Here is a 72,089-nt window from a genome sequence, read left to right on the forward strand (position 1 = left end):
CATCGGAGGTCAGAAGCCTCGGGGAAAAATAAAATTTTGGGAGCTTTTAAAAAGGGTTCTGAAACCTTAATGTATATCGGGGGTTTTGAATTTTGGAGGAGAATTTAAATAGGTCCTGAAATATATAGGTGTCGATATGACGAGAGGTATCAAATAAGGAGGAGGAGAGGAGGGCCACGTGGAGTGTGACTTTCACTCCTTTGTATAAATTATAGTCACTCTTTGGTGTCTGGCTTGGCTGTGACCTTAAAAATGGATATTATTATTATTATTATTATTATAATAATAAGTCTTGACCTTATGAAAATTACGGCTATTTGAGCTTTTTGGGATTTCGGAAGTTTTAGGAATTGAAATATAAGTTAGTTTCCGAAATTGGGAAAAAAATTAATTGTTTTATAATTTTGGTTTGATTCTGTAGGATTAGTAGTAAAAAATTAATTAATTACAAAAATTAATTAAAATTAATGTTTACAATTAATAATTAATTAATTTACAAAAATTAAATAATATATATTTTTTAGTTGTGGCAGAAAAAAATCGCCGAATTTTAGATAAACATCATTTACAAATTGTGAATCCAAATGAGATGAAACAAGTATCGATAGAAATCTAGTTAAAAACCGAACGCAATAAAGTGAATATAATAGAAATCCAAATAAAATAAAAATCTTACAAAGTTTTCAGACACTTAACCGAAAGAAAATATTAAAAGACGATTTAGCCAAAATTTACGAAAAGGTTCCCCATTATTATTATAAAATAATAAGTGAAAAATGGAGGTCTTGTGATTTCCCCACAACAATGGCGACACACTGGGAAGAATCAATTATCTCTGGTTAAAATATGATGAATTTATTTTTGCCCAAGGGTTAAAAGTGAGGAATTCTATTAAAATGTCAGACTATAAAACATTTCGCATATGTCCCAAATTAATAGATCAAGCAATATAAATTCAAAAAAAGAATAAGTACCCAATGTAAACTGAGTCTAAATTTATGAATCTGAATTTTGGGAATATTTAATATTTAAGATTACCTCGTATGAGTGATAGAAGAAGATACAGATAGGAATTTTTGGTAAAGCATATATCCATCGATATGAATGATCTCTAACATTGCTTCGCTACCAATGAACCTTGTCAGTACCTTGACGAAGTTGTCTTTTATGGCATACAAGCATGGCCCCGCTGCTAGCGAGCGTCCATAGCCCCAATGGGTTTACTTGTATTTCTCATGCTTCCCCTTTTGATCACCCTTTTGATAAGCACATTTGCGAGCTAAGTTATGATGTACCTAAGTGAAAGAGGTGGAATGGTAAAAGACACTTAAGCAACTGGATATAATACTTCCATAATGTTGACTCCCATATCTTTCCCTACGACTAGCGTTCATAGGCTTTTATAAAGTGGAGTGATGGGATGGATCCATTGAGTTAAACTAAGGTCAATTCTTTCCTTAAAAAGAGAACTATATTACTTAGAAAGGATGTGTGTTCCTCCATGGAAAATATTTAAGGGAAGAGGGATTTAGGATTCCATAAAAAATTCCCTTGAAGATAAATGAAACCCATTGAAATAGACGGAGTAAAAATTTCTCATGTCTTCCAACCAATGTTGGGTGAGAAGAATTTATTCTACATAAATATTGGTGGAATCACGAAAATCAAACCATAACCAATAGCAAAATGGAAAAGAAATCTAAATTGAAGTGAAAGAAGAAATCAGCAAACTCCAAAAATGTCAAAATGAGGAAAGGAAAAGCTGAAAGAAAAGCCCAAATTTAAAGAAAAACCCTAACAAGACTAATTATAATATGTCTCAACAAAAGAGTAAAATAATAGAAGCATGTGTGTGTTCGTCCCATGTTAAGATTTTAATCAATTTTATCTTGCAGAGTTATAAGTAATGAATCTCTCGAACCGTAAAGGGAATAGCAGTCGTGAGGTGAAATTAAGCCAAATGAGAAATCTCTGCCTGGTACAAATTTTCTAGTTTCAAAACAAATCTTGCATGAGAATATATGAATGATTTTAAACAAAAACAAGGCTTGTGAAGCAAATTCAAAGTTCAGGGACTCCCCAATTTAGCTAATTTGATGAACATCATTACTACTCTCTAAGACTCAAAAGCAAACAACAAGAAGAATGGGTTTCCAATCTGAGTTGGTAGGGGTGTGAAGAAAATCATGAAGACCTGCAAAATAGATGTTTAAGATCAGCAAGACTAAAAACAAAATTGAAACATAGAAAAAGGATAAAAATGGGAATATGTAATTTTCCATTGGAGAATTTCGTCAAATTTTACATAAGAGATATCGATTTTCTCCGTCAAAAGATAACCTCCTCTTTTAATTGGAATTAAAAGCATGAAGAAGTGGATTTCAATGCAGTTTTCATTGGCCCAAAATCATAACTTATTAAAGTTAAACTAAATCAAGTAGTAAAGCTAGGAAAAATAATTATTTATGTTCAAGGAATCCGAAGCAAATAAAATTCATCAAAAATGAAAATGAAGATGTGTTTCTCTATGAATTGCAGTGGCAATTGTTCTCTTTGTCAAATTTGATTTTATATTAGCCCCAAAATATTCATGCAATCTCAAGAAATCAATTCAAAGTCCCAAATAATGTAACAGTGGTTTGTGAGTATATATATGAAGAGGACTTGAATTAATGCATATCGTTGAAGTGGAGTGACATATTACTAAATCAGAATTAAAAATCAAAATTGACCATTGACCCATTACCTTTGTATATCTCTTGTTTGCTTACCAATTTGTTGTGTTGAATGCTTTGAAATGACAATTACACAGTTAATCTCAACAAACAATATGAAGCAATAAAAATATGATTATTCACATTAGCCAAGCAAGCAAGAATCCAGGTGAAAGGAGATAAGTGGAGCCCAAATCATGTAAATATGAACCAGGTGAAAATGACATCACTCGGAAATCGGGTTCTCGGAAAGACTTAAAATGGGATTTGTAAAATGTTTCGTGATTTAGAGGTCCTGAGATAATCAAAGAAAATTAAATTTGAATCGTTTATGCTTTCAAGGCCCATAAAATCACATTTAAATATATTAAGTGAAATTATGGAAAGCCACGTGAATTTGCCACATCAGATTTCGGGATGGAAATATCAAACAGTAATTTAAAATGGACATACGATATTACAATCCTCCAATATGGAAAGATCCAAAGTATGATGTATTGAAGGTAAGAGCTTCGATAAACAAGGCTTTTGAAATAAAAATTCCCCAATAGACGAAACTCTGATAAACCAAGCTTTCGCTATTAAAACATTTTCGGCGGAATTAGTTTTTGGAGGTTTAATTAAATCTCACTTACGATATTGGAAGTCGCAATATAAGAACATTTCATAACTTCATAAATAAAATTTATGATATCAAAAATGTTTGATAGTAAAGGATTTTAATGTATCACATGGGAATATTACCTTTTCGGTACATCAGGCATTCAAATATTGGAGATAAAAAATTTCGTAATATTTTATAAAATAGATCCGATATAATATGGACCCGAGAGTCCGAGAAACCTGCAAATTCGAAGCCACGAAGAAAATATCTCAGAAAATTTGTTCTCTAGAAATAAAACAAAAAACAGAGGATCGTGATTCCTCAGATTTACAAGATAGAGACTCTGAATAATCTCAAGAGAATGAAATGTGACTAAAGTGGATGTAGGATAAATGAGTGCAGGGCAAAGGTTCAACTCAACCTGGCAAATGTAAGATTTAGAATAAACAAAGGTAAAATCAAAGACACGAGAACTTGCTGCAAAATTTTGTGATTTTACTTTGCTTATTAATATTTAAAATGCAAGAAGTTGTAAGCAAATCTGAACAAAAAGGATCCAAACATGTTATTTCAGTTGCATCAATGAGAGGCGGAATATGATTATTGACTCATTTTACGAAAATAAAAAGAATCACCAATAAAGAGTACAAAAATTCTGATGATAATGTAAATGCTTCGCTGAACATGTTTGTGACTTCAAATATGCTAGTTTCTTGCTTTATTCTTCTACCTGTATTATTAAAGGGGAACTAAATAGAAAACAACAAACTAACTAAATCAAAACTACTCCTAATTGAATGGAAGGAAACATGACTAAGAATAGTCATACTTCCAATGTAACCATTCAAGCATTATATTTCTTGCATGTATGTGCATATCAAACATCAGTAATAAAAATACAATTATAATAAAACCAATAGAAATAAATATGAATACAATATGTACACTAATTACCAACATATTTATAAGAAAAGAGTTTATTTACAATCACCTTCTCTTGAAAATTTTTCTCTAACCAAATCTCTATGGGATCATAAAAATAAGGATAAGTAGTTGATATAGAATGGAAGAGTTTGTATGAAAGAGGAGATGAACAACCATGAAACAGGGCATTAGACAAGTATTAGCAATATTCTATGAAAATGAAGCTTCCAAACAACTTTGAAATGGATCAGTGAAGTGTGGATGGAGGCTTAGTGCATATGTCAAAAGATCTTCAATTTGGTTAGACAACTGGTCATATTGGATCAATGCACTCACAAGTGTTGATTATTGTTGAAGATGCACTCTAGAAGAAAAAGTAAGTTGATAAAATATGACCATCAAATGGAATTTGAAGATCAAAATCTCTTAATGGACATAATCTAAGTCTTGCAATTCTTCTTCACATTCTAACAATGCACACTACGAATTTTCAACACTTAACTGCTTAATATGCCAGGAAATGACACCTAACAAATGAAAAATTCAAACAGAAAACAAATCTAAAAACAAAATAGATGAAAGAAAAATAATGAAATCAACTCGTAATTTACACTATTGCTACAATTAATGTTACAACACAACTGAGAGTGATTTAAACTAATTTCCTTCTCACAAGCACTAGCCACAATAATACAATTAGGATGGTCATTGTATCAACTTGTGAAAGAGGAAAGATGCATGACTATAAATAGGAATGAAAACTTAATCATCATAAGAATCATAAATTGGGATGGATGCTTGAATGCTAAAATCATGAAAATGATTAATTGTTTGAAAATGAGAATTTATTAAAACAATTTCTGAATTAGAGTTTTCTTCATTCTCAAATATGATTTGACTTTGATCATGAAGATTTAATGAAAAGTAAGATAAATCAACATCCTCAATATCAAAGTAATCATGATAAATGGCTTCACAACATTGACTAGAATTCTCTTCATTCTCATACGATGATTCAAAACAAGAAGGAATATTAAGCACATGTTCATCAATGTCAAAAGAATAATCAATAATTGTCTCTCTACCTTGATAAAACTAACAAGCAATTCATTTATATCAGCCTCTTATTTTTATGGAAAAAAATTAAGGCAAAAAGGGGATAGATTACTATCAACAAAAATATCAAGATAAAGATATAAATGAGAATTAGAAGCAATGAACCTGAGAATATGTTTGTTTTCATAATCTTGTGTGTTTACTCCATTACAAATTTCAGATTCTTGATCATTCATTTGTCTACTTATGCTTTTTTGAAAATTGTCACTTGGCTGCCTTGCCTTTTGTATTTGATCAACATGATAAAATTCAGAAATTTCTATAGTTGAATGTACATTATTATAGTCTTCAATTTATACTTGTGCTTGTTGATTTATTAACTGATTTTTTGAATTTATTTCATATTGATTTTCAGATTTTAAGGCAATTATTTCTTCAATTTTGTTGTTGGTATCTTCTTGTAGTTTATTATCAAAATATTCCAAGCTTTGTGTGTGTTTCATTAACATGTTGGAGTGCATCAAAGTGATTATCAATGTTGTAGGAAATGTGCACCAAATGAAGAAATTTAGCATACATGGCAGAGGCAACTTCATCCTGATTAGTATGCACCTCCATATCGGAATTTTCGATCATGTTAATAGAAGTTGAAGAAGATTCATCAAATATTGAAATTGTTTCCTATGGATTAGGAATGCAAGGGAACAAACATATTCAAGCCATTTTATCAATTCAATATCTGAAGGTTTATCTTCAACTTTGAATCTTAAGAAAATTAATCGAAATCTAACAATAAAATTAATGAAATATTCATTTCCAAACCTTCGTAAATCTTCAAGTTCATCACATACATGTTCATAATCATAACCGTTAAATTAAAAAAAGAAAATGTGATAAATAGATCCAAACTTTGAATAGAGGCAACTGGAAGAGATTAATACCATCTTTTGTCTTTTCTCAAGGAAGAATAAGTCCTCCTTCTAGCGTCAAAAATGTTGATGGTAAAAAATGACCTCATCAACATGTAAGGGAGGCCACTTGGTCAGAGCCCCAACTAAGCTCTTGTCCGTTTAATGTAGTGGTTCCAATCGGTTCAATTGGGTCCAATTAACCTCTCTCATTTCTGTTGGCTTATATTATGTCTATTACTTGCCAATAGAAAAGAGAAATCAGATATTCCCTCTTACAGAGCTCTTGCAAGAAAGTGATGCTTAATCTGAATTAATGGTTCAACCAAGACACTATAAACCTTTCCCCTGTGTAAGAGGACTTCTAGAATGCAATAATTAAAACTAAATGCAGATCTACTCTAATATGCAAGTAACAAAAAATAAATTATAAATCTATCTCAATTGAAAGAAGGATTAGTCCCCCTCTCAACCAAGAGCAAGGTAAAAAGAGATTTGGACCAGCTTTGAATTTGGAATAAAAATGAAGTCAATAAGCCAAGGAAATAGTTCCAAGACTTATTACTAGTTCAAGCAAGTATATGTATTTAGTTATCTGATGAATAGTCATGAGATCTCTCGTGCACATACATCCAAATTCAAATAAAATGAATTCAAACTAAAAAAATATGATTGCATTAAGGAAATAGTTCTCATAAAACAATCATTATTAAAACCAAGATAAACTTGACATGAATTTGCTAAATAGTTAACAAGTATGTCATGTTTATCTATTTGAATTTGTTATTTAATTTGACAGTAATTATATCCATCATTAAAATATAGATTTCAAATTATTTAAACAAGCATATAATTAAATGAATTTACAACAGTGCAAAACTTCAAAAACCACATATTAATCTAGATCAAGAATTGCATCAAATTTTATTAAATGCAAGCCATCAATTAGCCTCTATCTCTGACAATAGTGTACAATAATTGAAGATCTGATCAAAGCCTTTGAGTGCATTAAATTCTCAGAAAATTTCATGATATCATGAAATTTTTAGAGCTGAAATACATCTCTTTTAATCTCCACAAATCTAGTCCAAATTAGTTAATTCCCTGCGAAAATTTTGCTCCCTACAATAGTACAAAAATATCTCTCTTTGCAAAGAATTTCCTCCCCAAGTTTAAAATCTGGAACCCCTTTTTTCCGTTTCTCAAAATTGTTATTTAATTGGAAAAATGAAAACTAAAAATGGAGAATTGTTGAAGTTGTTGCTGCCAATCCTGCATATTCTTCCTTGTTGGTCCCTTCTCATTGCTCCATATCTTCTTTGCTTCATCTCCTCAACTGATCTCCTACAAAAAAACCAATCAAAAATAAATTAAATTGCAAATCAAAATCAAAATTACAAAATCTGGGAAAACAAACTTCTCCAATCAAAATTCAATTAAATAAATAAATAAAAAGAAATCATAGCTTCCCATTGATCCCTGTAAATATATTGTTGGTCAAAAAGGACAAAATCGAATGTATCTGCAACCAATAGAAGCTTTGGGCAAATGAAAATGCAAAAAATAGAACTCAGAAAATTAGTTTTGATTGCAAATTCAGAGCTTAATTTTCTGCTAATTTTAAGGCTCGTTTAATGACCAAATCTGGTCATCCAACCACTTCAGAAATATTCTCCATGATTTTATCTTTCTAAGGAGTTGTTTTGGGCCTTATTGGCCAAGTAAAACTCAACTTATGAGTCGCCAAAGTTGTAGCATAATTCTAGATAAAATTATGCCCAAGCCAAAATTATAAAATTTAATTAAAAATCTAATCCTAATTAATTGTACAATTAAATTTAATTAATTATTAATTAATTGCAATTAAATTAATTGATGATGATGATGATGATGTTTAACGTCCGCTGAGACCAAACATTGGTCTATCGGACCTAAAGAAACAAATTATTTATTTTGATTTAAGATTTTATTCCTATGCTCAAAAAGCTTGGAGAGAAGCCTCCCAAGCTCACTATAATTTTGACATTGTAAAAGGCTAGGAAGGTGAGTATTGTAACAAAGATTGTGAAATTGAGATCTAATGTGGTTGTACGCGGGGCACTCTAAGAGGAAGTGGTTTTCATCCTCAATGTTCCTATTCTCACATATATGGCAGATCCTTTCCATCCATGGTGTTTTAGGAACTGCCCAACAACCTGTTCACTATGGAGCTCATGAGAATTCGTTCTAATCTTTGCTATATTAATTTTCTTGTTTGAGCTAGTTAAATTAGAGAGATACTTTTGATCTTCTAGGGTGGGGTTGATGACCTTCTTATAATAACTTAATTTTCTTTTAGTTGCTAAATCTTTCTCACACCACATTTTTTCTTTGAACTTAGAAGTAACAATATCTTTAATGTTATTTATGTTTTTCAATGCATCATTCTCATTGATCTCCCAATAGTTTAACCAAGCCCTTGTGTTTTTATGCCACCCCCGATTGAGCCTTAGGTGGTTTTGGCTGGAATTTAAAGCTAGTGTAGGAAGTCTATGATCGTCTATGTTATTGAGTTTGTGCTTGTACAACAGACACCTAATCATAGCTAGGCTCTCAATAGGGGAAAGACCTTCTTCTATAAGGAGAATAGGATAAGGTGTATTACTTTTAATTTTCAGGTTATAAGTTATAAAACGCTTCTAGATTTGCTCAATCTTTCTCCATGATTCTCTGGAGATGCTGCAACCCCAAACCTCACAGCCATATAAGATAACAGGAGTGACTAAAGTTTCAAAGAGGAACTTCTTTTTATCCCACATTATGAGGTTTGTTGTTTTACGCTTATTTTCAAGACCAAAATAAGCTTTCCACCCCCCATTAATCCTTTTCTCAATGCTATGGTTCCAGTTGAGCTTGCAATGAATATCAATTCCTAGGTACTTGTAACAATACACTTCCTCCAAGTTATTATTGTCATACATAAAATTAGCGTAAGTGTCCTTCTTGGATTTGATAATCATAACTTTTGTTTTGTCAATGTTAACAGTCATACCCATGGTAGTGCAGAAATCCTTAAGAAGCCTGAGTTGCTTATCAAGATCAGATGGGCACCTTGCGAAAAGAACAATATCGTCAGCATAGAGAAGAAGGATAATGACTATCCCAGCTAAGATCGTGCCATCACATCCTGCTTCCTCTAAATAGCCTTCGATCTTATTGATGTAAATTCCAAATAGGGTAGGGGAGAGGGGGCAACCTTGTTTAACTCCGATGTTACACTTAATATCTTTCGACCACCCCTCATTGCTCTTTAGCTTGGCAATTACATCCTCGTATAACCTTATAGCGACAGCTCTCAACTCGAGAGGAACCTTTAGCTCTTCTAATCTGTTCCAAAGGTTGTATCTAGGAACCATATCAAAAGCCTTTCTAAAGTCCACAAAGCAACAAAATAAATTGGATTTATCATTACGACATTCCTCCACAATGATAAGCGTAACGAGGTGGTCTGTTGTTGATTGATGCCTTCTTGTTGAGTGCAGGGCACAATCCAGCTTGTCTTGCTGAGGACTGAAACTGTTCAATGTGCAGTTTCAGTTAGCAATGACTGCGACCTAGAAAATTGCATTTGCACAATTCCCACGGCCAGTAGGGAACTAACTCTCAGAATTGCGCAGAGCAAGCTTGGAGGCCAGTGTTAGGCCAACTCTACACAATTTCTGGGAGGAATGTGGAGCCTTCGCTCTCATAAATGCACAATGCAAGTTAGGCAAGTTAAGGTCCACCTAAGGTAGCCCAGACTCACTGATGAGCGACTGAAAACATAAAAAATTGAATGCATGGCGAAGCTGAGTGCATACAAGAGAGAATGATCATGCATGAAAACAATGAGTGCAGGATTCAAGAAATAGGAAAACAAGCAAGTGTGTAAAGCGAGTCGCCGCAACGATGACCGTCAATGCATAAACAATGCCATGCATGCGACAATAGTGAGATGCAATGGAAAACTTGAAACAATGCTTCTACAAGCTAACATGCATTAAAACAACATCAGGTGTTCATTGAAACCAATAAAACATGACTCACACAAACCGAAATAAAAAATAAAGCGACAAAAAAAACAGCAAAAGACATGAAAAGCGGACTTACCCAGAAAAAGTTGAGATAAGTGTGTCAAATGCTCCTAGATGCGATGTGGGATGTCAGAGATCCAAGATAGATGTGAAGTGTTGAATAAATAGTTTTGATAAGATTGATGCTTATGATGTGCATGCCGCAAATCTAGGAAAAGGAAACACTTGGCGGGAGGTTTCTAAAACAGCTTTTGCATGTAACCTCCTGCTACTAAAAATGGATCCCTAAAATCTAGGGATGCTTTTTTTATTTCTTATTTTTACCTTTTTAAGAAAAAACACATGCATGAAAATAAATATAGGTCAGTCCTGGAGGGAATCGGTCAACTTGGGAGCACATGCAACGGACTACAAGCCTTGGAGTGACTTTTGCGCAGTTTCTGGGTTGAGCTGGTCTGGCTATCCCTAAGGCTCTGCGCTATTTCTAGACTGAAGCCCTTGCTGTCAGCTAGAATTGCGCAATTTTTTAGAGGAATCCCAATGATGGGTTGCTCTGAAAATTTCCAGAGGGAAGGCTGCCTGGTTTTTCTGCGTATTTCTAGTGAACAGCAAGCAACCTAGATGGTTTGTGAAAGTTTGGAGAGGAAGGTTGGTCCCCCTCCATATTTAAGCAATTTTCCAAGTGAGCATCACAAGAAGAAAATGAGAAAGCTCTAGAATGTCAGTCTACGAGAGGGAGGAAAATAAGCTGGCAAGCAGAGGTTAGTAAGCTACTGAAACTCAACTGAACCATATGTACTTGGATAGTGCAAGACATGTTGCTAAGGATGGTTGGCAGGAAGGCTCCAAAATGAAGCTAAGGAAAAATTTTGGAGGGTGGTTGTAGCCGCTACAACACTTGGTGATACACTGATAGAACTCCAACTCTTTGAATGGACCTTGTTTTGTGAAAATAAAGTCTAACTCCTCTGGAAGTATTGTTTGATGCTTTGATCATCATGGTTTACCACACTAGCTTGATTGAAATATGTAGCACCTTCCATGCTCTTGATCAGTCCACACACATTCCAAGCCAAATCGAAACAATTTTTTGATTGGGGATGAGGGGTATATTGGTACAAAAGAAGTATGACTTTCAAAGTTTAAGTTTCATCTCTATTTTTGCTCCACTACCAGCAGGCCTAGATAGTACCCCAACGGAGTCACGCAGGAACACAAGCATTGCTCCGCTACCAACGAGCCTAGTCAGTACTCCAGTGGAGTTACTTGCATCACCTCTTTGTGCAGGAAGCCTTTCTCTTCTTTCGCCTTATTCATTTTTTTCAAAATTTTCCACATTTTCATTTTTTCCTTTTTTCTAGAACTGTGCATAGGCACTTATTTATTTCTGAGGCAGAAGAGGGATCCCGACTTATTGAGAGAAAAATAGGTTGTTCCTTTAAAGAAATATTTTATTTATACCTTTGACATACTTTGAAGGTTTCCCCCTCACCTTACTCTACTAGACTGGGTTGACAAGGATTAACCCAAAACAACCGACTAGAGTAGGTGGTACTAGTTAGCATGCGAGCATTGTGTTTTCACCAAGGTTCACTTCAAACAAAACATATTTTCCATTGGTGTATCATTGACTAAAGACAAAAATTTCTATATAAAGAGAGAAGACAATCGATAACCAAGTATCGATAGTTGTACAAATCCTCTTGTACTTTACCTTGCTTGTTTCAAGAGTTTATCACGGTTTCATGCAAAACTAACCTACAGGCATAAACAAGTAGACAAATGAAAGAGAAAAGAGTAGAAGTAAATGTGAAAGCAAAGAAAGTACACAAAGCAAGCATACAAGCAAACAAACAAACAAAGTAAGAAAGCCAATATGCATGCAAGGAAAGAAAACATAAAGCAAACACTACTCCTACTCCTAAGCTAATAGTGCATGGGCCCGATCACGTGAAGTGATATTTCCAATGCAACCATCGCCACATTGGTTAACCCGTGTTGGTGAAGGCATGGTTCAAGAAAAACATAGTCGACAGAACCAACAAACATGAAATATATAAGAATGAATACAAACAAACTCCGAGTTTAAATGCGTCCACAGAAAAGAAATGAGTGAAAGCACAAGATAGACACTTTGTGGACTTAGCATGGTGTTGTGATACACTGCGTGCGGATGTTAAGCATATGCACTCTCTTGACTGTGACATGCAAGAAAACGTGAGAGAAAAAGATAACTTACGTCTTGCAAGTGTGCTTGTTGTGTAATATTCCTCCAATCCATAAGCAATAGGAACATGTGGTTCAAGTGGAGGAAGCAAAATCTATGTGTTGGATATATCTTCAATGCATACATATAAGTGATGAGGAGCCTTGGGTAGTTGAACAAATTCCTTATTGGAAGTGAAACCAAACTCAAAAAAGCAAGGGCCTGACATAACCATCATTTTGAGCTCAAGTGCCTCGACAACCTACAAGGTTTCGATTTCATCGATAGATATATCATCATAAACAGGTAGATTTGAAAAAACAACAACGATCTATCAAGAGTTTCAGGATCAAAATGATGGAAAACAAATTCAATTAAATAACAGAAGTGTTTAAATGAGTGCACACAATTTTGAGGGAGATTGCAGCACCATCGTTGTGGGGATTCACGAAGTGTGGTTGAAAGCATCATGCTAGCCTCTACTTCATCAAACTCTTCTGCATCCTCCAAGAATGAAAGGAAGTCATGTAAGTTCTCAGGCCAAGCCACTTCACCTTCAACATCATAGATGAATTCCGATAAGAGATCATAAGACTCCTTCGTGATTTCAAATGGATGTGCATTAGACAGACATCGCAGAGGGTGGACTCCAACGATATCCATGTTAGATGTGTGAAGATTGAAAATAGGATGTGAGGACTCAGCTTGTCATCTAGCCCTCCTTGTAGCACCAAAAATGTTGACAGTGTTGGACCCGCCAACATGTCAGGGGATCTCCCCGGTAAGAAGTCCCAACTAGACCTTAGATTGTTTGGAGTAGGAGTCCCAACAGTGGGTAGTATAGTATCGCCTTGAATACGGTTGTGCGCAGAGCTAAGTAAGATGTCTTTGTTGGTAACAAGGGTGTGACCAGCAAGGCAAGGAAGGTGCATGAAAGGATCTAACACACGGAAAGGTGAGTGAGTGTGCACCTTAGAAACCTGTGATAGCACGCAACTTGAAAAGGAACACATGAGCAAAAAGACATCACGAGATGGAAAGAAGGATATTCGATGATCCAAAGTGATGGGTTATATCAACAACATGCTTCGATAAGATTCATATAAACACATACATAATATTACATACATACATGCGTAAATAATAACTACATACATCATTAGAGTAACCAAGATAGTCGAACTATAATAACAGGATATGCGTGAAACGTGTTGTCTCTGTTATATTAAAAGAGTAAAAAATCCAATCATACATACAAACATGACTTCCACTAGCCCTGATAGTGCAAAATTACAATCACTTTCATATGCTCCTGCAAAGATATGTACTAGATCTGCACGGTGGAGAAGCCAAGGCTCGTTACAATACAATCCGAGCTTTCTCTAAGTCATCCTATAGGAAGCTTGGCTCAGAAAAACCTGTATAATGAGTTATGAGGTTCTATAAATAGCAAAGGGTGGGGTGACCCTTGACATTCCCCTTTGTGACTCTTCACCTACCCTCATGACTCTTCTACTACTACATGACTGTTACATTCTACTATCAACACTTGGTCTTTCAATTTTACAACAGGTTTCCATTACAATATGCACATGTACCCATGTGATACAAAATAGACTTGAGTAAGCCATGCAAGACATCATTAAGACTTGGACAGCTGTGGGCAGACTAACTCTTCGACATCCTTGCGATGATCGACAGTGGTGAACTGATTCCAAGCTTGGTAGTCTGGTATGGTGTCCGCGTACTCTGTGGTGACATCCTTGTGAAAGCGAACTCTTGCCTCCGTTGCATCCGGGTACACTGATTTGGCACCTCTATCCAACTCATCAAATAACATGCTCATCATAGTTTTGAGTGCAGCCAGACTAGCAACATTCTGATGCATGGTGTCTGCGTTCATCTACAACTCTATGCTAGTGGTTGCGCGCATAAACTAATCAAAGTAGATGTCCAGCTCCAATTGGACTTGGTTCTTTGAATTTGCCTCGGTGAGTGTGCCAATGGATGGGATCACATGCGTGCTCACAATGACATCCATTCTCTTGAACGCTCGTGCATGTAAATCCTGTAAGCTAGTGATGAGTTGCGGGAGTTCCTCATAGTTCTGGATTTGACTACAGATGTGTGCCTTCAACTCTACCGCCTTTGGCTTCATCATCTTTGGCAATTGCAGTGGGGATCTGTTATACCTCATTGTCCATATTTCCATATGATTAAAAAAAATGTGCAAATCTGAAAAGATGCATGCTCTCCTAGCACAACATTGTTGCCAACCATTGAGATGGAAAACTGACTTATGCACGATGTCGAATCTGAAGTACAACTTCCGCATGATTGTCTCGAGAGATGATAATTCATCTGGTATTTCTCTCCTCAACTCTGCTCTAGATGATGCTTTAACCTGCTCTCCTTCCTTGTTAGTTGCTTGTAGCTCCTTGGTGATGCGCTTGTTCTCAGCTATCAATAATGTAACACTCGAGCTTGTGGGTTCGACATATGCTTTGAGAGCATCGACCAATGCAGCTGGATGTCTGCAGATATCAGATAAAATCACTCGCTCTTCAAACTGCGCAGGAGATACATGGACATATAGATTAGGCACTTTGCGTGATTTCACAACTCTTTGTTGTGACTCATCGAAAGATATGTTGTGCATCTCCACTTCTGGATTGTCTTCAAGGATTTTAGTGTCTCCTTGATCACTTGGGCCTTTCTCTACTTCTGGATCTGGTGAAGTCAGTGGAGTGACCTCTTGGTTTCGAGGCATGAGGTCAATATCCTGATATGACTCTGGCTAAACCATATCCATGTCCATCTACTCTAGCATCTGTTCAATCTCTTAATCAAAGTTCTGCTCCTGTCACTACTCACCCTGTTTGCTCTATGCCAGCTGCTCGGATTAGTCAATAACTTGTATGGGCGCATTTCATCAATTTGTGCATGTTATTCCTCTTGTTGTTCATGTTCCTATTGTGCTCCCTTCTCTCTTCTACGCAGCTCTTGTTCTTCCCTAAGTTTTTGCTTCAACTCCTGCAACTCATTTTCTGCTTCCTCTAGCTTATGCTTCTCTCTCTGCCTTTGCATGATCCTTTTGTCACGTTGTTGCCTCTTAGCCTCAACCTCCAAGGCTGCTTTCAAAGCAAGTGGGTATGCTTTGAACTTACATCTTTGATCTACCTCTATGTTTTCAGCAACCTTCCTCTTGCCTTTGTCATGCGCAAGTTTTCTACCCTCCACTACTGCTGATGATGGTGCTTTCTGAGATGTTGCTTCCTTCTTCTTTGTTAACCACTCTATAGCAATGTTGAGTGGTTCATTGAGCCTTGATAAGTGATAAAAGTATCTCCATGGGTCTTCCTGAGGCCAATGACACACCCAATGGATCCAAGGATGTTGCACTCTTGCACAGTGATCCTTTACTAAGAAGTGTGGGTCATACAAATTGAAACATCTAGTGGCGAAGGTGAATCTCTTGAATTCCTCTATCTCAGCCTCAACATGCTTGAGATTTCAGATCTCATACAACCCGATCTGCAAAGGAAGACCAAGCCAAGGTGTCATCTTCTTCATATGAAGTCTACATGACAACCCACTTGAGATGTGATATGGCACTTCTTGCATGACCAGCTTATCCATGGCAAACTTCGGTAAAATAGGTGGATCCTTCTCTGCGTTGTACACCCGTATGAAGGTGCCAGGGGGTGATGCATACCAATCTACTATGTCGATCAATGCCTCCATTGCTTCCCGCGACATGTAAGGTGGATCCTGCTCAAATATCATCGTGTATATCAGGGTGATGAAGTGGTTTGATAACTGTATGATAACTCCACAGAAGCTTCATTCGAATAAAAACCTATGATAAGTGTGTACAAAGGTTTTTGAAGGCGTCCATGCCCAACCCAAGCCCGGGAACTGCTGAGGGGCACAAACTCCTTCAAGTATGTAAGTGGACATGAATAACTTAGCTTGCTGACCTTAGGGCTGGTGCGAGGCTTCTATTACCTATTCCTTCAACCTGAGAGCCAACATGTTGGACCAGTTGAAAGGTCTTCCTTCACTCGCCAATTGATCCAACACAATCACCCAACTCCGTGGGAGGGTTTCTGTGCTCTCCTAGTTGTATAAGTGGCATGCGAAAATGACCAAGAGCTGATATGCCTTCCGTAGTATCCTTGTCTTGTAAACCTGGTTGGGTTTTTTCTTGAACTTGGTCGGTTCTTTCACCCAGCTCTTCAAGATGTCTCTTAAGTTCAACACCATTGTCTCCAGATCATTATGCAAGACAATCTGGTGGATCATGTTCACGCATGGAAACACGGGATACCTGCATTCAATCCGGTACAATCCAGACTTGTGTATGTTGGCATAGATCCTGTGGTCTTCCAGGTTCTCCCCAAATGTGCCTGGATAGGTTTCATTGATGTCCTATCATTTCATCTTGATTTCATTGTTTATGAACATCTTAATGTCTTCATAGATAGGTAAGCTCATAGACACTTGCTCAACTGCATCTCCAGTTACACTCTCGACAGTGCCCTTTGACCCTATTCTCTTGGAATCCATTATACCTATAATGCTGAGAGACAGACGAACACCTGTGATACCTAGAGATAAAGCAACACTCATGGCAAACAATATGTCAGTTGAAAACCAAAATCTACTTGTGGACTGACATGAAACACACCTTGGTGACTAACTGGAAAGATTGAACAATTTTCACTAACTGGAAATCCTATGTAGAACACAGTCTGGACTGTTAATGGGCTGATTGACTGCTGAAACTGCACAAATCAAAGTCCATCTTGGCCTGCTGAAGACTGAAACTATGTAATGTGTAGTTTCAATCACCAATGATTTTAACCCAAAAAATTGGATCTGTGAAATTCCGGGGGCCAGCAGAGCACTACCTCTCAGAATTGCATAGAGCAAGCTTGGTGGCCAGTGATGGGCCAGCTCTGCTCAATTGTTAGGAGGAAGGTAGACTGTCACTCTCATAAATGGACAGTGCAAGCCACGGAAGACAAGGTCCAAGCTAAGGCAGCCTAGAACTATTGATGGGCCACTAAAAACATAAAAGGATGAATGCATGGTAAAGATGAGTGCAGACAAGAGTTAATGATCATGCATGCAGACAGTGAGTGCAAGATTCTTAAAATGGGAAAACATGCAAGTGTGTAAAGTGAGTCACCACAACAACGACTAATAGTGCAAAAATAGTGTCATGCATGCAACAACAGTGAGAAGCAATGGAAAACTTGAAAAAGTGCTACAAGCTAACATTCATTGAAAAGACATCATTCGTTCAATGAAACCAAAAAAACAACACTCACACAAACCGAAATTCAAAAAGCGAAATAAAAAACAACAAAAGACATGAAAAGAGGATTTACCTAGAAAAAACTGAGTTGAGTGTGCCAAATGCTTCTAGATTCGATGTGGGATGCGAGAGCTCCAAGATCGATGTGAAGAATGAGCTCTGAAACGTCGAATAAATAGTTTTGATAAGATTGAGGCTTATGACCCGCATTCCACAAACCTAGGAAAAAGTGACACTTTGGTGGGAGGTTTCTAAAACGACTTTTGCATGTAACCTACAGCTGCTAAAAATGGATCCCCAAAATCTAGGGATGGTTTTTTTTGTATGGGGAAAAACAACTCATGCACGAAAATCAAGATTGGTCAGTCGTAGAGGGAATTGGTCAACTTGGGAACACATGCAATGAACTGCAAGCCTTGGAGTGACTTTTGCGCAATTTCTAGGTCGAGTTGGTCTAGTTGTCCCTAAGGCTCTGCGCAATTTCTGGACTGAATCATTAGCTGTCAGCGAGAATTGTGCAATTTTTTAGAATCACGCCAGTTGCCACTCTTCACCTCAATAATTTAGGAGCAATTATTATTATTATTATTATTATTATTATTATTTTTTTTTTTTTTTTTTTTTTTTTTTTTTTTTTTTTTTTTTATTTATTTATTTTTTTTTATTATTATTTTATTATATATATATATATATATATATATATTTCGGGAAAAAGAACACATGCACGAAAATCAAGATTGGTCAGTCATAGAGGGAACTGGTCAACTTGGGAACACATGCAACAAACTACAAGCCTTGGAGTGACTTTTGCGCAATTTCTAGGCCGAGTTGGTCTAGTTGTCCCTAAGGCTCTGCGCAATTTCTGGACTGAAGCACTGGCTGTCAGCGAGAATTGTGCAATTTTTTAGAATCACACCAGTTGCCACTCTTCACCTCAATAATTTAGGAGCAATGTTCACCTCAACATGTTTAAAGTTTTTCCACACAAATTAACATGTTAAACAAGTCTCCAGGCGATAGAATCAAGGTAAAGAAAAATTAAAGTTTAAACTCACTAATTAACACTCTATTGTCCTATAATTTTATCGAATCAAAGTAAAGAAAAATTAAAGTTTAGACTCACTAATTACCACTCTATTGTCCTATAATTTTATCTATATTTGTTAACCATTCAATTTAAATTTATATAACTACTTTGATTAAATAAAATACACAGTAATAAAAAAAAATCGAAAAATATATTTATATATACATAATCACTCAAATCTAATAAAAATATAAAATAATAAGAAAAATGGAAAAATATATTTATCTATACATAATCACTCAAATCTAATAAAAATACAAAATAATAGGAAAAATTGAAAAATATATTTACACCGAAGGTTTCCTTCTTGAATCAGTTAAGCTATCAACCATCGTCTACCTTTTCATTTTCGACCGTTGGATTTGTCAAATTTTTCCACCATTGGATCTGTTGGATCTGTCAAAGCACGCTACCGCACAGTGCGCGTTATCCATGCTCAGTCTGGTCATAGTTTCTCTGGTCAACAATAAATTACCATAGTTTCTTCGGTGGGAAATAAGTGTATGAATGGTCCAGTGAGGCCCAACATTAGGCCTCACCTAGCGAGTGCATAAGGACTCAGCTAGCATGGGAGGAATTGTGTGGAAGCATGTTCAGATAACCATCAGACAACCTCCACTTCCACAAGCTTCTCGAAGGGTGGAGAGGCAAATGCAGCTTTCACCCATCTAATGCCAATAACAACACTGCCACTCATCAATCATCTAGAAAGATCAGCATTAAGGCGAGAAAAGAAACCTAACGTGAGACATTCACTCCAGGAAGTGGAAGACGACGTGAGTCGTTAATAGATTTATATAGCAAACAATTGTTTCTCACAACTCATTTATTTGCACATCATTCAGAAGAGAATCCTGATAATTTTTGATTGGGCAGGATTGTTTTCATATTAGCTCAACATTAATGGCATATCCAGCCAGAGCTCTAGCCTCCAGTCATGAGTCCCGGCTTCTAGGCCCCAGCTCCAGCGACCAGGCACCAGTCCCTGTATTTGCACATTTATTGTTTCCTCAATACATTTCACTGGAAGCTGCCAGAGCTGAATGACTTCAGAATAAGTGCAAGAGCCCATTCCAAATGAACAATTGCCATCGCACCAAACGATTGACATTTTGAAATTTTGGAACTATAAAAATATATGGGTAAATCAACTTTACATTTTCAAATGAGGAAGAGTACTTCTAATCTTTGTATTTCAAGAACGTTTATAGTGCTTTTAAGCACACAGAGTAATTTCTATTCATATCTATATAGAGCTCATGGGCTCCTTTAGCCATGGCCATTGCTCAAACTTTATACATTATTCATGAAATTTCGTGTGATTTGTATTTATATCTATATAGAGTTCATGGGCTCCTTTAGCCATGGCCATTGCTCAGACTTTATATATTATTCATGAAATTTCTATTTTGATTTTCTATTTGGTTACCATTGTGTTTGGTTAATTTTGCATTTTCCTTTGAGTGGTTTGTTTCTGGTAAAATATGTATTTAAAGAAGAATTGGAGGTGTGTTCTTTTTTTGAATTAACTAACTGCTCATAACAATATAATTATAATTTGTGTTATGGATTTCGATGGATTAATAACTTTTGTTCATATCTATATAGATCTCCTCGAGTCTTCCATTGTCAATGCCCAGAGTCTACATTACTCCAATGTGATTCCTATTCTAGTCTGTCCTCCCTTACCATTTGATAAAATACTCATTTAAAGAATAATGGGAGGAGCATTTTTCCAAGAAAGGAGTTTGAAAGTTAATTTTGGATGTTCTGGATTTGAATGATGAGTGTGCTTATAATAATACAAATATTTAAAATTTCATATTTTAAGTGTCTACTAATATTATGTAGAGAACAAAAAAAAAATGAAATATTATGAAAACTGAATTATGGCTCAACACCTAAATGGATAAATAAAAAAAACAGACCAAATATTTTATATTATTCAAAATAAAATATATGTTATTTAAAGATTATCTTTCTCTTGGAAAAAAACTAATAATAATTTTGCTTTACAAACCAACCAAATAATTTTAACAAGTATACTTGGTTATATGAAGGGGTTTCATTAAAATTGTTCCTTAACATAATTATTTTTTTCTAACCTTGAAATGATTGCCATATTTTAAATATTTAATTTCTTGGAAAAAATTTCAAATAACACAATGCAGAGTAATGCCATTGTGCGGAAATTCAATACATGCCATCGGAAATACAATATGGAACACTATACAATTAGAAATTGACATTGCAATACCATGACACACCAAAGTTTTTTGGAAAAATGTTGTGAAAAAAAATCACTGACAATTTTATGAATCATTGTTTTCCACCATAAGCATCCATACAAAGCAGTGACAATTTCACCAATAGTTTTTTGCCACCATAAGCATCCATACAAAGCACTGACAATTTTACCAATAGTTTTTTTCCACCATATTAAGCATCCATACAAAGCACTCACAATTTTACCAATAGTTGTTTTCCACCATAAGCATCCATACAAAGCTCCCTGTTTTATGTCTGCATAACTTTGATATCCCATTACAATGACAATATAGCATTAATAAATTCTTTGAACCTTCTAAATAGGAAATTAACATGTGACATAAGAACAAGATAATCCTAGATGCATCTTTCCATGAACATAATGAAATAATGGGCTCTTTGGAGTTTAACTCTTGTTGTTATTTATGGGAAAAATAAATGATGCAGTAATGCTAAGGAAAAAATCATTTTAGATCGAATAAAGGCAAGGAAGTGTGGATAACATTTATAAAAGGAAACCATTAAATATCCTTTCTCATTTGCCTTTCAGAGGAACCACCACATTGAGCCAAGTCACGGTAAATATTCATGTCCTCACAATCACATGGTTGTTTTAGCTTATTTCCAATAGTTACATGATTAGCATGGCTTTTAGACTTCTGCTCTAGTGTTGATATTGCATTATCAGTATCCTCTGTTGGCCCTATATAGCCATGGTTAAAATATGCAGTGGCATATTTTTCGGGTACCACACTCCCAATCTTTAAATTTGGTACAGTCACTAAAATTGCACACACAATTCACATATTTTGGTGATAATTCATTCAGTATGTTGTATGCATAACCATAAAACAAACTTGCTACTTAAAAAACAATGATGAAGGACTAATCTTCCCAAAGCTTCCATACCTTTAGTATATCTTTGCACTTTTTGGGGCAATTACTAGTTATATATACATAATCACTCGGGTGCCACTGGACGAGTTTGTTGAAGTTGGAGAGCGAGAGTGACCGGAGCGAGAGCGAACCAGTGTCTTCCAGCAGGATACCTCGGTACCTGATCCAACATCCTCTCGACACGTCAACAGCCCGACAAGAACACGCCACGCCTTAGTCCTCACCTATCAACAACCTATATCCACTCCTACCTACAGCCTTTCACCACTGCATGAAGGAATTACGTTCCATGCTCCACGTTGAAGCTCGGCTACATGTCCGTCCGCGAAAGACCAAGCATGCATGCGCTTGGATGGGAAGACAAATGGCCAGTGTCGTGTCTCTTCCATAAGGGCTTTCAACTATTATTTAACTGACCCTTCCTCAGTCGCGCGCGGCTTTTGGCTATCTAGCCATCCTTCCTCCCTACGTTTAGTGCGGGGAGGTACCTGCTTGTAGTCCCACGCTTACTTTTCCAAATCCCGTCCTTCCGCATAGTGGTAGCCACTGTGTTCTTCGTCGTCTGCTGATGGAATGGTGATGCTCTGCGCATGCGGTCTCCGGCGCTCTCGCTCGTGGTGGATGCTCTCTGTTAAGGTTAGTACCTTGCTCCTAAATCTGTAAGTTTCCACTTCCTAAATACGTATCAAGGTTTATATTATGGAATCTTAGAAAACAGTGACTTTTATGGTTTTTACATCCATGAATGTTCATATATAGAATCAAATGTCTCTCTCTCTGGTCAATTACGTTTAGGAATTTCAAAAACAAGAATGTTTTTTTAGTCTGTGTTATCCCTTGGAACCTCTTTCAAGATGTTTAAGGAAATCTTACAAAAACTCAGGAAGTTTATAGTAGTTTATAAACCATGCACAGACATAAGGTTCAGATTAGGAGAATGGTGGTGCATTGTCGAGGTATACTGCTGTTGTTTTGCCTGTAATGATTCTCCTTCCTTCTAGCTTATCCTCAGAAGTCTCGGCTTCGAAATCTCTCAAGTCCTCCTGGTTTGGAACAGTCCCTTTTCCCAGCGCCGGAAATTTTTTTTCGGTTGTCGGATTCTTCCGTTTTTCTAAATGAAATTTCAAAATCTCATAGGGATTGGGGATGTTTGTCCTTTAATGACCTGTCACGTACCTGAGTTTCTACAAATCTCTAGGATCATCCCTCTTTTGATCAAATTGACGGTCTGCTATCGTCATCAATAGTTAAGTTTTTGAACCTATTCACTGTTATTCTCCTGCGTTAGTAAATGCCTTGATTTCTGGAGGTGTCCTTCCAGGGTCCTCATCGATCTCTCGAATGTCCTATATGCCTGTCCTTGTGTCAGAATAGTTCCATCCCCACATTTTCCCTCTCCCGGCATTTATATAATCCAGGTTTCTCTCTCAGACGGAAGTCAGAGGGCTTTTATCATCCTGTACTAAACCGGACCTGGAAAACTGATAAGTATCTTGCTGTAATCCAAGGAAAGATTTATTGGAGGCGCATGGACGGTGGGTCCGATGCATCTGCCACGAAGGCTTTGATCCGGGCCACCATGGAGGCTGAGAGGGCTTGGGAAAACGCCACGCTATCCGGGGGGTGGCAATCAACCTTGGATGACGTGGTTGTAAAACCGTCTCTCCAGGGTGCTGACAGGGAGAAGGAACGACGTTCATCCCGAAGAAGAGATAATGCGGATCAAAAGGAAAAGGCTTTACACGAACACCTGAATCGCTATAATAAGTCCCGAAATCCTGTCAAAACCATTGATCCGCCTTCTACAATCAAGCTCGATAGTGTTCATTTGACTGAAAGGATTGAAAGCTTACAGAATCTCGCCCTGATAGGTAGATGGCATTTCCCAGAAATGAATGATGCTGAGATGAGGAAATGGTTAGCAGTCCATTGGAAACCAGTGATCGGATATACTCCTATTATATCAAACCTTATGAAGGAATGGTATTGCTTTCACTTTTTAAATGCAGCTGACGTCGACGCTATCCTCAAAGGTCCGTGGGTTTTTAGAAGGAGCTTCCTCGCTCTCTATAGGTGGTACATTGGGTATGATCCACTGAAAAACATGCCCTCTAATAACCTCATATGGGTAAAACTCCCAAATCTTCCTTTGGAGCTGTGGTCCAAGGAAACCCTCGAAGAGATAGGAAACTCAATTGGCAGATTTGTCTATGTAGATCCATGGTGTTTGGGAGAAAAGGATAAGAGAATAGCTTGGATTCTCATAGAAAAGACCTATAGGGGGGGATATCCAGATCACATCGAGATAGCTTGGAGAGATCGGTTAATCAAGCAAAGACTGGATTTTTGGGGCATTCCGTTCAGATGTGCTGCATGCCATAAAACCGGCCACCTAATAAAAAATTGTCCTCAGCATATGGTTCCTAAAAGCAGGTTATTTCAGCGAAAGGAGAGGAGACATTTCTCTTCGGCCAGCTTATCTTCCACAGAGTTGCTGGATGAACAGCATCCCAAGGTATCAACTTCTCCGCGGGTATTGTCTCAGGACCTCTCTCAGAATCTCGGAACCAGACCTGGCAGCCCAGTTAAGATTGATGGCCCAAGGATCGGTAGTTCCATAGCTTTTCACTGCTCTCCCATTCCGGAACCAAGAGATGATAAAGCCGTCCCCTCCCCTGTTCCTCTGCAGCTAAAGGACTTTTCCTTGGGATCTCTTCCCATCCCTATATCGTCTTCTTCACCAACTCCTGATAAAAATATTTTATCTCAAATGAAAGGAAAAGAGCCATGTGTGTCTGTCACTCCTGTTAATTCCCCTGCTTCATCTCCTATTAATCTATATGACAGTGATCTCGATTTTCTTCTCAGCAGAAAGTCTCTCGAACTAGAGCCATTAACTATTCACAAACCTAGGAATCCTGCCTCTCCTTTCATTAGCCCGGACTCTGCGAAGAATATAACTGTAAGAAAAAAGAACAGAGGAGGTAGCAGGCATTTTAGGGGGAGAACTATTGTTACAGACAGTGGGGTTAGGAACCTAACTCTGGTCGATGTTCCTATTTATGACATGCCGAATTCTCAGCCTCTTAGAGCAAGCGCGGCTGGAGAATCTTCCAAATGACATTTATTATTTCTATGAATATCAGGGGTCTCGGCGCTGACCCTAAATTCCTAGCGCTGAAGGATTTTTTCTACTCTACTCGGCCGGGAATAATTCTAATCCAAGAAACTATGCACAGTTGCCAGGCCTCCATCTCTTACTTTAGGAAAATGTTCCCATCATGGTATATGGTGGCCTCAGAGGCAAGAGGTCTGTCAGGGGGTTTAGCAACATTATGGGATCCTCATCGGATCAGAGCCAAAGCATACAAGTGTTTCGCTGGGATCATTATTTCGGCCTCCATTAGGGGCAAAGATTTCCCTATAAACATATTAAACATCTATGCGCCTTATAAAAATAGAGCTCCTTTTTGGGAAAAGTTTTTTGCCTCAGAAATGTTTGATATCGAACATCTGATAATTGCAGGCGACTTAAATGTAACATTGAGCTCTGATGAATGTTGGGGAAGCTGCAGGAAAAAGGATTCGCTTGCGGATAGCATAAAGCTTGAGCTTCTGAATAAGAACCTTGTGGATATCGCTCCCTCGGAAATGAAGCCGACATGGGATAATGGCAGAACTGAAAAGGCGTATATTGCCAAGAGGCATACCATATTCTTTAGTAGGGAATGCACTTGTATCCGATCACAGACCAATTCTTCTATCCTGGCGGGAAAAAGGCTTCAGAAAGGGGTATCCATTTAAATTCAATAGAACATATTTAGAGGACCCAGCCTTTAATGATCTCATCTCCAATGCATGGAAAGATTTATCAGCTAAAGCTATGTCTCCCCCCTTTTTAACATTTAGAGATAAGATGGCCGCTGTGAGAAAGTTGGTGAAGGAATGGCAAATTGAAAAAAGGAAAAAAGACAGGCAGGAACTTCAGGCAGTGCAACAGGAGCTGGACAACATTTTAAAATTGTCAGATGCAAATTCGTGCCCCTTCAGTATGAAATGTAGCATAAGAGAGCTCGAAAGGAAAAAATATAAATTGCTGAAGCAGGAGGAATCTTTTTGGAGGCTTAAAAGCAGGGCATTATGGCTCAAAGAAGGGGATAGGAACACGAAGTTTTTCCATAAATATGCAAATGCCAGACGTGAGAAAAACACCATATGGAAGATAAGGGATGGAAACGGAGGTTTCCTTGTATCTCAGCATGATATCACAAAGGAAGTCGTAAGTCATTTCAAGAGCCAATACAGAAGAAGGAAAGATGGTGCTTTTCAGGACATTCTATGGGGTATTGAATTGGTTCCTCAAATGTTTGACGACGAAAAAAACGAGGCCCTGTTTCAGCCAGTCACAGAGAATGAGCTTCTTGGAATTTTGAAGGCCTTTAAGAAGGATAAGAGCCCAGGACCAGATGGCTGGACAATCGAATTTTTCACCCACTTTTTTGACCTCATTAAGCATGATTTGCTGAGGATGGTGGAAGCGTCTAGAATGACTGGCAGCATTCACCACATCACAACATCCACTCTGATTGCTCTAATTCCGAAAAAGGGGGAGGCGGAATCCTTTCATGATTATAGACCGATATCATTATGTAACATTTCTTTTAAAATCATCACTAAAATTATTGCTGAAAGAATTAAAGCAACACTGGCTTCTTTCTTAACTAAGGACCAACACGCTTTTCTGAAGGGTCGCAATATTCTGGATGCTGTGGCTAATACTCAGGAGTGCCTGTTCTCTATGTCTTCACAAAACACAGATGCGGCCATCTTGAAAATAGACTTGCAGAAAGCCTATGATTGTTTAGACTGGGGGTTTGTTGAATGTCTATTGGCTAAGATCGGTTTGAGCCCCAACTCCATCCGATGGATCATGGCTTGCGTGGAGAATGTGAACTATGCGGTCATTATCAATGGTATTCCTTCCCATTTTTTTCAAGCGGAAAGAGGTCTGCGTCAGGGATGCCCCCTTTCACCTCTTTTATTTATTCTGGCAATGAACTCTCTAAGCATCCACATTAATAAAGCGGTCACTGAAAACAGATGCAGGCCTATTAAGATATGTAGGCACAACTTCATTTCGCATAACCTCTTTGTTGATGATGTGCTCTTATTTGCAATGCTTTGCAGAATATCGTGGATGTGTTTAAAAGATATTCTTGAAAGATTCCAAAGAGCCTCTGGGCTTATTATTAACAAGGCGAAATCCACCCTCTTTCACAATGATGTCAACATGGAGTTGGTGAATTGGATATCTGAGCTTTTTGGTATAGAGACAAGGTCGCTCAAGGAGGGCCTTAAATATTTAGGCTTTCATCTCAAAGCTAAGGGTTACTCCAAGAATGATTGGCAATGGCTGACAGAGAGATATTATAAAAAGATATCCGCATGGGAACACAGGAGTCTGTCCTTGGCAGGTAGAGTTATACTCTCTCAAGCCGTTTTATTGCAGATGGCTGTCTATTGGGCTCATTTATTCTACCTCCCGGCAAGCATCATTCACAAGCTGACCAAGGTTACGGCTAATTTTATCTGGGGTGGAAAATCTGAACAGCGGAAGTTCCATCTTACCAAAATGGAAAGTATATCATTACCTAAACGCCTTGGGGGTTGGGGTATAATGGATTTGAGGGTCTTTGGCAAAGCTCTATTATGTAAATCCCTCTGGAGAGGTATCTTCGGGGAAGGGCCATGGAGTGTCACTGTAAAACTAAAATATATGAAAGGCAAAAATCTGGAATATTGGTACAGAACTGGAGCAATTGGAACCAAGCACGGATCAACCATCTGGCTCAGTTTTCGGAAGGTCGAGAAATACTTTATAAAGAATCTGAAGTGGAGGATTCACTCTGGAAGCAGTATTTTAATTGGTTTTGATCCCATTGCCTGCAGTCGTGGAAACATCTCCATTCCTGAGAACCTCTTATATTTCCTTCACAGAAATGGTAACTTTACATGGGATAAACTCATATCCGCATGGTGTGGCCCTGTCCCTTTATGGAAGGATGCCATTGACCTTGGTTTGCCAGAGGAACTGAACTTATCATGGAAAGCTGTCAAAGATGCTCTCGGAGGCTGTGGGATTCAACGTTGTGGGACGACAGATCACCTAATTTGGATTGTGCCAAATGCACAATTGCCAGCCCGAGTAAAAGATATATACTCTGATATTATTTCTTCAAAGGTTCTGCATACAAGCTCTAAGTTTCCTATGGTACTCTGGAAATCAGGATGCCCCCTTAAGATGATCCTTTTCGCGTCTTTTCTATCCATGTAACTTTCGAATGGTGGTGCGGGCAAAGGGAGCCACGACGTATTCTTATTATTATTGTGTTATGGTGCGCATGGAAATGGAGGAATTATAAAATTTTCAGAGACTCAAAGGAACCCTATAGTTCCATTTTGCATCACATTATTGCAATCTACGATTCAGTTCCAAAAAAGCAGCCCAAAAAGAAGGGGCTTGCTATATGAATCTGGCTTTTGGTCTATGGAAGTAATGGAGGAAGAGAAGTCTTGTTCGATTCTGGAATTTGTTACTCCTGGTTATTAATTTTGGTGCCTTTTAGCTATTTTCCTGAACTTGATGTATATGTATTGCAATATGGATGTCCTGTATACACAATCCTTTTGTTTCATGCTGTTGTATTTGTCTTTTTGTACATGGTGCTTTTTCGGACCTCTAACATTTGCTCCTCCTCGAGATGTCTCGGAATGTGGCTGTCATATACCACATTTTTGTATTTTATATTGTCTTAATATAATCTGTGATGCTTTTTTCTCTGAAAAAAAATATACATAATCACTCAAATCTATAATCATCATTGCTTCACCAAATTTAGACTTTTCAAATATCAATTGTTTTTTTTAGTAATTGGAAATTTTAAAGTAAACCCAATCGATCCAAAAACGCTGCAAGACTCCGATATTCTCGTAATGGCATGTCCAACGAAGAAAGAATCGACGCCAAACCGCGAATCGTGGAAAGTCTCTGTTCTTGCTTAACGAAATTCGCACCCAAAATGAAGTCGATGTATAACGTTTCTAGATGTGGAATTTCCATTAGAGGCAATTGCTAGTTATATATACCTAATCACTCAAATCTATAATCATCATTGCTTCACCCAATTTAGACTTTTCAAATATCAATTGGTTTTTTTAAGTAATTGGAAATTTTAAAGTAAACCCAATCGATCCAAAAAGGCTGCAAGACTCCGATATTCTCGTAATGGCATGTCCAACGAAGAAAGAATCGACGCCAAACAGCGAATCGTGGAAAGTCTCTGTTCTTGCTTAACGAAATTCGCACCCAAAATGAAGTCGATGTATAACGTTTTTAGATGTGCAAATTCCATTCCTGAACGGAGAAGAAATGGTAACACAAAAATGTTAAGCGTTGACGTTGAGAATTTAGGATTTGTCAAAGACACCATGGAATTGCTGACACGTAATAAATGGCCGTCTCACGATAAATTAAAGAACATTTGAACATTACAACTAAATTAGTTAACCTTTGAATGAGAAATTGTGTCATTATTATATTTTTAAAACTTATTTTGATTTCGCTAATGATTTGACTAATTTTGATCACAGATTATTTCTATTCCTCAGTCCATAGCAATTCGACAAATTATTATTATAATTTGCTAAAATAGAAATCTCTGAAGGGCAAATCGACAAATCTTTGTGTGGGTTTATTTTTATTTTTTATATTTTCGTTTACCTGGGCAGTTTTTTAATCAATTTTACTTAAAATTCTAGAGATTTGTTAAATTATAAATTGATGTCTGTTAAATTATAAATTGATGTCAAATTTAATGTCGAGTGAATAATTTTTATTATTATATTAAAAAAAATCAAAATATTAAATTTATTTATATATTCAAAATATATTTTAAACTACCGACCATCTCATTTAAAAAAAATCAAATACTGAATTCAATGATATTTCAAAAATATATCATCGAAACGAAACAAAACAAAAATTACTTCCAAATTCCAGCCAAAACAAACACCCATACCTTTTAATGTCAAGTCTAATGGATACGATGAAAGCGTCGTTTAACTCTGATGGATTTGAAGCGTAAAGACGGAGGGAGACGTCTTCATATGAAAGCTATGACACATAACCACCCCTGATTCATTTCACTATCCATGACCGCCCAAAATCAGAATGCCTCCTCCATCTCATTGACTTATTCTGTTTATGCTCTTTGTATTCTCGGGCGTATAACACATTGTATTGGAGCTCAAATGTTTCCCACCACGGTCAGCCGACAGATTTCTGAAGTTTTTAGCGGTCTTTGGGTTCTGTATGCATACTGCTGTGTTGTCTACAACCCCAACGTCCGTGATTAGGGGTTGTAGTAGTCGATTATACTGTCGCCGAGCTGGTCTCTCCGGATTTTCCGGCTTTCCCAATGGCAACGAATCCTTCCACATTAATGCACTGAAGAACCCGCAGGAACTCCGACTCAGAGTTGTGGAGGCACAAGATTATAAGAGCAGTGATGGAATCGAGCCTTTGAAGAAAACTCTGTATAACTTAGCGAAATTATGGGGATATTCATGCACAGAGACTCCGGATGTCAGACCGATATACAGCCCGATTGAAAAGCTGGGTTCCCAGTATAGAATATTGTGTGATTCGACCATCAAATCGCCCAAGCAAAAGCTGGGGGAGAAATGGCGGGAGTATCAAGGATGTAACAACTGGGAAGGCCTGCTGGACCCCTTGGATGAAAATTTGAGACGAGAGATTGTCAAATATGGCGATTTCGTCCAGGCCACCTACAACGCCATGGACTTCGATCCCAAGTCCCAAGACTATGGGTGCTGTAAATACAACGAGAGTTCGTTGCTCGACAAAGCGGGGCTGAAGAACTCTGGATATAATATAACGCGGCAGATCCATGCCACTTCAGGAATCCAGCTTCCCGTGTGGTTAACGCAGAGGCTATCGTCGGATGGATTAGATTGGGTGTCCAGACGAAGCAGCTGGGTGGGCTTCGTGGCCGTCTGCAACGACGATCAGGAGATCAGCAGGCTTGGGAGGAGAGACATCGTTGTGTCGTACAGAGGAACCGTGACGCCATTGGAATGGGCAGAAAATCTAAAGGACGTTCTCACGCCTGCAGTGACAAAGACTTATAACAAAAGAAAATACCCTAGTTCAGGGTGTTGCCTGGAGCCCAAGGTGGAGAGTGGGTTTTGGAGTCTTTTCACTACCAAGAACCCCGAAGGCGAGAGCGCTTCGGATCAGGTGGTGAACGAGGTCAGAAGATTGGTAGATTTGTACAAGGGCGAAGAAATCAGTATTACAATCACTGGTCACAGCTTGGGTGCAGCCTTGGCTGTTCTAACGGCTTACCAGATTGGTCAAGAGCTCAATTCCAACGAGGATATTGCTGCAGGTAAAGGTAAAATTCCATTGGCTGTGTTTTCTTTCGGCGGGCCACGAGTGGGTAACCGTGCCTGGGCTGATAAAATGGAGGAAATGGGATGCAAAGTGCTGAGAATAGTGAACACCCACGATGTGGTCACCAAGGTTCCGGGCCTCGTGCTCAACGAACGCTGGATTCTGCAGCAGCAACGCTCAAAATATGTAGTTGTGTCGAAGATCTTCGACGTTCTAGACAGGATGCCATGGGCTTACTGTCATGTTGGGACCGAGCTTCGTGTGAATAACAAGTATTCTCCATATCTGAAACCCGATGCAGACATGAGCTGCTGTCATGATCTGGAAGCGTATCTCCATCTTGTGGACGGTTACCTGAGTTCCAACTGTCCATTCAGATCCACAGCTAAAAGAGACATCGCGAGGCTTTTGATGAATCAGAGGTCCAATGTCCTTCTCAAGCCAAAGCCATTAAAGAAGAAAGAAGGGTACAAAGATTCAACCAAAAGTAAATCAGAGACCTCCAACTTGTTTGTGAAGCAAAACATATTGTGTGACAGTCGGCACGATGATTCAAGCGAGAGTGGAGAGACTCGTGCCCGAATCTATTAATTCATAGACCGAATATTCACTCCAACCTCTAAATTGTGTATACCGCTATTCTTTTAATGGTCGATTTCCTGAATATTTTGGAATGGTCTTGTCCAAGCAAAAAAAATAATTTTGTTTGAAAATTTATTCTCACACTGATTCGTCCAATTCGAAGTATTATTGAATAAACAATGAAAGTTAAATTGAAATATAAATAAACAATCAAGTTATATATATAATATAAAATAGACCAACCATATATTATAATTGTACATGTTTTAGAATATTGGTTAAAATAGATCATTCAAATATTATAATTAAATATATTATAATTGTACATGTTTTAGAATATTGGTTAAAATAGATCATTCAAATATTATAATTAATTAAATTGTTATTTTAGCAGTTTCTGAATCTCACACTGTTAAAGTATTTTGTTCATTTAAACCTTTTGTTTCATTTACATAATATTTCAACTAAAAAGTACAATGATGGATTAAAATGTCTTAGAGTATGAAATTTGCTTAATTACCAATTTGTATTCTCTTTTTAATTTTAATGTCACAAGAACTAAATATATATTTAGTTTTAATTTTTTTACCAATTTGTATCCGCCCTTTTAGTTTTAATTTTAATATTTTTTATATCACAAAAACTTATAATATACTCATTTTAAATTTTATACCAATTTGTATCCACTTTTTGAATTTTAATTTTAATCTTTTATATCACAAAAACTTATAATAAACTTATTTTAATTTTATTCATTTTAATTTTTTTACCAATTTGTGTCCACCTTTTTAATTTTAATTTTAATCTTTTATATCACAAAAACTCATAATATACTTATTTTAATTTTTTTACCAATTTGTATCCGCCCTTTTAATTTTAACGTGTTCTATATTTCAAAAAATTGTAATATACCCATTTTTTTACCAATTTGTATCTGCCTTTTTAATTTTAATGTGTTTTATATTTCAAAAAATTGTAATATATTCATTTTTATTTTTACTATTTTTTTAAACACACTTAATGATGATGATGATGATGGTTAACGTCCACTGACACCAAACATTGGTCTATAGGACCTAAAGAAACAAATTATTTATTTTGGTTTAAGATTTTTTTCCTATGCTCAAAAAGCTTGGAGAGAAGCCTCCCGAGCTCACTATAATTTTGACATTGTAAAAGGCTAGGAAGGTCAGAATTGTAACAAAGATTGTGAAACTGAGATCTAATGTGGTTGTATGCGGGGCACTCTAAAAAGAAGTGGATTTCATCTTCGATGTTCATATTTTCACATATATGGCAGATCCTTTCCATCCATGGTGTTTTAGGAACTCCCCAACAACCTATTTCACTATGGAGCTCATGAGAATTCATTCTAATCTTTGCTATATTAATTTTCTTCTTTGAGCTAGTTAAAATAAAGAGATACTTTTGATCTTCTAGGGTGGGGTTGATGATCTTCTTATAATAACTTAATTTTCTTTTAGTCGCTAAATCTTTCTCACGCCACATTTTTTCTTTGAACTTAGAAGTAAAAATATCTTTAATGTTATTAATGTTTTGCAATGCATCATTCTCGTTGATCTCCCAATAGTTTAACCAGGCCCTTATGTCTTTATGCCATCCCGATTGAGCCCTAGGTGGTTTTGGCTGGAATTTAAAGCTAGCTTAGGAAGTCTATGATCGTCTATGTTATCGAGTTTGTGCTTGTACAACAAAAACCTAATCATAGCTAGGCTCTCAATAGGGGAAAGACCTGCTTCTATAAGGAGAATAGGATAGGGTGTATTACTTTTAATTTTCAGGTTATAAGTTATAAAATGCTTCTGGATTTTCTCAATCTTTCTCCATGATTCTCTGGAATTGCTACAACCCCAAACCTCACAGCCATATAAGATAACAGGAGTGACTAAAGTTTCAAAGAGGAACTTCTTTTTATCCCACATTACGAGGTTTGCTGTTTTACAATTATTTTCAAGACCAAAATAAGCTTTCCACCCCCCATTAATCATTTTCTCAATGTTATGGTTCTGGTTGAGCTTGTGATGAATATCAATTCCTAGGTACTTGTAAGAATACACTTCCTCCAAGTTATTATTGTCATACATAAAATTAGCGTAAGTGTCCTTCTTGGATTTGATAATCATAACTTTTGTTTTGTCAGTGTTAATAGTCATACCCATGGTAGAGTAGAAATCCTTAAGAAGCCTGAGTTGCTTATCAAGATCAGATGGGCACCTTGCAAAAAGAACAATATCGTCAGCATAGAGAAGAAGGATGACGACTATCCTAGCTAAGATCGTGCCATCACATCCTACTTCCTCTAAATAATCTTCGAGCTTATTGATGTAAATGCCAAATAGGGTAGGGGAGAGGGGCCAACCTTGTTTAACTCCGATGTTACACTTAATATCTTTCAACCACCCCTCATTGCTCTTTAGCTTGGCAATTACATTCTCGTATAACCTTATAGCGGCAGCTCTCAACTCGAGAGGAACCTTTAGCTCTTATAATCTATTCCAAATGTTGTATCTAGGAACCGTATTGAAAGCCCTTCTAAAGTCCACAAAGCAACAAAATAAATTGGATTTATCATTACGACATTCCTCCGCAATGATCCTAAGTATAACAAGGTGGTCTGTTGTTGAGTGATGCCTTCTAAAACTTGCTTGGCCTTTAGCCGGCTTACCTTCACTTTCAAGCCATATGCTTAACTTCTTTTCCAAAATACTACCATATAACTTGGCTAAGAGAGGTTGATCATAATTGTCCGATAATTAGAGGGGTTATTTGTATCCCTACTTTTGAAAATAGGGATAATGAGGCTCTCAGTCCAAGGTTTAGGGAACCCTTGCTTGACTACTTGATTGAAAAGCTTGTGGATGTGAGGGATGAGGACAAGACCTCCAATTTTTAAGATTTCCGCCTGGTAACCTTCAATGTCCTTAGCTTTCCCATTAGTAAGGCGATTAACCCCAAACTTAATGTCTTCTAAAAAGAAAACTTCTTTCGTTGTGAGCAGGGTTTCCAAATTATCCATGACATTTGGACATTCATAAAGCTTTTTAATATAGGAATTCCAATCGTGAAGAGTAATTTTATTAGTATCTTTAGTCTTCCTAGTCAGAATCTGCCTCCAAAATTTCTTAGGAGCTACCTTAGAGAGGTGTAAGAGATTCTCCCGTCTTTGACGAATGTACTGCCTCTTTTTCCTTTTAGTTAGGGATTTGTATATTTTTATCTTGTCCATTTTAAGAGATTCATCAACAGCTTCCTTAATTGCTCTCCTCGCACTTTTACAATCTTTGTCATACCATAGATTGGTTTTGCTATTTCTTTATTATTTGAAACTTCAATTGAGAACTTGTTAATAGAATATGAGAGGGTTGTTGTAAAATTATGATAGAGGTCTTCTATGTTGTCTATACTAGATAAAGGAAGCAAATTAGTTTTTAATTCATTTAAAAAGAGATCATTTTTATTTTGATCAAATATTAAGTTCTTTTGGCTGTGAGTATTATTTTCTATGGGAACTCTATGCATGACAAAATTAAGAGTTATAAGTAAAGGCCTGTGACCAGAGTCAAGTTCGTGGTCGTTTAAGATGTCAAAATTTATTATTTCGTTGTATAATGGGAGAGTGGAAATGACGTAGTCTACCACGCTGCTACCAAGTCCATGGATGCAGGTCATCTTGCTGAGATTGAGCCACTTCTTTAGACCAATCAAATTACTTTAATTTAATTAATTACCAATTATAAAAATTTAAATAATTTAAAAATATAGATTAATTTAAATTAAATTAATTGAATTTAATATATATATAAACAACATAGTAAAACGTGGCCATTAATTAGTAGCTATTGGCTCGATTATGGGACTTAGTGGCTTTTGGGAGTTTGTAAAAGATGGTTCTGAAACCATAATGCCCCGAGGTACGAGACGAGGCCTTGGGAAAATCAAACCATACGTCAACAAACCATTGGAACTTATAAACCATCAGAGGATTAATGAACCATCGAATGTATATATATCGGGGATTTTGAATTTCGGAGGAGAATTTAAATAGGTTCTGAAATATATAAGTGTCGATATGACCAGAGGTATGAGATAAGGAGAGGAGGGCCAAGTGGAGTAGGACCTTCTCTCCTTTGTATAAACTACAGTTATTTTATAATAATAAGTCTTGACGTTATGAAAATTATAGTCACTTTGGTTATTTTTGGGATTTGAGAAGGTTTAGGAATTAAAATTTAAATGAGTTTCCGAAATCCGAATATATTTTTAATTGTTTCAGGTGCAATAATTTTGTAGGATTATTAGTAAAAAATAAATTAATTAAGAAAAAATAATTAAAATAATTATTTACAATTAATAACTAATTTTATAAAAAATAAAATAATACATATTTGGTACATTTTTTAGCTGTGGCGGTAAAATCACCGAACTTTGGATAAGCACCATTTACAAACGGTGAGTCCAAATGAGATAAAACGAGTATCGATGGAAAACTAGTGAAAAATTGAATGTAATGAAGCAATCAAAATAGAAATTCGAATTAAATGAAAATCTTGTAAAATTGTCGAACACTTAACCAAAAGAAAATATTAAAAGACGATTTAGCCAAAATTTACAAAAAGGGTTCCCATTATTATTATAAAATAATAAGTGAAAAATGGGGTGTTCTGATTTCACCACAACAGGTGGAAAACTATTGGAAGATTACACAAGAAAACCCAAACTGGAAGCAGTGGAAGGACAGGGGAGACTGGGCTAGTATAGAAAACTTGAGAACAGAGTGATACGAGTCTCCTATAAGCAAGACATTATATGCTTGGGGTGATAACCAATAGGCACATTTACTCTAAAATTAGTGTATTCTCTTTTAGTGGATGTCCAGCCTTATGAGAAGAATATCATATGGAGGACATTGAGGAAAGAATTAAGATGGCTTAAGATCTCAACTTTCCTATGGTTAATTGCATGGGGAAATTCTTTAACCTGGGATCATCTTAGAAAGAAGGACTTTGAGGATCCATCGCATTGTTCCTTTTGTCTCCAAGTGGAATAAATTGCAAATTATCTCCTAATCACTCGCCCTTGTTAGCACTGCTACATGTTTGAGCATTTTTTAGGGTCAAGGACAGCTTGGCAGTGGTGTTTTCTAAGAAGGAGGGGCTAGCAGCAGTTCATTCAATCTTTCCCCTTCCATTTGCTTTACCCTTGTAGCTCCTGTCACCTTCATTTCCTCCTTCCATTTCATTTTCCCTACTCTCCCTTAACCCCGTTGGTGCCATTTTCCTCTATTTTCCTCATAAACTCCGTTATAATTCTATTTCCCTTGGTCCCTGGGCTTCTTTTTGTTTATAACCTGTTATAAACCCTGCTTAAGTACTTTTTCGGGCTGTCGGGCTTCCTTGTGATTAAAATTTATTGAACCCCGTTAACCCATTTAATTCCTGTTTAAACCTATGTTTTGTTTACCCTCGGGCACAAAGTTAAACTTAAGCCTAAGAGAGATAACCCCACACATACAAAATTTTATAACCCTAAGCTTTAAAAGATCCCGAGCCCGCAGATTTACATGTCACATCACCCGTCATATCAACCTCAGCGTATGTATTAACCCGTCAACCGTCTGATCATCCGCCCGTTGATCCGACGCCATACGCTTCTCCCGCTTCCGTAGCTTGCACACCCGTTAGCTCGCGGGGAAAGTGGTTTCCTCGCCATCACATCTACCACGTGCCTTAATCTTATTGCATCGCGATGCCTTGTACGTATACCGCATTTGCCTAAAGAGCAGTGCAAGGAAACTGTTTACTGCCATCCAGTACGGTCCCCGCCCGCTAACTTTCTCGCATCTCCACTGCCCGTCAACCGTCGGATCGGCCCAACCATGATCCAACGGTCCACGTTCTTCTCATGCATATGTCTCCTGATAGCCTCCATACGTTAATCTCCACCGCTCATTTGTTGAATCCAACGGCTGCTATTGATTCCCATTGCGCCGCATGTATTCCATTGCCTCCCGCTAGCAGATCATGATTGTTCACGTAATCCATCCAACGGCCAGTGTTTCATCCCGGCTCCTGTTCGTGTTCAAGGTATTTTTAAGTATTTGCGGCCTGAGTTTTGCACGCAGAGAAGGAGGGAAGTCACGAACCAGCGACCTGTGCATTAAAGCCCTCAACTACTACATTCAACACAGTGTACTTCCAAAGGACAAAAGGACCGCCTTGAGTAGATAAATCACTGTAGCATTTATTGGAATTTATTCAGTTAATACTTCACCTGTTCCAGGAGTACACCAGAGTATAGAAAGAGCCATTTTGTTCATTCATATTGTAGCAGAAAACCCATATCTAACTGAAAATGCGGTGGGTGGTCCATTAAGACACCTCCACGCATAGGCTAGCTAAGATGTTTTGTAAACAAATTCTATATATAGTGAAAAACAAGATGTAATGAGGTTGATGAGTGTTATTTTGTTGCAAGCTTCAACTTCTGGAGACCGTAACTACTTTGTAACCTGCAGCTTCTGGTCTTCATTTCCAACTAATACAAGCTTCCTTTGCTGTCAATTGCTCATTTTTTCACTTCTTCTATGTTCCAGGTTGTGCTTGTATGCATTTGTTCATGTGCTGTTGATGTTTAGCATCAAAGGGGCTGTCATCCCACCTCTATGTATTAGAAGATAGATTTGCAGACCTCTTTACTGGTTACAGCTGGCCATCACAGGGTCTTGTGCATCTGCTGGTGTGATCAGTCTTCTCCATCATCACACTTTCTCTAAACTGTGAGTAATTGGTGGTATAAAGCCTTGTAGTCTGGGGGTGTTCACCCATGTCTGGGGTCAATCATAGTAGAAGTGGTTATCTGGCTTGAATATGCAGCATTTCTTTCACTCATCCACCTATTTTTCCAACATTTTGTTGTGTTTGTAATGTTCCCGAGCATCACTGATATACAACCTAGGTGAGTTTCTTGGGGTGATAACAGCCCTTACGCTAGGAGTTTATGGGCTTTTGTTCAGCAAGTTTTTAGGTGTACGTTACCCAGTAGCATGAATATTAAATCATGGATAGAACAATGGTATGATCATAAGTATAAAAACCTGGTGGTCTTACGAGCTTGGCATCTCGCCCTGTTTTTTACATGGTGGAATTTCTGGAAGGACTGCAACCTAGGAATATTTGAAGGGAAAAAACAACATATGTCGCTTCTACAGGAAACCATTCTCAGGAACATTCGAGAAAAGGTGTAGATATCCCTGTCAGATTAGGAGAATGGAAAAATGGATGAGTATGAGGTTGTCATATTAAAAAGTCTTGATATTTCACCTAATATGCGAGTCTCTACTCTTTTTAAGAATAATGGACATAAGAATAACAACGAAAATTTGTTTATGCCTCCCCTAAGATATTTCATCCAATTGAGTTTTGACAAAGCATCAAAGGGCAACCCAAGAATGGAAGGTTATGGTGGTATTCTTAGGGATGAAAACTCATAACCAATACATGTTTTTGCCTTCTCATGCGGTATAGAAACAAATAATCTTACAGAGTTCTTGGCACTTTAGAAAGGTTTACAAATAGCTATAAGAGAAGGGTTTCATTTGATCTAGGTTCATGGCAACTCTCAACTAGTCATCCAAACCCTCTGTAAATTGATCCTAGGGCACAAGTAAAAAAAACTCATTCACAGCTAGCACCTTCAAGAAAGGGTAAGTGACATAAAAATTTTGTTGGCGAACTTTGATTATGTTATTCTTATTCATACGCGGTGGGAAGGAAATAACGCAATCAATGTATTGGCGAATTGGAGTAGCTCAGGGAGACACGTAGTCTTAGATGAATCTTGGTCAGTGATGGCTAGAAGAAAGGAGGTTTTGAATTTAAAGAAATGGCTAGCATATGATAAACTTTAGGTGGGAGTATAAATATCTGATGGGGATGCTTTCATGTCAACCATTTAGCGTTGGGGGATATAACAGAATTTTGTTGAGAATTTCGTTTTCCAATGTAATGGCTCTCTAGTGGCATATTCATAGCAGCATCATAATTATTGACATGTGCATAATATGTGTGGTGAATAGGGTGGCGGCCCTTGGTGGTAGAGCTACGCTTCACACCTAGCATCACATGTTATTTGCGTGGCACAGTTTGGTATCACAACCTAGTTCACATCTGATCAAGTAAAAGCAACTTAAATGTGAGAAGGTGGGAGGTATTGTCTCTACATACATTAAGTTGCATGGTTTCAAATTGTGTTATGCCTACTCTCAGATGGGTTTCCCCTCTCATGGAGGATTGGTTGCAAGTAAAGTCACCTCTAATAGCCGAGGTAAGCTCATTTATGAGAAAATCATTCACAAACATCTTGAAAGGAAGGAGTATTGGTTTATTCTCTACACATGTCTCGCCATGGAGAGAGTCCTGGCACATTACCTCATTCTACACACTTGATCACTCATGTCTTTGGCATGTTATATTTGCATGGCCATGGACTTTGGGTGGCATAATTATTGGGTCAAGGTCGCGACCGGTTTGTATATTCAATCATCATTCTATTCAAGCTAGTGCAGAGGTATCTTGTTCTTGTATTTCACTTACATTGTTAAATTATGTTTCTATCATAACCTCATAGAGGTCGGGATATCTCTTTGTAATCAGACTATCTCTTCTATTATTTCACTTACAATGTTAAAGTATGGTTTTGTTATAGCTTTAAAAAGGTCGATCCATCTCTTTGTATTTTGTTCTTGTATTTCACTAACATTGTTAAATTATTGTTCTATCATAGCCTTATAGTGGCTGGGCTATCTCTTGGTTGGTGATTGTAACTTCTTATTGTTTCACTGGTTTCTAGCTTTGTCGTTTGTTATATGCAAGGATCAATGTTCTTTGTCCATTTCCTTCACAATTCTAGGTCTGGTCAGTCGTTTGAACTTGTTATAGTGTTACCCTCTGCAACTCCTCAAAACTCAGACCCTAACAGGATTTCCTTTAGTTGTCCAGTCTTGGTGTGTGGAGTATTGTACCTAGATACCTTGTCCATCTAATTTTAATTGGGTTATGGTTATGCCAATAGTGTTAAAATATTAAAATATGGTAAAATTCCACTTTGTATAGCTCATTTGATGGATATGATGATTTCAATGAATTCCTCTTTTGGAGAGGACCAAAATTGACCTAAAGATCACTCAAATCGAATAACGGAAACTATATTTATGAATAAAATCCCACATTTGCATTTTGGACAAGATCGGACCTAAAGAAAATTAGACACCCTTGGAAGGCTATAAATACAAGTGACCTCAACCTCATTTGTACATCATCATGAGACACTCTTCTATCTTGGTTTTTGGCTCGCACAAATCTGAGGCTTGTTCGCGGAGGAACAAGTTCACTCTAAGAAGATATTGCATGGTTCAAAGCTCGCATTTTTTTTTAGGGTTTTGGCCCTCAGTGGCAGGCACAGGATAGAGAGATATCGACTGCAGTTGCTCGCTTTCAGGCTCATTTGGGTAATCGAAGCATCACATTTACATGCACAGCCTGTCCTCTGTGCGACTAGCATCTAGGGTTTCAGAATCTCAATTGCAAACTATAGAAATTCCTCTTAGATTCAAAATGCATATTGTAATATGCTAAAACAATTTACTTGAATCTACTCTACTCATTAGAGGAAACAATAAATGATCAATGAAATCACGAAGCATATAAGAGAAAGAATTCAATCACACATAACACAATGATTTTCTGGGGAAATCCACAGCTAAAAAACCCCTACTATCTCTATATTCCATTAATCAGAAAATATGAGAATATTACAATGCTTTGCTCAAGCCTGAGCAACCTCTACACTATCTCTATCTATCTCACTACTTCCCAGAAAGCCAATACTTAGTTAATTTTTTTGCCTACCAAACTCTTATTTCCTTTCATTGTTACCTTGGGAATTAGCCCATATTTAATTAGGAAATCCCACAATTATGAATTGTGCAAACCTCAAAGGCCTTCCTCTGATTACATGTACCACCTGTACAATTCGGATGATTATACAACTAATAGTACATTTCCCCTGAGCTCTGATCTCAACTGGATTTTTCTATGATCTGACATGCATGATTTAATTATGAGTGAATCTTCAGTTTACTGATTAGTGTTGGTTACACCCCACTACTTCTAGTTACATCCCACTGTAGTAAGTTACACCCCACTACAATAAGTCACACCCCACTACAGTAATTAGCACCACAATGCAATAAGTTACACCTCACTACAGTGAGTTATACCCCACTGATGTTGGTTACACCCCACTGTTGTTGGTTACACCCCATTGTTTCTGATCTCCCACTAATTCCTCCATCAGTTGGAACTAGTTTAACTGAATTTAACTCAGTTAGACTGAATTAAATAATTACAACTCAAAATAAACTCAACTAGTGCTCCTAATTATAGGAGACACTCTACATGACTCTAATTAGACCCTCAACTCAAACTTAACTGAGCTAACTAAGTCAAATTAACTTAGTTAACTATTACAAGTTGTCATCAGATGTGGAATTAGAATTTAATTCCTAATTTAATTCAAGGACAAATTAAATTAAGATTTTCTTGTTGCATTTTCAACACTCCCTCTAAACAAGAAAGGGATTATCTACTACCCCGATCCTATCTCTCTGATACTTGAATTTGCATCTTGACAATGCATTTGTCGAAATATTTGCATCCTACTCCTCTATAGGAATGTACTCCATCAACATTATTCTCCTCTGCACACAATCTCATAGATGGTGATTTCGGATGTCGATATGCTTGGACCGATCATGAAAAACTGGATACTCAGAGAGTTTGATACAACTTTGATTGTCACAGTAAATCACTCTAGGATCCATCTTCTAATAAAATAACCCAACAAGGATCTTCCTCATCCAGATAGCCTCACAAGTTGCTTGACTAGCAGTCATGTACTCTGCATCAGTTGAACTGAGTGCAATGGATCTCTGCTTCCTGTTGTACCAATAAAGTGTTGTTGACCCAATACTAAAGATACCCCCTAATGTGCTATGTTAGTGTCATATAATCATAGTAGTCAGAAAACAAGTTTTCTCTTTCAATTTTTTTCAAAAGTATAAAAGTGTGGCTATGATCTTGTGGAAGATCAAGATTTAGGTCTTAGGTGGAAATAAAAAAATTTATTATGCATTGTAAATATGTCAAAGTGTGTTAAGAGTCACAAAAAAGGTCTTTATATCCTAAGAGCTCAAGTTAAGTGGGTATAGGGTCAATTTACCTCAAGAAATCATGAGCAAGATCATGCTACCATTCCTTGTCATCATGGGCACATATTTGTATGTGTCTTGAGTCAGTTAAAATGTCAAATCATGATCAGTCATGACATCATCATCAATACAACGGTTAGGAGGACAGCAATGTGCTTCTGACAAGTGTTGCACATTCATCATTCAAGTTCAAAATCATAACTATAGCCCATCAAATCCACATTCAACCACTTTGGGACTTCAAATGCATGGTTAATATTTAGAAACATCTCAAAGCCCTCTCATTTCTCCATTGGAAGCTCGCTATATGGTAATTGGAGGTCGTTGTGCAAAGGAGGCAGGGAATCACTGTGCATGCAAATAGGTGTTGCGCTCACACACAAACGTTGTGTTTTTTTCAAAACGGTGTTGAATTTCTCATTCCATGCAAGTTTTATTTATATTGGAAGCTCAACACATCACCTTGACCTCCAAAAATATATGCAATTGTTACTTGTCCCCTTGAGGCCTTTTGAACACCAAGAAAGGTTTGTTGCACAAAGTCTATAGGGGGTGTTGCGCTTCTACCAAGGCACTCAATTTTGATGGAGAAATCATGGTTTTTGGAATTTGGTCCATAAATGAAGACATGAAGTGGTTCTTTTGAATGTTAAGATCCTCTCCAAGCCATTTGGATCAATCAGAAGGTCAGTGTTTGGTCAAGTGATGTGGATGAAGGTATGTTGTGCAACTGCATTGCACTTTTCACTGCAAGAAGTTTTGGGGTTTGAAGGTTTGTGGTTGGCCTAGAAGTTTTCTCACAGGTTTAAAACATTGTATGGACCATTTCACACCAGCCCAGTACCTTCAATAATTCATAGGATGGTCGGAGATAGTATAAGCTTAGAGCATTGTGTTTTCACACGGTCACCGTATTTTCACCATATCTCTTAAAGCTTGTACCCATTTTCCCTAAAAAATTATAGTATATGTATGGTGGTGAGATGAATAATACCACTTAATTTCAAGTCAAAATGCTTCATGGTTTTTATGAAATGAGCCATCATCATCTACAGCCATTTTTGGATTTTCTCGAGATCTGTGAGTCGTATTTGGCTTAATGTTTTTGTGGAGAAGGGGTATAATGAGATTAGCTTTCTATCAAAAAATAGGTCAATTTGGCTTACCATTTAGGAGATATTTAAAAAATATCAGTCAATGTGCTTCTCTGTTGTGTTTTTTCTGAACTAGGAGGTTGTGCTGCGTCAGCGCTGCGCTTTCACACAATCATCTTTTTGACCGAGTTACCCAAGTTAAAATATGATGTAATTTGTTTTTATGGTCTTAGTAATTGTAATAAATCATTTAGTGACTCACAAGCTCGATTTGGGGCTAAGAAATCAATGTAAAATGCTTAGAAAATATCTAGTTAAAGTTGTCCCTAGTTTTTAGAAATTTGTTCTATTTTCATTGCAAAAGTTAGAAGCATAAATCCTAATGAGGAATTCTACCCCTGGAGGTGAGAACTGGCTCATTTTTTCCTATTTATGATATGATTATAAAGGAGAAAAGGGTTGGTCAGTTTAAGGAGAAAGGACCTTGTGTACTGCACTTATTTTTGAGATATTTTTACAGTGAATGAAATACAAAGTTGGAAATTGCAGGGATTCTTGAGTTAGTTTTCTTTGGATATGTGCTTCCTTTCTTTGTAAGTTATCTTCTATGAAAATCATGCTTTGAACTGTATCTTCTTGTTTAGTTAAACAAAGATTTGATTGATAATTCACTCTAAACAGTGTTATGTTTCAGTTTGCTAGATGATCCAAAATGGATCTAACATAGACTTCTAAGCATATGAATTTTCCTCACAGAGGAAAATGAAAGTAAAAGGATGCTCCTGAAAATAGTCTCATTGCATAGATATCTTCTTTCTGAATCTAACGCAATTTGAATGGGCAAAAACGGACTTCAGATGAAGAATTTATTGTAAAAAGAAATTTGCCCATTGTCCTTTGAAAAGGAGGCAATTTCTTATAAATGGGACTTAATGGAGAATATGTGTTTCTTAAAGACAATCGCATCAAAAAGGTTCACAGGGAGGACTTAAGCAAAGGTGGAAGGACTCCCCGATTAGCGATCTCTGACATATCGCATCAGAGGAAGGTGACATGCGATATCGGAACCCCTGGCTGTTTACATGTGCGATTAGCAATTGTGATATCGACGATCGGTGATCAGGTCGCGCAAATACGAAGGGGGATGTTACATGCGACATACGTTGATGCGATACACTAATGCGATGGGCTGATAGCGATAGTGTCGATCGACGATCGGCGAATCCCCGATACAAGGTCGGTTGCGACTTGCGACATGCGATTGCGATATGCGATCGGCGATCAGCGATCAGCACAAAGGAGCCATGCTAATGAAACGTGCGATTGCGACATGCGATAAAGGCCAGACTTGATAAGGTTATGGACCCGATTTCATAATATTTGAAATCTGGATTTGCAGATTTTCTTTGTATTTTCCGTGTATTTGGGTTTTTGGCCCATGCAAAGCGATTGCGATATGCGATGAAAGGACGGACCCAAAAGTCTTAGAGGGGCGATTGCATATTATTTGAAGTCCGACTAAAAGTCCCATGATGTGTTTTGCATGTGTTTCTCTATGTATTGCCATGACGTGTTGGAATTCGGGACTTCTACACAGGAAGGCCAAACGACCGGGTTTCCTATGCCCACCAGTTCCTTTCCATTTGTAAACGGATTCTTGTAATGAAACAGTCGGTCTTCAATGATGGAGGTGACTGTAACTGATGTATTACAAAAAGCACAGGGAGCTCAATTGACAGGGTGGCTGAAGGTTGTTGAGATTCGCATGGAGGTCGAGCGAACCACTGATAACACAGAGAGGCGGAGTTATGCTCAGGAGAAGCGCAGAGAAGCCCAAGAGGCTCAGAGATGCTTGAATGATGAGTGTAAGCCCAGAGGAGGCGATTTACAGAGTCGAGGTTACTCAGAAGCAGAGGGTCGCTTGGAGGTCAAGCGAAACCAGAAGCTCGTAAGACCCAGAGCCGAGAGTTGAGTGTAGCAGAGTTGCAGAGAACAAAAGGCCAGAGAGTCATAATTCGTAGAGTGCCACCAGAGGTTGGGAGGACAGTGAAAGATCCACCATAGGTTGGAGGCTTGACAGAGGCATAACCACCAGAGGTTGGAGGCAGAGCCTCAGAGCCAAAGAGCTCAAAGCATACTTCTAGGAACCATGAGGTTGTAATGAAGTTCAGAACAGCAAAGAGATCAAATGATCAAGTTGTTGCTAGTGTCTGATGTGTGCTAAAGATAGAAGAAGGAATTCCAGATACAATAAAAGATTTCTGAGGGAGTTGGTGCAAGCTAGGAGCTCAAGATAGCCTGGAGCGCTAATTGAAGGAATCTTGTCCAGAGAAGCCTAGATCTATCTACAGAGTATGGATAGCCAGCGGGATAAGATGGTATTGTAAACCCATAGATGCAGTTGTAAACCAATGGAGTTAAGTGTGGAACTTGTAAAAGAAGCATTACCATAATCCCAAAGAGCCTAGTTGAGTTGATTAGAGCTCAAGGAGACATATCCCAAGATATCAGGGTGAACTCCATATTACATTGTTGTCTTTTGTGTTTGCTTATTTGCTGCATTATTTATTGTTGCATGTATTTAAATATCATCATAAGCAAAGAACACAAAGCACATAAACAGTCTAAGAACAAACATAAGCATACACCTCTTTCAAGCACTTTTAATTCCACAATTATCAATCATAAGCATAGATCATGGGAATATATAAGCTTTGGAGTGGGAGAGGTTCTTGTAAGCTGACAAGAAGCCTTCAGGTCCCCATTTTAGATCAGGTGGTATCAGAGCACCAAGTTGATTAACCCCACCTTCAAAGAAGGTCATATCAAAGCTGGTTGTATCAGAGTAAGTTATACCAAAGTAGGTTGTATCATGAAGCAGGTGGTATCATGATGCAAATGGTACCAAATCAGAATTCTTGATTGACAGAGAAATCTATTTGCTTGTTTAACTTGAAACGTGTTTAAACAGTCGAGGATTGATTGTTTGATTGTTTGTAAATTGACTGTTGTTTGAGTTTGCAAAGGTTCAAGGAAAGTTATTGATAAGCTAAGTCCAGGAAAGGACAAGAAGGAAGAAGGGTTGAAGGCATTCTTCTTATCCCAAAGGACCTCGGAGCAATCCTTGAAGCACAAGAGGTTTGTTGCAAAAGGTTGCTTGAATAAGCTCTTTGTTAATCTTGTTTGAAGTTATTTTGTTCATTCTGATAATGACAACTTCTACAAGTGAGTCCTCAAATTCTTCTTTCTTCACAAGATTCTTTGATGAAGACATGAAGCAAGACTTGTTCATCATGATGGATATGGTGAGAGAAACGTATGAGGATGGAAGGAAGAGCATCATACTTCAAGAGAGGTTGAATTCCATGAAGGAAGAGAAGCAGTTGCTTTCTGACAAATTGCAGGAAATGGAGAAGCAACTTCATATTGCAAATATGAACTTGAAAAGGATGCATGAGTTGGAGACACAACTCCTTGTTGCCAAATAATCCTTAGTCAAGTATCAGCTTGAAGAAGAGGTAAACAATTCCTATTTGTCTTCAAATTCTTCTAAGAATGGTTATGTTGGTTCTTTTGAAAAACATACCAGAGGCATATGTTCCAAGTTAATGTCCAAGATGGGCCATGAAGGAAAAGGTTTGGGCAAACATGCATAGTGTATTGTTGAGCCAATATTGGTTGAGGAAAGGCCTAAGTATTTGGGTCTTGGCTATGGATAACCTTATGGAGAAAGTTCTAAATCTGCCATGAAGACAATTGAAACAGTTCCAAGAAGGAGTTTCATTTCAGGTCTTCTACCTCAGAAGTGTAAAGATTGTATTCTTGGGGAATGAAATTTCTTGAAACATCATTTTCAGGAAGAAGGTGTTCATAAGCATGCACTTGAACCAGAGAGTTGTGGAAACTCCAAAACCATTGAAGAGATTGATGGTGTTCCAAAGGGAGCCACTTCTTCATTTGGTTCACCTCCTCATGAAGGTCAAAGAGGTGAAAGAGAAAGGTATACATCTGGTTCTAATCATATTCCTTCTGATTATGTAAAGCATGGTAAATTTCCATATAAGCATTGGAAAAGAATTGCATGTTCCTTTTGTGGGTTGGATAACCATAATGTTTCTAGATGTTGGAAGAGAATGGCCACATACAGGAAACTTTTGAAGGAAAGGAAGCAAGAATCCAAAGGTCCATTGGACAAGGCAAATCATGCTCTCAAGGAGATGCACATGTGTTGCACTTAATGCCATAAGCAAGGACATATTGCTGCAAAATGTTGGACTCTGAATCCAACAATGCTTCCACGAAACTTGAAGAAGGTGGAAAGAGAAAATGGCAAGAATGGAAAGGAAGTTTCCATAAATGATGTGTTTCAAGATGATTCACATGTTGTTGTTGATGTGCAGACAAAGGAAGGACCTTTGAAATGGATTGGTAAGAAATGGTTAGAATTCTTATCCCATTAAAGTTGCATATCTTTTGATGTGAACAGAAATGTATCACATCTATTTGCATTTCTTTGTTAATGAGATGCAAGTTGCACAATTTTACCAAGAAGGTGAATGGAAAAGTTGAGTAGGAGACTCACTTTATTACCACAACATTATATTCACTTTAGCTTCGAAAGTACAGTGTGCTTAAGCAAAAGTTGAAGGATGAAATGCATGCATGAGAATGATGTGCATGAACACAGGGATGCTGATGATTTCCTTGTATTTGAACATGTATGTGTGATTAACTTGAAGGGTTGATTGCTTTGTTTTTAAACATGCATGTAATGTAATATTGACTTGGAAAAAGTTGATTTGGTCTCCAAGATGGAGATAATGATGAAGTGTTTCATCTTTGAAAAAGAATCCTAAAGTTCTTTTTCTACATGCTTGACTTGAAGGGTCAATTGTTTTAAAGGCATGTTTTGTTGGCTTGTTATCTAGTCAATCATTTGTATGCAGACGTAAAGACATGGAGGTAATTCACAAGATGTGAAATTTTTTTCTTTTGATGAAGCAAGATTTTAGGCCATCCAGTTGTTGTCTGTAATTCTGTTGTTGTTAACAGTTGTTGTTGACAATATGTCAAACAGATACAAATGATAATATTTGTGAATAAGATGTAACTTCACATTTGTTTGAGCCACCTTAGATCAATGATCAAGGTAGAGAAGTTCAAACTACCTTCTGTGACCTTCTCAGCAGGAATTCTATAGGAAGTCAAGAAGGAAGACATTTCTTCCCAGGAGGACAAGCACATCCAGGAAGGAAGTGTTCAAAGGCTTTGGTTCAGAGGCACTATGCAAGGCAAGTGTATGGAGGCTGAAAGAAGAGGGTGAGGTACTCTCATTTACTGTTCAGATTAGTATATCAGTCTTTTTGAGTCCAAAATCCTTTTAGTGGGAAGGTGTGATCCAAAATGGATCTAACATAGACTTCTAAGTCTATGAATTTTCCTCGCAGAGGAAAATGAAATTCAAAGGATGCTCTTGAAAATATTCGCATTGCATATATCTCTTCATTCTGAATCTAACGCAATTTAAATGGGCGAAAACGGACTTCGGATGAAGAAGTTATTGTAAAAAGAAATTTACCCATTGTCTTTGAAAAGGAGGCAATTTCTTATAAATGGGACTTAATGGAGAATATGCATTTATTTAAGAAAATCGCATCGGAAAGGTTCAAAGGGAGGACTTAAGCAAAGGCAAAAGGACTCCCAGATTAGCAATCTCTGACATATCACATCGGAGGAAGGCGTCATGCGACATCGGAACCTCGGGTCGTTTAGATGTGCAATTAGTGATTGTGATATCAGCGATCGGCGATCGGGTTGCGCAAATACAAAGGGGGCCATTACATGCAACATACACTGATGCAATGGGCCGATAGCGATAGTGCCGATAGAGCGGTCGGCGAATCCCTCATACAAGGGCCATTGAGACTTGCGACATGTGATTGTGATATGCAATCGGCGATCGACACAAAGGAGCCATGCTAATGCAACGTGCAATTTCGACATGTGATAAAGGCCAGACCTGATAAGGTTATGGGTGTGATTCATAATATTTGAAATCCAGATTGGCAGATTTTCTTTGTATTTTCCATGTATTTGGGTTTTTGGCCTACGCAAAGAAATTGTGATATGCGATGAAAGGACGGACCGGAAAAGGCTTGTAGGGGAGATTGCATATTATTTGAAGTCTAGCTAAAAGGCCCATGATGTGTTTTTCGTGTGTTTCTCTATGTATTTCCATGATGTGTTGGAATTCAGAATTTCTGCACAGGAAGGCCAAACGACCGGGTTTCCTATGCTCGTCGATTCCTTTCCATTTGTAAACGGATTCTTGTAATGAAACAGTCGGTCTTCAATGATGGAGGTGACTGTAACTGATGTATTACAAAAAGCATAGGTAGCTCAATTGACAGGGCGGCTGAAGGTTGTTGATATTCGCTTGGAGGTCGAGCGAACCACTAATAACACAGAGAGGTAGAGTTATGCTCAGGAGAAGCGCAGAGAAGCCCAAGAGGCTCAGAGATGCTTGAATGCTGAGTGTAAGCCTAGAGGAGGCAATCTGCAAAGCCAGGGTGACTCAGAAGCAGAGGTTCGCTTGGAGGTCAAGCAAAACCAGAAGCTCATAAGAGCTAGAGCCGAGAGCTGAGCACAGCATAGTTGTAGAGCGCAGAAGGCCAGAGAGCTGTAGATTTGTAGAGTGCCACCAGAGGTTGGAGGCTTGACAGGGGCATAGCCACCAGAGGTTGGAGGCAGAGCCTCAGAGCCAAATAGCTCAAAGCAGACTTCTAAGAGCCATGAGGCTGTAATGAAATTCAGAACAGTAAAGAGATCAAATGATCAAGCTGTCGCTGGTGTCTGATGTGTGCTAAAGACAAAAGAAGGAATTCCAGAGACAGTAAAAGAATTCTAAGGGAGTTGGTGCAAGCCAGGAGCTCAAGATATCCCGGAGCGCTAATTGAAGGAATCTAGTCCAGAGATGCCTAGATCTGTCTGCAGAGTATGTATAGCCAGTGGGATAAGGTGGTATTGTAAACCCATAGGTGCAGTTGTAAACCAATGGAGTTAAGTGTGGAACTTGTAAAAGAAGCATTACCATAATCCCAAAGAGCCTAGTCAAGTTGATTAGAGCTCAAGGAGACGTAGCCCAAGATATCAGGGTGAACTCCATATTACATTGTTGTCTTTTGTGTTTGCTTATTTGTTGCATTATTTATTGTTGCATGTATTTAAATATCAGCATAAGCAAAGAACACAAAGCACATAAACAGTCTAAAAACAAACATAAGCATACACCTCTTTCAAGAACTTTTAATTCCGCAATTATCAATCATAAGCATAGATCATGGGAATATATAAGCTTTGGAGCGGAAGAGGTTCTTGTAAGCTGACAAGAAGCCTTTATGTCCCCATTTCAGATCACTAGACATCTGTTTTTAATGCTAAAATGAAAATTAGAATTCATCTTGATGCTTGATTCTCTTTTTTCATTTTCCATTTTTTCTTCACTCACCCTCCTATAATGAACTCGAACTAAAAATATATAAAGAGACTACCTACATCACCCATCTAGAAGGTCCATTTCCTCTTCATTTAATCATTGGAAACATAATCAACTAGACATGACTCCATGCCCAATGTATTTGTCTCCTTTCCTACCAGCAAATCTTTAAAAATCATACCCTACTGAGCATTATACCTAGCCTAACATCTGAGTAATTGAACTTCCTAGATAGAGAGAGCCTTCTCTAAAGCTATAAGGTTTATATTCTAGCTTACAAGTGGTTTCATGGTTACCTTCAAATTTCTCTGCTCAGCCTAGGTGTTAGCGGGAAAACTAGTGTCTATGCAGAGCTGCTAGTCCCACTAAGGCTGGTAGCTACCTTAGAAACAAACAAACTAAAAACTACTTTCGTTTTCCTTTATGAGAAATAGATAAGAGAGGAATAAGGAGACCAACCTCTGTCTTGCGCTTGGGTCCTTGCTCGATTCCTCTCCCTTCTGATAGGTCTTCGCCACTTGCTTCCTCATCTACCCAGCTTCAAAGAGCACCTATAGAATGAAAGCAGCATAACACTATCCAAGAACATATATCTATTATCATAAACAATATAGGACCAAATATATATTGACCACATAAATGCATATAACATCAATCATACAATAATGTGGAAGAAAACTTGAATAGCTTTATTGATAATCAAGAAAGAGCAAAGAGGATTACAACCAATTGTTCTGACCCAACATCATCCTCTCAGCAAGAAAGCCCTTCTTCACCTCATGAAAAGCTTAGATCACCCAACACTATGATATTGCACCAAGAAACCAACAGCACTTCCTTACAAGATACAAAATTCCAGCCTCTGGATCTCTGGGATGAGGGATCCATATATAGATGTTTGCAAGGGAGGTGAGTCAGCTTCTGAGATTTGATTAGTGTCCTCTCTCTGATAGTTCTTGATTCCACTTGGAGATTGATGATTACTCATCCCTGGGCGAATGCAGAGAGGCAAGTGTCACAGGAGAAGTTTCTGGAAGATTCCATGATCCTCCACCTTCCGGATTGACCCTGCCATTTGTCCACTCTCGCCCATTGCACCCCATAGAAGGGCTTTCCAACATGCATCGCACCTACTATGTGAATTCAGGTGGGATGCATCACACCCTCAGCACTGAGCAATCAGTATGGTCCAATTTTGACCATTTCTGAGTAGTTTTTCATGGAGAACTTCTGGGAGATGATGTAATAAGTTGACCTTGTTCTTTTAGGGGTTGTAACAACACTTTTAGGGACTTAGGAGCCCTTGGTTTATGGACATTTATGATTGGGGTTGCAGTGCCCAAAAATGTCTATAACAGTTGCCCCCTAAAGCATGAGGTCGTTAATCTTTTGATGTCGGGTGAAATGCTTTATCATGAGGATCCGAAGTTTTTTCAAGCTGTAAGGCGACCTGTAATAAGATACAATACAATACACTATCTTCATAATATTTTCATGATCAAGCTGAGGCGGGAATTCCCATGCTCAGCTTTATAAATTCATTTTCATGTACATAAGACAGAAAATCGTCTGTGTGCAGACTGATGATTCTGGTAGATCCATCATCCCTTAGGTTGGATGATTATCTGTGCAGCGATGATGTACATTTGATGTCTTTATTTTCCTGAATATACATCACAGCCCGGATGGATGAAACTAGATCCGGGGTCTTCAATCTTGTTCGATCTTCACACAAAGTACAAGTCAATCCATGTGAGAGATGTTTTGGAGTCGAACATGGAAAGACATCGCCTGATTACCAGCCAATGATGTAAGCTGTTAACAAGCGCGAGAGGAATCACCGATAATGATGATGACCCTCAAGGTACTACAGTACAATCCACGTGGTGTGAATAAGGTACTTGGCATCAAAAAACACGCAAAATCTTTCGGTCAAAGGCCATTGATGTAAACCTGTTGCCGAAAGTGAGAAACTTGCCATTGAGGAATGCAAGCTTCAAATTACTGAAAGTGTTGTTCCTAGATCGACTTCTTGGATAATGAGATGATCTCGACAAGAAGCGATCCGTCATAAGAGGGCCTTAGTGAATCCCACATCAATGACACAAAACAGAGCAAATGATTTTAATGGAGGTGAAAACGATCTGGTGATATAAGGTTCAGGGTGGCAGTCATGAAAGAATGGAGCGTAAATGTATTGCAGTGGGTGAGACACAGGTGAATTCTCTGAACGACTTCTCCTGAACATGTCGGTGACACTGACATGATGGATCGGTAGCATTAACCCCAAATATGGATGGTGTGACGGAACCATGGTGATGTGACCAGTGAATGGAACAACCCAACTCGACTCGGATGCGGAGTGAGAGTGTCATGTTCAAGAGCGACTTGCTACTGATAAAGTTTATTCAAGTTTTCTTCCCAATATTTCCCCAGTCATTGATGACCAGTTCTCTTTATTTTTGTCAAGCTTGAGGAGAATAACATATGCTTGTTCTATAATTTTCCCTTCGGGCAAACCCATCGCTATGTTTTAACGAGCCTAGCGATAGTGAAACTGATTCTTGTCTGTATGGACAAGTTTGTCGCTATTCGGTTTTAATGAGTTTAACGACAAAGATAAGTCGGTCCTTTTCAATTTTAGAGAGTCTGAAAAGGGACTTAAAGAAAACTCTGATAATCCTTTTTCGTCATATAATCCCTTAAGTCTGAAAAAGTATAAAATAATACAAAAGGGATGAATTTTCGGTAATTTTAACGAGCCGAACAAAACAAGCGCTCGATCTTTTTGTGTAATAATCCCTCAGGTCCAAAAAGATTAAAATCTAAAGGAGGGATAGCACTTCCGGTCACTTTAACGAGCTGGAGAGGCCAATTGCTCGGAAATCTTTTCATATTTTATGATTCAGATGAAAAGAGCTTAAAGGAGACTCGTTTTTCAAGGAACGAGTGATAAATTTGGGTAGCAGCTAATTCCAGGTAAGGTTTGGAATTTTCCAATCACGGTAGTGTCACAAGGATGGCTAACGGGATCACTCTTCGCAATGGTTCCTCAAAAAGGGTAAACAATCAAATGGAGGTGAATGATCGGCCAATACAGAGTGGAGGTGATGATGAGAACACAACCAAGGCTTAAAAGGCTGATGATAATGCATTCACGATGGTTATTTACCGGAAATTGGTTCATTTTTAATGAGCTTAAACTCTGGGGGAACATTTTCTCATTGCTTATGTTTATTTTTTAACGAGCTTGAATTCCGCATTAAAACTGCTCGAGGCGGGTTTATTTTTTAACGAGCTTGAACCCTGCGGTAACCCTGCTCGTGATAAGTTTGCATGCCCCCAACATAATAATGCAAATCGAGGTGCATGCCCCCCAAGCTTCATTGAATTCAACACGGTGGTTGGAATGAAGGTTTACTTTCGTTATCTTTGAAAGACTCGATTTGGATTTTTCGAGATCGTATTCAAAGATTCGATTTGGAAAGGGATTTGTTTCATTTTTTAACGAGGTTGACACAGTAAAAGAACTATCCTCATAATCGACCGTATTTACAGTATTTTATAGAAAATCAAAAACTGAAGGATGATTAAGGTCACTGGAATAATCTTCGTGGTAATCCGGAAGATGGGAATGATGGTGGTAATCTTCCCATGGTGCCTCTCCTAACATCATTGACTGAATGATTCCTTTGTCTGTAGAATGTACATGCGACCAAGGATCTGAAGAGGTACCATATTCCTTAGATCTATCTATCCAAACACTCGATGAGCATTGTTTTGGGTCTGCCCCCCAGGCCAAGAAAATTGATTGCTACAATATTTCTAAAGTGGTGATGATCTATGTTATCAAAATGTTCAGGAATCTTCCGAATCCATTAGATATAGAAGATTTCATATTGCAGGTTTCCATTATGGCCACTTCCGCCAGCTTACTCGAAGGCGGTAGGGAAAAATTACCCATTAAGGCAGGGTCTTTTAGGAGGCCTACTTCGATATTTTGAAGCGAATGATTGCTTCCATGGATCATTGGAATGCTTCCTGTAACTTGTGAACTGTTGGGGAGAAATGTTTTTTGGTCGACAATTGTAATTCCTCCTTGAAATGGAAATGCAATCTTTCTGAAGTATGTCAACACAACTGCAGCCATAGCATATATCCAGGGCCTTCCCAGTAGGATGTTGTAATCGAGGTTTCCGTCGATTACTTCAACATCTATTTCTACTGTTTTTCCCCCCAGTTCAACTCGCAAGTTACTTAAAATCCCATATGGAGTGTATGATCGTCCGTCAAATGCTTTTAACGTCATTGACGATCTCGACAAGGGTGGTGAGCCTAAATTTTTCCAGCAACTCATCGACATAATACATGTAGATGCCCCCTCATCAATAATTGTTCGATGAACAGTTTTGTTGAGGGCTTTCACATGAATAAGGAAAGCTAGTTGAGCTGGTAACTAAGGGTCATATCCTTTATGATCAAAGGCCACAAGATTGGAATCCATTGGGTCAATCCCACCTATTGCTGATAATAAAGCTTGCTTTTGGGAGGGGCAATTTTGCGGTACCTCAAGTGTCGACATAGCGGACGGCAATTGGGCCAAGTCCTCTACTATATTATAATTTTGTGCTACTTTAGCACGAGGATTAAATGTTGATTTGTGTACTAATCCCTTTGGTGGCTTTATCGTTAGCTCAGGAATGATGGGTGGCACAACTTCGGTTGAAGTTGTTGTCGAACTACTCAGTTGATCAGTAGCCTTGTTGTTCGACAGTTGTGGATTCCCGTAATCTTTATTCCTTGTCGATATCAAAGCATCATTTTGCTGCTTTGAAATGGACAACATAGTCACTTGGGATCGAGAAGCATTTTGATTAGCAACCAGTTTGTTTCCTGGGTTTGGAAACGGATCAGTCAATACCGCTGAGGTTTTTGAACTCTTAAAGAGCTTCTTAACTTCAGCTTTATGTGGACAATCTCTCGACCGATGATCCTCATCGCATATTTGACACCCCGCAGGGGGTTTCCTTTGCCCAGAAGGGTTTGCAGAAGGTTTTTCAGGAGATGACTCATCCTGCTTCTTTTTTCTCCCTTTATTTCTCTTCTTGCCCCCTGGTTGCTTCAGTTGTTTGCCCTTGTCGGTCGACATGGCATTTACCTCCGAGGCGAGAAGTTCTTCATTTGCATTTTGATCAGAAATATTACGGGCTTTCTTAGATGTAGCCTTTGTCTATTTCGTGCTTGTCGTACCTATCATGCCATCACCGGCATGAGAGTCATTGTTCGATTTAGGAGGAGGAGGAACGGAAAATTCCGGCCTGGGAGCGTCAGGGATTTTATCGTAGAGCGTGCCAGACTGAGTATAAATGAAGTCCAAATATTGTGTATGAGCAATAACTTGCTCTTCAGTAACGACTCCTCCCTTTTCCACATCTTCTGTAATGGAAAGTAATAAAGACTTAATAAACCATTCAGCTAAAAGCTGATCACGAACATACATTTTTACCATTCTACGATGACGTCGCCACTCATGAATATGATCGGATATGTGAGTGGCCATCATTTGCTTGAAATTGGTAAGAAGTTCTGTTCCCGTTTCGTACCTTATGTGTAACTGAAAATGGGTTAAAAAGGTTGTGGCTAGGGTACTGAAGTTATCAAACGAAGCTCTAGGTAATTCGATATACCATTTTGCTGCCGAACCAGTTAACGTTCGTTGAAAAAGGCGAAGCCTAATCGAATCATCGTTAAGGGTGTTTGATGAACACCACAGATGAAATCTCATCACATGATTCAATAGGTCTTCACTCGGATTCCCATTAAATTTAGGAATATCTGACAGAAGTTTATGCAGAATCGTCGGCCACCAAGGGGCGTAAGCAATTGGATCATTCATCAGCCGATTTAAATTTGGTAATTCTAGAGTTGCTACAAAGGGAAACTATTGATTCAGATTAGGCGAAGCATACCCAGGATAATATGGAATCTCCTGAGTAGTGGGTCTTTGCATACCAGCATAATATATTTGATTCTGGTAACTTTGATAAGGTTGATGGGCATAACCATTATAGTACGGTTGTTGATAACTGTTTTGGAAATGTGGTTGCCCATTACTTACAAAGACTTGTTGCTCAGGTCCTTGATATGATTGTTGGAATTGCGGTTGTTGAGATTGAACCATCCATGGTTGTTGGACCATTTGTTGTTGTCCAATGCTGGATGATTGACCAAGATGAGGAGTCATAGTACTTGTTTGAGCCTGAGTCACTCTAGATACGGAGGCACTAACCTGAGGTTGTGATTGAATCACTGAGACGAGAGGCTTTTGTATTGCAACCTAAGAAACTTGGGGTTGACATACAACAGGTAGCGCTTGTACTTGCGATGCAGTCACCATAGCAGATATAGTGGGAATATTTGACACAAGGTGGACTGGTTGCATTGGATATACAACCCTTGGTTGCTGAGGCAGTATTGGTACCCAATCGCCGAATGTAATTCCAGTTTGACCTAAACTTTGTTGTAAACTCCCATACAGTTATTCTCCGGGAGGGAACAATGAAAAGGCATACTGCCCCCCATATGGTGGCAATCCAGTACTTAAAGGGTAGATTGGCCTTTGAAGACACATTGGATCAATTTGATGAGTTTCAACATAATAAATACCAGATGATAATCCGGACGAAGAAATAGGAACTAACCATGTCGTCGAAATAGTCCCTAATTGGACTCCGGCTTGTTGTCGATAACTTGCTGGGACAGATGGTACACCAGCGAACATTGTTGGAGTAGCAGTAGGAGGTTCTGCTGCTGCTGCGTCAGATGACACAGTCCTGGATGTCGAAGGTTGTTTAGACATGTCTAGTCTATCCAAAAGATTTCCTATCGATTCTACAAGAACTTGCGATGAAGGGAGACTAACTTCTAAGACCAACGAGGGAACAGTGATGTTTATTCCGAATAAAATAAATTTTAGACGCTTTGACATAACTTGTTTTTTCAATTTTTAAGAGTTGAGAAAAAACAAAAGATGACTCTAGTCGCCTTCGATTTTTAATGAGCTTGAAGTGACAAGTGCTCAGATGGACCTTTTCCTTTAAGGAGTCTGAAAAGGAACGAAAGAGACTACTCTGGAAATCTAGACAGAGGGATTACCAAACCAATCGCAAAACCGCAGAATACTTTTTACGGTACTGTTATCACTCAGGTTGTCCTTAAAGCTCCTTAAAGGATACGGCCAAGGTAACCACAAACCAATCTTTGGACTGCAGGTCCTAGCCTACCTGCAATCAAAGAGGGCTCTCTCTTTATGATTTAGCTTTGTTGAAGATGATATTAGGCTAGCTAATGAGTTCAAGGGGGTTTTGTTTATGTTTGGTGGGATGGGGGATTCTTTCAAACAGAGTTGGGATGCATAGTGTGAGAAGTTCAAACCATTGGGCATGGAGTTGTGGATTAGGCTTGCTGTTGCGTTTTCTTGGTCACAAGAGGAATACAGAGCAGGATAGCTACACATAAAATAATATCAAGCTGGAATAAGGATGGAATGAAGGTCAGCGAATGAAAGGCAACTAAGTAGCTCTCATTATGCTAACAGAGGGAAGGTGAATGAACATTTATATAGGAGCAATCAAGGATTCCTAAACAACATTCATATATGAAGGAACTAGTGTAAATATGAGCCAATCAGTATTCATATTCAGGACTAATTCAGAGGAAAACATAGATAAATCACAGAAATTGAGAACAGAATACAACTAAGTGAGCTCTGAACTATTCTTTCTTTCTGCTATTTAGATAGTGAAACAATGATGGCATAAAACATATAAACTGTAAACAGAGATAAGAAACACTTATTGGGCTATGTAGAAGCGTTAGGATTCCATAGTCACTCTTCAGTCATTAAAACACAACAGCCAGTTCATCTCACAAACATTCCAGCGATCTTTGATTATAGAGACTCTCAGAAAATACAGTGCAAGTCTAGAGAGGAAGTTATCGACCAACCAACCCTTTACATAAATCCAGAGGGTTGTTTAAATAGAAAATATTTACAAACATCCCTTGAACAGGTGTCAAAGGAGAAAATATCTCAAAATATCTATCAAAACAGAGCCAAAAGAGATCTGTGCAATAACTGCTTCTAATGCTAAGTTGTGCTGGAAATAAATGCAATAAAATATCTAAAACAGCTGCACATGAGGGAGCAGCCTCATCAAAATGGCTCTTTAGGGCTGCACAGGGTCCTGCAGCTTCAAAAATGGACTAAAAGAGTGCCTTGAGCCACGCGCTGTCCTCTGTGTGATAACTGCACAATTAAGGAAGCAGCGCTGCTCCAAAAATATGACTGGGAACAATGTCTCTACAATAACTCTACCTTGAAAGCCTTCATCTATGCCTTTAGGTGGCTTTAAAGCAACAAAAGAAGTGTTGGTGAGCCTTAATGGCCGAATGATGCTTTGTTGACTTTGATGGGCTTGCTTTGCTTTCATCTGCCTTGAAAAACTGGACTGATACTCTTTGCCGCATCCTGATCTACTTTGGTACTGAATCTGGGCCTTTTCTTATCACTGATACCCTTTAAACTGTCCCATCGCCCCATTCTACCTATTAATGCAAAAAAAAGCACTGCTGCAAATGGTTCCCGCGGTCTTTGGAATGCTATCGGCGCTCTGGCCGATCAAAACTAGCCTTAAACGTTTGAAAAATGGTGCAAACAGGAGGAAAAAGTGTTGCCAACTGTGTCGAGGCCGAGACTGGCCCCTTGGAGCAAAACCAGGCTTGGAGCGATCCCAAATGGCTTAAGGATGTATGATTTCCCTTATTGGTTGTGGCGGGCAGGAGCGCCGTACACAAGCCTTAGACAATGGCCATTTTATCATAATATGAAAATGCTCTCAAAACACTGCGAAATTGTGAAAATTTGGCGCTTAAGTGGACACTGTAGCAATCATTAAATCCTGGCCGTTGGATCCGGCGCGGGCCGATCCAACGGCCCAGATCTCATCGCAATATCGCATCGGGGCGGACCATTGGTCCCAAAACATAGTGCCTCCGAAATGCTGCGGACCCGAAATCCCTTAACACTGCATTTGATAACCTTTTTGGCTCCGCCATATCGGAGCAGTCCCCTTCACTGCGCAACGGGCTCCTTTCGGACCCGAAATCCTTTTGTGTTGCGCCTTTATGTTATTTCGGCTCCGCTAGTCGGAGCGATTCATGGGGAGTGTCGCGATCAAATCAGGACCATTGATCCGGGGGTCCGATCCGACGGCTGGCGCTAAATTGCATATCGGCAGTCGGAGGGACCGGGTGGTAGCATCTGTGTGATTGCCAAAATGGGCGATCGCCGAAATGCTCCGGGCCATTGGATCGGCGGGGGCGATGGACGGCTGAGATTTGGTCACTGTATCGGCGATCGGCGGCCCATTATAACCCATGCCTTGAGACTTAGCCATTTTCGCTTATAATATGCCACTGCCCCCTCCCGATAGCGATATCGCATCGGAGGGGGACCAAATAGATTCTTTTCTCATCGGAGAATGCATTTTGTTAAAATGCAAAGGAAAAATGAATTCGGAGGGGTAGCCTTTGGTGCTTCGGATGGATTCTAAGGCATCGGAAGGGGTCCGATAGCCAAAAAAAAGGGAGGATTTTTTCATTTGTAGAAGGTTTTTAATGATTTTTGCATGGTTTTGGCAACTTTCATGCCTTGGAAGGAGTCCAAAGGCATTTAGGAGGAATGTGATGTGTTTTGAGAGGGTTTAGTGGCCAAAGAGGGTTTCATGCCTTATAAAGGAAAACCAAGGCCAAAGGGATGATTTTTATACATATGAAGGTAAACTATGCAAAGGAATGAGTCCTTTTGCATTTGGAAGATGGTTAGAGGGGTCAATGAGGGTTCTTGCTGAGTTTCATATAAACTTAGCAATTCCCGAGGATATATATGGTTATTTTTCAACCAAGGGGAAGAGATAAGTATACAGGGGAGTTATATACATAGTTTTAGTAGGGGAAGGGGAAATAGATAGGGAGTTACATAATAAATTTAGTAGTTAATATGATAATTATGAGAAAAAGCGCTAAGAATGATGTCTTAGGCTATCAATGGGGGAAAATGATTGATAGAAGAAGTGTGAACATTCCTTGAGTGAAGCAGATCTCCACCAAGGCAAATGATATGGAGAATGATGAATTTAAGAGATATCAAGCAGATCTTGACCTCTTTTAGGGGAAGTTAATGAGTGACTTGGGGACAGAGGAGGAAGGAGAAGTTGGACATGCCTCGCTTGAAGTCCTTCAAATGGAAAACTGCCTCAAACTTGTGATATGAATAGATATGACACTTGAAAATCTGAAATGGATCACAAGTCATGATTCTACAACCACAAAGCTACCTACCCTGCCTATTCACCTAGCATTTTCTCTTCTTTTTGGTTTGGGTGCACTTGAACTAGCATACCCAGCTTTTTGTTCCTTTCCTCTTGCTGTCCTCCTATCTACAACTACACTTATTGCATCAAGGGGCTCAGATTAAGCTGTTGAGCACCCTTGTTTCTATACCTATTTACAGATCTGCCAATATTAAGCTGTTTGGACAGATGTTTATTCTCTATATTCTAAAACAGGAAATTGAAACCTAGGGAGACCAAGATTAAGCTGTTTGGACCTCACCTTAACTGAAAACTGATCAAAATGGATTACTTATCAAAACTGGAACAAAGCAGTAGCATTAAAACTGGCACACCTTCATGGATACTTCTCTAGTCATCTGTAGCAAATATGGAGCATTGCAGCATGCATAGTATGACATATTTGGCATGTAAAAATGTCGATCATGAAATATGATTAACCTGCTGCAGCAGGAGGCTAACAGGTACGACAGTCAATCTTCCCGAATGTTGTGTTCAGTGCATTGTGATCGATAGGGCGGCAGACATAGCTTCCTATGGATAAAGGATAAAGCCTATTGTGGTCTCCCAATATATACTCGACGGTACGTGGGAGCACAAGTCCGTACTGGCACTTATCGTCTCAAAGTGGAGGGATCACCCAACCATCAATGAAAACAACAGTTACCAGGCTTTACGACGCCGGAATACGTCTCTAGCCTAGACTTCTAGATGTTGTGCGTTAGGTTCCAAAGCGTTTTTAGATTCATTAAATTTATTTTACAGTTGATCTTGCTTAAGAAATTTTCCTTTCAGGTTCACCACATGATGTAGATGTACAATTCCTAAAATGCAATCTAAGATGATAAACAGTGGTTTAATCTTCTTTTTGTAATGAAAATCCTAGCTACTAAGGAGAGAGAGATGATATTCTTTCAACATAGAGTAGAGAGCACACACTATATGCATTGTCCTAAATCAAACCAACAAACAGTCTAAATGCAAATGCACGTGCGTGTATTTGTTTTCAGCCTTCTTAATGTGTGAATGATAAAAAGAAAGCTAAGCGCAAATCTGAATTATTTTTCAAAGCGACATTACTAGCAAGTTTCTTTTCAAGACAAAATGAGGACAATGACGACACTTTGCGATTTGGAATTGAGAACTTGCTTTCGACACTTGAAAAACTACTAATTCAAATCAAATACAAGAGTAACAGTGTAATCAACTATCAAGAACAATTGGATTCTCTTCTATGACTGAAAACGACACTTGCGACACTTTCAAATCAAGAAACGACAGTACAATTACGCTACTTCTTTGTAAAAGAGAATAGAAAATGGCTCAAAATACATAAAAGCATTTACAGTTCTTTGCACAATGGAGGCGGAATAATGGAAAGGAAGGGGGTTTCAACAGAGGTGTACTGACTACAGGCAGCAAAACTCTTGAATAGAGCTGAAAAGAGTGAACCCAGAAACTAAAATCTAGGAGCAGGAAAGGCCTTGTCTGATCAACGCACCTGTAACACAGGGAAAAAGATATGCAGCACACCTACTACACTCGGGAAGTGTGATGCATCCAGAATCCAAAGAAGAGATAGTGCGCTGGACTAGGGACGAGACTTTAACTGGGTTCCGGGTCACAGTTTGCAGCTCAGTTCAGGGATTTAGGCCAAGCAAGTGGTAATCAGTAAATCAATCATAGGGGTAGATCTAAAGAGGTTACTAGAGCCACCATAAGGGCAATTAGGGAGTTTGTAAATCAATTTTTCAGTTCATAAACAAAACCCAGAGATAGACTGAAGCAGCATTGATCTACTTTGCACTTGCATAGCAAATGCGGTTCAAAGGCTAGCTGGCTTAACTTCAGGCTCCGTCTGTAAGTTTATAAAGTAAACAAATGTAGATAAACAAACAATTTATCCGATCCCCAGTGGAGTCGCCATTTTGTTATCGGGAAAACTAGTGTCTATGCAGAGCTGCTAGTCCCACTAAGGCTGGTAGCTACCTTAGAAACAAACAAACTAAAAACTACTTTCGTTTTCCTTTATGAGAAATAGATAAGAGAGGAATAAGGAGACCAACCTCTGTCTTGCGCTTGGTTCCTTGCTCGATTCCTCTCCCTTCTGATAGGTCTTCGCCACTTGCTTCCTTGTCTACCCAGCTTCAAAGAGCACCTGTAGAATGAAAGCAGCATAACACTATCCAAGAACATAGATCTATTATCATAAACAATATAGGACCAGATATATATTGACCACACAAATGCATATAACATCAATCATACAATAATGTGGAAGAAAACTTGAATAGCTTTATTGATAATCAAGAAAGAGCAAAGAGGATTACAACCAATTGTTCTGACCCAGCATCATCCTCTCGGCAGGAAAGCCCTTCTTCACCTCATGAAAAGCTTAGATCACCCAACACTATGATATTGCACCAAGAAACCAACAGCACTTCCTTACAAGATACAAAATTCCAGCCTCTGGATCTCTGGGATGAGGGATCCATATATAGATGTTTGCAAGGGAGGTGAGTCAGCTTCTGAGATTTGATTAGTGTCCTCTCTCTGATAGTTCTTGATTCCACTTGGAGATTGATGATCTCTTACTCATCCCTAGGTGAATGCAAAGAGGCAAGTGTCACAGGAGAATTTTCTGGAAGATTCCATGATCCTCCACCTTGCGGATTGACCCTGCCATTTGTCCACTCTCACCCATCGCACCCCATAGAAGGGCTTTCCAACATGCATCGCACCTACTATGTGAATTTAGGTGGGATGCATCGCACCCTCAGCACTGAGCAATCAGTATGGTCCAGTTTTGACCATTTATGAGTAGTTTTTCGTGGAGAACTTCTGGGAGATGATGTAATAAGTTGACCTTGTTCTTTTAGGGGTTGGAACAACACTTTTAGGGACTTAGGAGCCCTTGGTTTATGGACATTTGTGATTGGGGTTGCAGTGCCCAAAAATGTCTATAACACTAGGGAAAATTACAGAGAGCTAACATGCTCTTCCAATCCGATGGACTCCCTACGCAATCTGCATCTATGAAGACTTGAAGATTCACTCCCTTTGTCCTTATGTACCTGTTAGCTCTGCTATGCAGCGCTAACTTTCTAAGATCATGGAGGAGTTCCATCTTTGTGATGGTGTCTTCAAAGGGGCCCCTCACGGGTCATTTTCCCTTTTCCTTATATCCCGCTTTCTCTCCGCCACCTCCATTCCTCTATTTTTCTTCTAAACCTGATAGATTAAGCCCCTTTTGGCTTTAAAGCCCCGAGCGCAGAACCCCAAACCCTCCATGAAACCTCACCCATATGACCCCGCGCACTCATAAACCCTTCGCTAAATCCCCACCGTTTATCACTCCACCGATTCAACGACTCCCATCGCATCCGATAAAGTAACCCGCTCGATCATTTCCCACCATCAGATCATCTCCACCAAGATCTGACAGTCTTCACTCTTATCATGCCAGCAACTTAATCGAACGATAGCGTGTGATGAGAGCGGCTTTTCTCTCTTACCTACTACTATGTTTCGATTGCTTAATGGAATCACGCGACTCTGGGTATTTACCACTTAACGCCCGAAAGCGGTGCTATGAATATCATTTACCGCCTGACCAATCCGCCTTCCCATTAAACGTTTGTGCAGCTTTGTTTCTCGATGATCGTCTGATCTAATGGCCCCAATTCACCTCGCTCTCACCTCGGTCGATAGCCTCCGTCGAGCCATCTCCACCGTCCATTTCCTCGATCCAACAACCATTCTTTCCACTCATCCAAATCGTCCACTTGCCCATGCAATCCACATCTTTGACCATTTCGTTTGCCCGAAGAGGGGGATGACCAACCATGCCAGTATTAGTCACTGTCAGACCTCCAATAAACATCTTTAATGGAAAGCATGGCCAGGGGAGAAAAGGACGAGCACGACCCTGTAATTGAATTTATCAGTCATGGACTCCACCAGTACGAGCACTCCAACCGCCTAAAAGGATAGTGCAACACCTGAATAGATCGGATTCATCCACTGAAGCAAGCAAACACATTCAGAGACTCCATCAGGTAGTTAAATGTGGTTGGTGGTCAATTATGACCGCTCCATACCTAAATGGCCAAGTTCCCTTGTAATGTAAATCTATTGATACCCATAAACAAGATGTAATCAGGGTTGGCATTTGATGTAAGGTTCAACTTCTGGAGACTGTAGATATTTTGTCACTTGCAGCATCTCGTCTTCATTTTCAACTAATACAAGCTTCTTTTGTTGTTAACTGCTCACTTTCCATTTTCCTCTGTTCTAAGCTTGTGCCTGATATGTTGTGTTCTTGATCTTTTGAGGTTTAGCACTAGATAACTGTCATCTTATCTCTGTGTTAGATTGTTGAATGTATCACTGAATATGTTACTCAGGTTTCTTTCTATCTGATGCAAGAGAGATATCATCTTGTCTTTGCATTAGTAGATTAGATTTATAGGTTTCTTTACTAGTTGTAGTCGGCCATCACATGGTCTTGTGCATCTGCTGGTGTGGTTAGTATTCTCCATATTCACCTAACATCTAAAAAATGTGAGCATTGGTGGTCTAAATCCTTGTAGTCTGAGGGTGTTCATGCATGTCTAGAGTGAAACAAAGTAGAAGTGGTTATCTAGCTTGAACCAAACCATCATTCCTTCCATTAAATCTGCAATAATAGTTGAACTTATATGTTACCAGGCATCTCCGAGCTACAACCTAGGAGAGTTTCTTGGAATCCTAACATAATTGGCACCGCTGCCAGGGAGAGGAGATTGAAGCTCATCTTCCCTAGGAGAACGACACAGATCCAGCTTTGATGATAGACAAACTCTGGACACATTTTTGGTTGTAATCATCTATCTGGCGACTCTACTGTAGGACCATCCTTTTGGCGACTCCACATCATAGTTCTAGCTCAGTTTGTGAGGCATACTCGGAGAAATCCTCAGAAATCACCACCTGACCTAGTGCCTGACCCTGAGAAGATTGTCAAGAAAAGCAAGATATCACGAAAAGGAGCATTAGGATCAGGTAAGCCTAAACAATCTTATGTATCTTTGCAAGAAAGGCTTGTAGCTGAGCATGCACATGTTGAAAATATAGAGCCTAGCATTATCAGTGAAGAAATATTCTCAGAGATACATAAAGCCCCTTGTTCAATAAGTTCCCCTTTGGATCTCAGTCCAAAGGAAACCTCCCTTCCAGTCCATCCTATTCCTTTAGCCCTGTCAGTAATTTCTTAACTCCCTACCTTCCAAACTGCCAGTACCCTTCCATCTACCCCAGTCATGGCAGGCCAACAAGCACCTACCAAAATGGAAAGAATCATAGCTGCTAGGTATGGACCCCTGGTCCTGCCTATTCCTTTGAACGCCATGCCTGCAGGAGAATACCATAAATACATGCCTAAGTTCATTGGTACAAAGGGAGTAACAGCTGAAGAACACCTTGAGTCTTTTTATAGCTATGCTAATAACCTAAATACCAGTGAAAATGATGTGTGGATGAGATTATTTGTCCAAAGCCTTGATGGAGAGGCTAGAAATTGGTTCAGAGAGCTTACCCCTAGGTCTATAGCAGACATTGAAGCATTAGACGATGTGTTTTTAAGAAACTGGGGAGATAAGAAAGACCTACTATATTACCATACCGAGTTTGGGAACCTCAAGAGGGAAAATGGGGAGTCATTGTCTGATTTTAATAAAATATTCAATCGTATGTATAGCAAGATACCAGCTGAAGTGAAGCCCACCCCCACCTCTGCCAAACTCACCTATGCCAATGCCTTTGATTCTGATTTCTGCCTGCTATTAAGAGAGAGAAGATGTGCTTCCCTAGCTGAAATGCAAGATGCAGCTCTAGAGGTGGAATCCAATATCATGGCTGCAGAGAAACTCAAAGGACATGCTGATAGAAGGAGGCAGAGGGGTGAGTCTTCCTCTTCTTCTTCATCTTCAGAACCTAAATTAGACAAAATGACTAAAATGATAGAGTAATTGGCTGATGAAATATCCAAACTAAAGGTTGAGCAGAGTTATGGAAAAGCAAGGCTTCCTAATGCATTTTCTCCTAGAAATATAAATCCATACAAAGAGCAAATGAACAATTGCAGATCATTCAAAGGGGCAAAGAGGCCAGTGAAGAGCAAAGGGTTAAGGCCCCTTTCCAGAACGTAGTCATGGAGGAGGAGCAGTTTGATGAAGAGGATGAGATTCACTGTATGGAAGACAAGGGCAGTGTTGCCTTTTTGACATTAGCTGCCTATGAAGAGTCATTACTCAGGGACCAGACTAGTCAAGGATGGGACAGGGAAGTTGTTCTACAAACTGAAGACTAGCAAAGATATAACTTGAGGTCAAGAACGAGTAATGGCAAAGAGAATCCTGCCCAAAGAGTTGTTGTCCCCACAAAACAACAAATCAACAAACAAAAGAGACCAGTAGTTGATCCCATCATCCTCAAAGCACCAGCTCAAGAGGCAAGAGGCCCTGACAAGTCCCCTTCCCCTTTTAGTTTTCAATCAGAAGTCCAGAAATTGAAAATATCTGTACCTCTGATAGAACTTGTAAAGAGTGAGGTCTTTAGGAATCCTATCCTTGATGCGTTTGAGATGAAAGCCACGCAAGCATCCAATGACTACGTGAATTTACAAGATGATAAGCCTGCAGTTGTGCTTAGCCCAATGACTAAACCTGTTGATGAGAATTCCCCATCATTTTATGTATCCTTAACCATTCATGACAAAATCCTACACAACTGTCTGCTGGACACAGGTGCCAGCCATAATCTGATGCCCAAAGCTGTCATGGAAGAGTTAGGACTTGACATTACCAGTCCTTATCATGATTTATTTTCTTTTGATTCAAGGAAGGTGAAGTGTCTAGGGTTAATCAAGGATTTAGCTATCACCCTAACTCAACTGCCCATGAAAAGCATGATGATGGATATTGTGGTAGCAGATGTCCCCCCTAAGTTTGGTATGCTACTTTCCAGAGGGTGGATTAAAAGGTTGGGTGGGACACTGAAAAATGACTTATCTTATGCCACTGTCCCAGTTTTTGGAGGAGAAAGCAGGAGGTTGTACAGGGAAGCCCAGCTGGCCTATATCATCAGTGATGAGAAGAATCCCACTAATCATCCTATTTACGCTGTGGACATTTATTTTGGGGCATGTATTCTCAAAATTGAAGAATCCCATAGGGCCACGGTGCAGCTCAAGAAACCAGTAGTCCAAGCCATGGGAGAAGAAGGGACACAGGCTTGGGAGATGTTCTTTGATGGAGCATGTTCAAAGGAAATTGCGGGAGCAGGGGTGGTGCTAGTATCTCCAAAACAAGAAAGCACACATCTATCTTTTAAGCTGACTTTTTAGGTCACCAACAATACAGAAAAATATGAAGCTCTGATATTGGGCTTAAACGCTGCCAAAGACATGGAAATCAGAGACATAAAGGTGTTTGGAGATGTTAATCTCATCATTCAGCAAGTGAACAAAATGTTTCAAGCAAGGCACCCAAGGCTGAAAACATACATAGATGAGGTATGGAGACTCAAATATTCTTTTAATAGTTTTTGTATCTCATACATCCCTAGAGTCAAAAATCAGCTTGATGATTCCCTTGTTGTGTCTGCTAGCATGTACATCCCTCACATGCCCCCTAAATTGGTTTATGAAGTCCAGATAAAATATAGACCATCCTTGCCTGATAATGTCCAACATTGGAAAGTTTTTGAGGATGATGATGAAGTAAATAGGTTTTTGTAAGTCATTGATGAATTCTCTGAAATGCAAATTGACCAAGAGAATGAAACCTTGGAGGAAAGTCCCCAGCCCCAGCTAAAGAACAGAATTGGCCAAGACAACATTGTTCAGTTGCCTAGCAATCATATACCTAAAGGGCTAGTGCCTCTAGAGAAGTTGTTTGACCATAATGATGTGCCTCATAAGATTGCCCAAAAAGAAGATCAATCTGTAGTCCATAGGCATAACATAGGGAGTCCAGATCATCCAAAGTATGTAAATCTATCCACTCATTTGTTTGCTGCACAAAGTTCTAAGTACTGCACCTTAATGAAGCAATTTACTGATGTCTTTTCCTGGGAATACAGTTGCCTCAAAACTTACGACAAAAAGATCATCCAGCATAAGATCCCATTGGAGAAAGACACCATTCCTTTCAAGCAGAAGTTGAGACCCATAAATCCTTTGCTCCTTCCCCTGATTGAAAAGGAAATCAAGAAGTTGTTGGCTGCCAAAATCATAGTTCCTCTGAGGTATTCAAAATGGGTAGCCAACTTGGTAGTGGTGAGGAAGAAAAGTGGAGAAATTAGGTTGTGTGTCAATTTCAGGAACCTAAACAAATGTTCCAAGAAAGACAACTATCCTATGCCCAAGATGGAACATTTGCTACAGAAAGTCTCGGGAGCCAATGTTATGTCATTCCTAGATGGATTTTCAAGGTATAAGCAAGTTGTTGTACATCCAGATGACCAAGAAAAGACTGCATTCACCACTCCCTAGGGCACTTTTATGTACTCCAAGATGCCTTTTGGGTTGATGAATGCTGGAGCTACCTTTCAGAGAGCTATGGATATAGCGTTTGTAGGAGAGAAGGATAATTTTGTCCTTGTCTACCTGGATGATATAACAGTATACTCCAGCAGCCATTAAGATCATTTGCAGCATTTGAAGAAAGTGTTTCTGAAGTGCAGAAGGTTTGGGATATCACTGAATCCTAAGAAGTCACAGTTTGCTTTAGAAGAAGGCAAACTTATAGGACACATTATCTCTGCTGTAGGTGTCAAAATTGACCCAGAGAGAGTGAAAGCAATACAGACCTTCTTTCTCCCAAGATCAAAAAAAGGACATCCAATCCTTTCTGGGCAAAATAAATTTTATAAGGAGGTTTATTCGTAATTTTGCAGAATTGGTAAACCACATCACCTCCATGCTAAAAAATGGGTCAGAGATCAAATGGACTGATGCAACAAGAAGATCTTTTGAAGCCATCAAAAGAGCTATTATGGAAGCTCCCACTCTGATCAGTCCAGACTATAGTAAGGAGTTCCATATTTTCTCCTTTGCTTCTAGTGACACCCTTGCAGCAGTCTTATTGCAGAAAGATGAGGAGGGTTCAGAACATCCAGTGGCATTTTTCAGCAAAACCTTAAGGGATGCTGAACTAAGGTATGATATTATAGAAAAACAGGCTTATGCTCTAATCAAATCTTTGAAATATTTCCGAATATACATTCTGCACTCCAAGGTAATTGCATATGTGCCCTTTGCTTCAGTAAAGGATGTCCTAATGCAGCCAGATGTTGATGGAAGAAGGGCTAAATGGATTGCAAAGCTCATTGAATTCAACATAGAATTGAAGCCCACCAAGCTTGTCAGAGGTCAGGGTCTTGCCAAGCTGATGGCTGAAGAAAATTGCAGGATGCTGGACATGAATTTGATAAGCACAAGCTCAGGTGACAAACAGATAGAGGAATAAATAGTTGAACGAGGACAGAACCAAACTTTGGCTGAAATTCTAGCTTCTTGTGAATGGTATTCTACAATAGCTCAATTCTTGCTGAATTTAGAAGTTCCTCTAGGTCTTAGTTCAAGCCAAGCCAGAACTATCAAGCTTAGGGCAGCCAAGTTCTGTATCCATGAAAACTTGTTGTATTGGAGGGATCCATATGGAA

The 72,089-nt window shown here is 38.6% G+C and overlaps 1 pseudogene; it reads left to right on the top strand.

Moving 5' to 3' along the window:
• Positions 1–30,410: 30,410 nt before the first annotated feature.
• LOC149258106 (phospholipase A(1) DAD1, chloroplastic pseudogene) lies at positions 30,411–32,105 on the top strand (annotated as a pseudogene).
• Positions 32,106–72,089: the final 39,984 nt, after the last annotated feature.

Source organism: Pinus tabuliformis, chromosome 6 (genome assembly GCF_031772625.1).
Source record: "Pinus tabuliformis cultivar Carrire ecotype Pingquan chromosome 6, CPIR1, whole genome shotgun sequence".
NCBI classification, from domain to species: domain Eukaryota; kingdom Viridiplantae; phylum Streptophyta; class Pinopsida; order Pinales; family Pinaceae; genus Pinus; species Pinus tabuliformis.